This window comes from Tenrec ecaudatus, chromosome 4 (genome assembly GCF_050624435.1).
Source record: "Tenrec ecaudatus isolate mTenEca1 chromosome 4, mTenEca1.hap1, whole genome shotgun sequence".
Taxonomy (NCBI): Eukaryota; Metazoa; Chordata; class Mammalia; order Afrosoricida; family Tenrecidae; genus Tenrec; species Tenrec ecaudatus.
Genome location: NC_134533.1, coordinates 21742256 through 21814344, shown reverse-complemented (window position 1 = coordinate 21814344; position 72089 = coordinate 21742256). Strand labels below are relative to the sequence as shown.

General features: G+C 38.0%; 5 protein-coding genes across 6 annotated transcripts in view; 3 read left to right on the top strand and 2 right to left on the bottom strand.

Moving 5' to 3' along the window:
• LOC142446546 (olfactory receptor 4A15-like) overlaps nt 1-1680 on the top strand; it is a 2712-nt gene extending 1032 nt beyond the window's left edge. Inside the window, exon 2 of one of the 2 annotated variants that reach the window (XM_075548297.1) lies at nt 1652-1680. In XM_075548297.1, coding sequence (XP_075404412.1) covers nt 1652-1680 — 29 coding nt within the window. Of the gene's footprint in view, nt 1-1388; nt 1393-1651 lie in introns of those variants that run through there. The other variant, XM_075548296.1, reaches the window with a different exon arrangement.
• Nucleotides 1681-14212: 12532 nt separating this feature from the next.
• On the bottom strand, nt 14213-15142 carry LOC142446545 (olfactory receptor 4C12-like). The gene has a single exon (XM_075548294.1). The coding sequence runs from the start codon at nt 15140-15142 to the stop codon at nt 14213-14215; it is 930 nt and encodes a 309-aa protein (XP_075404409.1).
• A 20511-nt stretch (nt 15143-35653) lies between these two features.
• LOC142444643 (olfactory receptor 4C46-like) lies at nt 35654-36592 on the top strand. The gene has a single exon (XM_075545706.1). The coding sequence runs from the start codon at nt 35654-35656 to the stop codon at nt 36590-36592; it is 939 nt and encodes a 312-aa protein (XP_075401821.1).
• Nucleotides 36593-42949: 6357 nt separating this feature from the next.
• LOC142444644 (olfactory receptor 4C12-like) lies at nt 42950-43867 on the bottom strand. Its single transcript, XM_075545707.1, has one exon. The coding sequence runs from the start codon at nt 43865-43867 to the stop codon at nt 42950-42952; it is 918 nt and encodes a 305-aa protein (XP_075401822.1).
• Nucleotides 43868-65294: 21427 nt separating this feature from the next.
• Nucleotides 65295-66250, top strand: LOC142445752 (olfactory receptor 4A5-like). The gene is given in 2 exon segments (XM_075547675.1): nt 65295-66174; nt 66177-66250. Coding segments are annotated over 2 exon segments (954 nt in total).
• The last annotated feature ends 5839 nt before the right edge of the window (nt 66251-72089 follow it).

Genomic DNA, 72089 nt, shown 5'->3' with positions numbered 1-72089 from the left:
AATGAGAAAAATTTTGTACATCCTTGTATTGGTATATTTTATTAAAAATGCAGTTTCTAGATGTTCACTCTATGGCATAAAATATGTTTATTTTTTCTAGTATAAAATTATTCTTTTGAAACTAAAGATTTATATTTTATGTGGTGAGTTATGCTACAGTTAATACCAGTAATTTATGTTAGCTGACGGAACATTTTGTCATGTCTCTGTCCTAAATAAAGTTAATGCTTTTTTCAGAATTAATCCCTCTCATTATAAATTGTATTGCAATAGAATAGGAGATGATTCATTGATCCCCACATAAGGACAGTCCATGTGAATATTCCAATTGTATGAGTTTTGTATCAGTAAGGTATAATATTCGTGAGGACAGTAGTTTTCTTATCTTGCTGGGGAAGAAGCAGGCCTCAGAATTGTCATAGCAATCATCCAGTTGCGGTTGGATCAAGTTCAAGTTTATGTGACTCCTTGTAGAGCATAGCAGAATTTTTTTTCCTTTGGATATTAATGAAGGTTATTTTTCAGAAAGATATATACAGGACTCCTTCTATTTCTTAGTTTACTTGAACACCCAAACTTTGCATATGTAGATGAGTGATTAAACATGCAGCACCTTGGAAAACTTATATATTAATAATAAAAAAGGTAAATATAGAAAAAGAATCTAAATGATTAAGGTGACAGGGAGAAAAGTAAGTAAATCTTATCCACTTTCCCAGTTGGGAAATGTGATCTGTTTAGACAGAGCAGCTTTGGAGGGAATTATATTTTCATAAAGACTCAGGTTCAATTAATAGGTTAAAATATCTGTTAATATCTTTGTTAGTTTTAAATATAGCCATCTTTTTCTTTCTAAAATATGTCTCATAGCTTTCTAATGGGACCCAGTTCTTGCTTCTCATAATTAAAATTGGGAATATATAATAACTAATGAATTCAATTATACAGGGCTGAACTGGACACTGCATTATATTGCATGGTTTCATTGTCAATAATGATGCTGATATGTTATTCTGTTTCCAATATCCAATCTCTTCCTCTGGGAATACAGTGTTTTAGATAATGAAGGAATTAGAATATATTGTTATATTTAACAAATTCTCATTCTTAAATTATGCTGAACATTTCTATTTCAATTAGGCTTAAAATAAATATTACTTTCCTCTAATACTTCAGGAAACATATACATTCAAATACATTCACGATTTCTGTTTCCTCTATGAGCCTGTTTTTATGGGGTGGCAAAGGATATGGGAGAATAGGCTGTTTACACTAGTAAAGTATGTATTGTATAAGGGCAAGTAAAAAATAATTCTACTAAGCTTACAGTTCAGACATACATTTTCCCCCAAACAAATCATATTTAAACATGGCTTTGCAATAAGCAGATGATGCAGACAAATTTTCTCCATAGTGCACTTGTCTTGATCTCATTCACTACCATTGAGTTGATTTCTACTTATTTTGACCCTACTGGACAAAGTAGAATCGCCACTGAGGGCTTCTAAGGTGGTAAATATATATGGGAGCAGAAAGCCCCATCTTTTCCCTTAAAAGCAGCTGGTGGATTAATACTTCTGACTTTGTGGTTTGCAGCCCAACATGTAAGCTACTAGCCCACCAGGATCCCTACATTAAACTCAAAGCAAAGCAAACTCATTACTCTCAGGTTTATTCTGACTCAAACTGACCACAACGGACAAAGTATAACTGTCCCTACATTTTTCCAAAATGGCAAACCTTATGGAGGTAGAAAGCTTTATGTTTCCCCAGTGGCTTACAGACATCTGACCGTGAGGTTAGCTGCCCAACATGTCCTCTAACCTACTATGCCAGCAGAGCTCCTTACTTAGGGCTTCTTAAAAATAAAAGTATATTTTTTCTGCCATGTTGATTTTGTGGTGAGAGAGAATATCACATTTTTAACAAAACCCAGGTGGACATCTTCCAAGCTATTATAGCTTTGCAACAATTTTACAGACGTGCTATCCCATAGAAAAGGATGGATTTTAGATTGATGAAGCACAATAAGGAAGGTCTGGAAGACATACAAGATGAGTCAAGAGAAGAAAAACAGTCAACTCTGAAGAAAGAAGAAACTGGCTGAAGTCTATAAATTAGTGGAAGAAGACCTTATTTTTACTATTGATGATATATCTATTAAAGTTGGATCTTGTAATATTCTTTGTGAGCACATATTTCTAATGGATTGATTCTTTTCTTGGACTTTCTTATTCAATGTCCAACTTCGACTTGTCTATGTGGTGAACGGAAAGGTCATGTTTGAGTCAGGGCCATTCTGTTAGTCTGGGCTGACTAGAGAAACAAATCCAGAGACACTAATATGTGTGTAAGAGAGATTTTTATATAGAAGATTAATTGAATATTAAAAAAAACATCCTGGCCCAGTCCAGATCTAGTCTAGAAGTTTGATATTAGCCCATATTCCTGATACCAGTCCATATACTCTCCTACAGACTCACATAGCCCATACAATGGTGCTGAAATCAGGAAGATCACAGACCAGTGGGTGAGAAATCTCTGGACCCATCTCAGCCCTGGCAAGGTGATCTATATTGCTCCTCAAGCTCCAGGGCTCTGGCTGCCATCAGCATAACTTCATGTGGCTTGTCAACCAAATGTGTAGCAGAGAGAGTGTGTGTCCAAACTCCAGGGAGGAAGAAGGAGTTCCCGGAATCCTCATGAGAAGATCATGTCCACACAGAGGCATCATTGACTATGACTTGATTGATAGGCTAGACTCCACCCCTTTGCTCAAGTTGGCAAGAGATTATGTAACTGCCACAGCCACATTATTCCTCAGAGTGGCATTCTAGCTCTTTAGCGTTGGAATGGGTCTTGTGAGGGTGATTTGTCTGATTCAATGTGTCATTTGAATTCTTGACTGCTGCTTCCATGAGCACTTATTTTGAATCCAAGCAAGATGAAATCATTAACTACTTCAATATTTCCTCTGTGCATCACACTTCTGTCTTGGGGGCAATATGTGGATTTTGTTTTCTTTACATTGAGTTGCAATCCATACTGAAGACTGCAGCCCTTGATCTGCATTTACAAGTGCTTCAAATCCTCCTCATTTTCAGTAAGCAATGCCGTATCATCTCTATTTGCAGCTTTTTAATAAGCATTTTTCCAATCCTGATTCTGAGTTTCTCTTTGTACAGTAGTCCAGCTTCTTGTGCTGTGTGCTCAGCATGCAGATTGAATTATTATGGTTAAAGGATACAACCCTGAGTCAAACATTTTTATTTGAAAACCCACAGAACCAAACTCAAACATAATAAAATAAAGAGGAGGGCACACAACCTCACGGTGTTCTGTTCTGTTCTGCTGTACAAGGGGTGTTATGAATCTGAAGAAAGTCCATTCCAGCTAGCCACCACAATCCATACTATGAACTGACAGTCATCAGTAAGTCCTTCAAGTCCATTCACTTTTAGCAAGGATGATTGTGTAATTTCTTAGCACAGGTTAATAATGGTTCTTCATCCAATCTCCATGCTACTTTCTGTTTTTACAGTTTTGAGTCTCACAGTGTTTGGTCATATTTGGTCACTCTAAATCAAATAAATATAGCAAAAGCAGATATCCATGAGTCATACTGTAAAAAAATTTAAACTATACTGAACAGATGGAAAATTCAAAGGGAATGGCATTACATTCATCATACAAAAGAATATTTCAAGGCCCATTTTAAATTACAATGCTATCTTTAATTATAAATTATTTTTATGGAGGAGAGTCAAGATGGTGACCAAGTAACACACACCAGAGGGACTCCACAGAAATCAATGTAGAAGAGCCAATGAGAGAGATACTCCACTCTACCAGGTCAAGGAGGAGTATCATAAAGATAAGTAGACTCAGATCCACTAGGTTTTAAAGAGCCGGTGGCTTACCATCAGCTGTCTGGTGCTGAGCTTTAGCCTTGACACAGTCACAACTGGTACTGACCCAAGGGCTTTACTTCAATATTGACACAGCTGCCACCACCGTGGGGCTGTGTATAAAACCCTCCACCCCAACAGTTGGGTGGCTAGCGGCTCTTTTATTTCATTTATTTTTCTCTTCTCTCTATCCTGCCACAGTTGTGGCTGGCTCATTTTTTTGGTTTGTTTGGTGTTTCTCCCACTCCCGCCAGCCAATGGGGAGCTTCCCCATGCCTAGGGCATCACTGCCCACCTACCTGCTTTCTGCAGTGCTCCACATGGCTGGGGGACCTCAGCCCACCATATGCAGCGCTCCAGGAGCCTGGGGGAATTTCCACTCACCCGCCGTGGTGCTCCTTGCCACCTTGGGTAACACCCAAGTCACTCCAAGTGCCTGGACAAAATTCTACCTGTGATCTGCAACACTCTACATGGTTTGTAGAATCTCAGCCCACACTTCTTGGTGTCCCACCCTACTGAAGGAACATCTGCCTGCCTGTGCAGGACTCCACACTGCTGTGGGAAGCCCCACCAGCCTTCTGGGGTTTTCCTTGCAACCTTGGGCAATGATGCCCACTCTGTGGTGTTCCATGCCAGAGTGGGCACACCCATATGTCCCCTGAAGCACTCCACGCTACCATGGGCCATGCCACCATGACCTCCTGTTGATAGACTCTAATAGTGCCACCCTTGCAGCCTGCCACCATCTGACCAGCATCCTCTGAGAAGGCCATCCAAATTGCTCTCCAAATAACAGAATCCCAGTTGGCTATAGAGTGAGTGAAACGCCAGAAGGACAAAGTAGTAGCCCAACCCTGCAGCACACTTGGCTACAGGCAGTCCACAGATGCCTTCCTACAAGGCTGCCAAAGAGAGAGCCCATTGCTCTTTGACTCTTTGGAAAATGGCACCTAGTTCTCCTAAAATTGCACGAAGATAGCAACCATCTCCCAAAAAACTCAATGAAAACGCAGGAGAAATGAAATGCAAAGTTGGAGGAAATCTGGAACCTAACAACATTTACAGTAAAAATAGGTGTTGATCTATTACAGAAAATATCTTAAGGATGATGTTTGGAGCTGTACAAGATAGGAGGGAAGCAATACATAAAAAGGATGAAATGATAGAGAAGATAAAGGACACTCACCAAAGGGAAATACAAGAGTTAAGGGACACCATCACTAACAGCCTATAGAGAAGAACCATAAAAGTGAACTTGAGGACAACTAGGCAGATTTCAACAAATGGGAAAGACCATCAAACAAGTTAATCAGAGGATTTGGAAAAATCTAAGTATAATGTTTATGAAGAGAAACAACATTCAAATTATTGGATTACCAGTATAAGAAACAACCAAGATGTCAACTGCAAAAAATGGAGATGTGATTCCTGGAAGAAACCTTCCCCACTACAATGAATGACAATCAGGCAACCATTAAGGAAGCAGGGAGGACACAAGTTAGACTGAATATCAGGAAGAAGTCATCAAGACACTTAATAGTTGAACTATCAAAATTTGAGGGGAAAAGAGAAAAATCATAAGAGTTGCTAGGGGAAAATTAGGAAGCCACATAAAAAGTTACTCATATAAGAATATGCTGAGACTTATTGGCAGACACTATGAACAAATAAAGAGAATAGGATAACATCTTCAACAAGTTGAAGGAAAACAATGCCAAACTATCTATCCAGCCAAGCTATCTATCAAAATAGACAGAGAACAGTCTTCATGGACAAGGAAAAAAATGCATTAAAGAAACACAGATCTACCAAAAAATCTTACCAACCCACTATGGTCAGAACAACATGCACTGAGCACAAATAGGACACCCCTGCAGAGAGCAACTCCACTCAGAAGTCAACACATTGATAACAGCCCCCAAGATAACATTAGCCCAATGGTGAAAAGAAGGCAAAAATGAATCCCAACTCCCAACACACACATGCACACAACACACTGACAAGAAGGGAGGTAGGTAAATACCCAATATAAAGAGTAAGAGATGACATCACCGAGTTCACAGATCTATGTAATAACTCTGATTTTTCAATGAACTGGACTTACCCATTAAATTAAAGAGACCAGCAGAATCACTTAGAAAACTTAACCTTTGGACTTATTGTCTAGAGGAGACACATCTCAAACTTGTAGACAAATAAGGATTAGAATTAAAGGCTGGTGAAAAATATAGCAAGCAAACAGCAATTCAAAGAAAGCAGGTTTCAATCGTAATCTCTGACAAAATTGATCTCAAGGTACAAACCATAACAATATAAGGAGGGGCATTATATAATGTTCAAGGGATCAGTAGATCAAGAATCTGTCAGTATAATAAATATATATGCACCCAATGAATCTGTCAGTATAATAAATATAATATGCACCCATTAAATTGATCAATCAAACCCCCCAAAAGATGGAAACAAAAGAAACCTCAGTCTAAACAATCATAGTATGGGACTTTAACCCACCTCTCTCCGAGAAAGATAGGTCATGGGGAAAGAAGCTTAACAAGGAAGCTACAGAACTAAACAATTATATGAATTGAGCTCTTGAAGCAGATGGAAAAAATTCTAATTCTTATGAAGTGCACATGGCACCTATTTAAAAATAGACCACATGCTGGGACACAAGTTGAGCCTGACTAAATTCAAGCACATAGTGATGACACAGACTTCTCTCTCAGACCACTACACAAGAAAGCTGAGAATCAAAAAAGACAGTTAAGGAAACCAATGCAAATAATTGGAGGATGAATAACTCCCTACTGCAAAATGAGTGGGTACTGACCCAGATAAGAGATGGAATTATGAAGGTTTTAGAAAGCAACAACAAAGATAATACAACACACCAAAACCTTTGAGACATAGCAAAAGCAGTTATCATAGGAAGTTTGACAGCGATAAATGTACAAATGAAAAGGGAAGAGAGACTTATGATTGTTACGCTGCCATAAAGCCTCCAGAAATTAGCGCAGAGTCAACAGAATAACCTGACTAATAGCTAAAGGAAAGCAATAATAAAAATCAATGCAGAGGTAAATGAGTCAGAAATCAAAAAACCAATGCAAAAATAATCGATGCAGCAAAAAGTTAGTTCTTTGATCGGATAAACAGAATTCATAGACCACTGGCAAACTTAACCTAAGAAAGGAATGAACAAACATCAATAGCCTGGGTGAGGGACAAAACAGGAAATTACTACAGATCCTAATGAAGTTAGGGGGTTACTTACATGGTATTACGAAGGCCTGTAATCCAATGAATTCAACAACTTGGAAGACATGGACAAATACTTGGAAACACAGTCCCTTCCTAGATTATGCCAGATGGATGTCAAGAAGCTCCACAGACCCATAACAATAGAAGTAGATAAGTTTATCAAGGGGCTACAAACTAAAAAAATCCCCTGGGCCATATGGATTCACAGGAGAATTCTACCATGGAGTCAGGGAAGAACTAATACCAATCCTATACAAACTCTTCCAGAGCATAGAAAAGAATGGCAAACTCCCAAACCTTTTCTATGAAGCTAGTAGAACACTGATAGCTAAAGAGGGCAAGGGTCTCACAAGAACTGAGAAATACAAACTGATATCTCTAATGAACACTGCTGCAAAAATTATTAACAAAACATTGTCTAATAGAATACAAAAGAATATAAAATGAATACTTCATCTAGACCACTTGGGATTCATTCCAGGGATTCAGGTTAGTTCAACATCCAAAAGTTCATCAACATTATTTGTCACATTTGACAAGGAAAAGGATAAGGACCACATGATAATATAGGTAGTTGTAGAAAAAAAAATTCAACAACATCCAATACCCATTCCTGTTTAAGACACTCAGGAAGATAGGAATGGGAGGAAAATTCCTCAAAAAAATACAAGCAATATATGAAAACCAGCAGTCAACAAAGTAGTCAATAGAGAAAATATGAAAACATTCTGATAGAAAATGGGTCCAGACAAGAATGCCCCTTGTCCCCTCTTTTACTCAGTATTGTACTGGAAGTACTAACTAACAACAAGGTAAAGACATTAAAGGAATGCATCATAGGAGAGAAGGGGTTACTTGTAGATTATATGATTTCATTTATTGAAAACCCAAAAAACTCTATAAGAAGAGTGCTGGAAGTGATAGAGGAGTATGGCATGGTGGCAGGATAAAATATCAACACACTGAAGTCTATTGGAATGCTATATACATGGGATGAAATCACACAAAAGTAGCTTAAAAAGGTAGTACCCTTCAAAAGTGCCAAGAACAAACTGAAATATCTAGGAATATACCTAACCAAAAATAAAGCAAAAAAAAAAAAAAGATTTGTACAAGGAAAACTAGAGAACACTATTATAAGAAAGCAAATGTTACCTCTACAAGTGGAAGAAGATCTCTTGTTTATGGATCAGAAGACTCATGATGGTAAAGATGTTAATCCTACCCAAGGCACACTATAAATTTAAAGCTATTTGATACAAATAACAACAACTTTTTAAAAGGAATTCTGACTGACTGAAAGACTGACTACCAACTTCAAGAGTAGGGAAGAAGCCCAGAATTGGCAAAAACAATTCCTGAAGAAAAGGACAAAACAGGAGGGCGTGTATTACCTGACTTTAACACCTATTATACAGCCCCAGTGGTCTGGTTTAACATGTACTGGTACTGGTTTAACATGGTACTGGTTTAACAACATATACTCAGATCAGAGAACAAAAAATCCAGAAATAAAAACATCAATATACATTAAACTGATAAAGGATTAAAAATGGAAAGAGGACACTCTCTTTAACATGTGGTATGGGAAAAATGGATATCTACCTACGGAAAAATGAATCAAGATTCTCCCTTCACTCCATGCACCAGAATAAAGTCATGGTGGATCACGGATCTTGAGGAGAAACTCAAACTAATTGGACCACCAGTGAAGGAATCGTCACAAACCTAAGAACTTTGGTGCAGAAAATACATAGATTATCGGATATTGGGAAGGAAACAAATGCAGAGGAAGCACTACCTGACAAGTGGGATATACTGAAGATAAAACATTTGTGTACATAGAAAGATTTCTATGAGCAATCTCATTGAAATTACTTATTACAATAGTAATAAGAGAGCTCACAGACTGGGAACACATCTTTAACAATGACACATCAGACAAAGGACTTATTGCTAAACTCTACAATACTCTGTTGGCCTCCAACAAGAAAAAACCAAATACTCCATTCAGGAGGTGGGCAAAAGAGCTGAACAGAAATTTCACAAGGGTGGAAATACAAATGGCTAAAAAAAATGAGAAAATATTCCTAATCTATACCCATAAAGGAAATGCAAATAAAAAAACTATGAGATACCACCTAACACCCTCAAAGATAGCTCAATTCAAAAAATCAGAAAGCAACAAGTATTGGAGGGCTTGTGGTGAGATAAGATATCTCATCCACTGCTGGTGAACCTGTAGGTACCTGCATCCACTATGGAAATTAAACTGGAAAAACCTAAAACAAGTGGAAATCGAGCTACCACGTGATCTAGTAATCCTCCTACTGGGCATATACCAGAAGAATTAAGAAAGTGACCCAAACCAGACATCTGCACCCCCATGTTCATCATGGCATAGTTCACAATCATGGAGAAATGGGAACAATCTAAATTTCCATCAACTGATGAATGGATTAAAAAAAACTCTGGTACGCACATACAATGATACTTTATGCAGCCCTTAAAAGCAAGAATGAATTCATGATTCACATAGTATCATGGGAAGAGTTGGAGGATATTATGAAAAGGGAAGTGTGATAAGCACAAAGCGACAAGTGCAACATGAGTCCACTGCAGAAAGCTTAAAAAGTACAATGGGCATTGAGGATAAGCTACTTCATGCTTAAATGTTGAGTCAAGGTCCAGGCACTTTGACAGGGGTCAGAGCCAACCCTGTGAACCATATAGTAGCCAACTTAAAAGTGTGTGTGTGTGGGTGGGGGGAGTGAAAGACAGAGAGAGAGAGAGAGAGAGAGAGAGAGAGAGAGAGAGAGAGAGAGAGAGAGAGAGAGAGAGAGAGAGAGAGAGAGCCTCATCATGGCCCACCAGCCCGGAGGACAACATCCCTGCTTGGAGCAGCTAATGCACAGAGAGGACCATAGGGATGGCCCCATCAGGAGACATGCCACCCCCTCACTGACCTACACCACTCCTGGGGACAGCAACGGAGACACTTTGCAGAAAGTGTGCCTGGTCTGCCTCCTACACAGTGTGGCGAAACATGAAGGGAATTCCGCCACAAGGCAGCATGGGAAGAATTGTAACAAAGTCCCTGAAGAATCCTGAGAACAGACTTCTGACTCGGGGGACAGGTCTTGGCACCTCATCACACTGGATTGGAGAGCATTCATACGGGTCAGCAGACAGACCTGGAACTATTTATAGCCATTTTGTTTTGTTTTGCTTCTTTTTTTCCTTTTTCCTTTCTTTCGCTCTATGTCTCTCTCTATATATAAGGTGCGCAGGATAAACAATTACAAGGGGAAAACAATAGGACTGGTGGTTCCAGGGGTGGGAGTAGAGGGTGAGACAGGTGAGAGTAGGGGCTGAGAGGGGAAATCAACAAACTTAGGGACTAGGGAATAACAAGAGATATAAAATTAATGGCAAGAAGAGCATAGAATGCCTATTGGCGGTTGATCAAGTGCAAGGTATCCAAGAGGAATTACTAAGAGCCAAATGGAGGGCAAGGAGGATAGTGAGACAGGAGGAAGGTAAAAGGAAATAAATGAAACAACAAGGAGGCAAAAGCTATTTATAGATGTATAGGTATAGGCATGTATGCATGTAAATATATTAATATATAATGATAGGAATATAGGTCCATGTACATACATTTACATGTCAAGTTTTAAATATCAGACAGACTTCGGACCTCGACTCAAGACCTCTGCATCCAAGAACACTTTGTTCTAATAACCTGGTGCTCTTTGATACTCACTTTCACGACAGGATTGCTGAAGGCAAAATGGTTGCTTAAGCAAATGTGGTGAAGAAAGTATATGGTGCATGGTTATCAAAAGATGTAGCATCTGGGTCTTTCAGACTTGAAGTTAAAGAAACGGCCATCTAGCAGAGAAGCAACAAAGCCCACATGGCACAAGCCACACAAGCATGTGTGATCATGAGGTGTCGACGGGATCAGGTATCAAGTACCAACAAACCAGTTAGATAGAGACAAATGAGGTTGGGTTTCAGAGTGGAGACCCAAAGCCCATCTGTAGACAATTGGACATACCCTCAGAGAAGTGTCACAAGGAAGGGGCGATTCAACCAGGGTGCCATATAGCACTCACAAAACACATTCCTCTGGATCCTGAATGTTTCCTTTCCCCCACTATCCTGACTTACAAATCCAGCGAGACTGGGGTATGTACATACATTAGTAGAGATAATAGCTCTCAAACATGGAATCCAGGGCAGAGAAACCCCTCTGGAACAATAATGAGAGTAGTAATACCATGAGGGTAGAGGGAGCGTGGGGGTGGGTGTGAAGGAGAAGGGAGGGGGAACTTATCATAAGATTGGATATGACCACCCTACCCCAGGGAATGATTAATAGCAATGTGGGTGAAGGGAGACAACAGACAGTGTAAGATATGAAATAACAATAGTAATATATACAACAGGTGAGAGGGTAGGAGAGGGAGGGGAAAGGAGCTGATATCAAGGGCTCAGGTAGAAAGAACATGTTTTGGAAATGATGATAGCAACATATGTACAAGTGTGCTTAATATAATTGAATTATGGATTGTTAAAAGAGCTGTAAGATCCCTAATAAAATGTTTAATTAAAAGAAAAAGAAATTATTTTTACACCAACATGGAAGACCAGTTGGTCAACATTCAATTGTTTCAATAGGTAGCATATGATCAAAACTGGTGGTCCTGAAGGAAGATATCAAAGTCACACTGTATACATTATCAGAAATAAGCCACACCGAATGTATTAGCAAAAATGAAACTCCAGAAATTTATGGAATATAAACTGAAATATTTAAGCAAACTGATACAATCTTAGAAGTACTTTCTATGTACGTTATGAATTTTAGAAGACAGCTACCTAGTCAAGAGACTAGAAGAGGTCTGTTTTTGTACACATTCAAATAAACATGACCCCAGACTTGCTGAGCAGTATAATTCATATTACCCACAAGTAGAATTTTGCTGGTGGCTATGTAAAAAGCATTATAGTAGTATATAGACTGTCAGAAATGGAAGCTGCGATCAGAAAATGACAAGAAATAAAGCTGACATCAGCTGCATCTTGGATGGACGAACAGAATACCTGAAAGTTATTTGCTTGGGTTTTGCTTACTCGACTAAAACATTTGACTATGCGGATCATAACAGTTCATGAATAACTTTAAGAAGAATGGAAATCCCAGAATGTGCAATTGTGCTCATGAGGAAACATTATGCAGGCAAAGAGGCAGTAGCATGAATAGAAAAGGGGAATTCATCATTTAAAATCAGAGCACATGTGTGCCAATGTTGTATCCTTTTATCATACTAATTCAATCTGTATGCTGAGAAAATAATCCAGGAAGCTAAACTGTATAAAGAAAAACCTGGCATTGGATTGAAGAAGGATTTGTTGACAATAAATATACAGATGACACAAGCTTCTTACTGAAAAAAGAGCATTGGAAACATTTACTAACAAATATCTGAGACTACAGACATCATTGTAGATTACAATTCAATGTAAACAAGACAAAAACCCTCACAACTCAACCAATAAACAACACCATTATAAGTGGAAACACGATGGAAGTTGTCAAGGATTTAATTTTATTTGCATCTTCAATTAGGAATCATAATAATCAACAGTAAAGAAATCAAATGACATATTTCATTGGATAAACCACCTCACAGATAATGTTAAAGACCAAAGATATCACTAGAGGACCAAGGTTACCCTGACCAAAGCCATGGCATTTTCAAAAAATATATTCATGTGCAAAGGGAACAATGAATAAGTTAGATAGAAAAATGATGCATTTGAATAATGGTGCTGATGAATACTATTAAAAGTACCATGTAATTATTTTTTATATGCGAACATGGCACCTGTAAGAAGGTAACGGGCGGAGTCTATTCTGTCAATCCAGGCACAGCCTGATGGTGCCTCCTTGTGGGTATGGTCTTGCCATAAGGAGGATCCTAGGAACTTCCTTCCTCTCTCTGCCATCACTTCCCTGCAATGGAGTCACGCGGAGACCTGTCGGGGCACAGGAGGTACATCTACCGCCATAGGATCCACAAGTCTTTTCACACTCTGGCAGGTGATCTTCCTGCATGTTGCTTCATTACTTGTGGTTGTGTGATTCTGAAGAAGGATTTATGAACTAGTATCAGACTTATGGACTTGATCTGAACTGGGATAGGATGTTTCCCTAACATGCCCAATTACTTCTTGATAGAGAACTCTTTCTTAACATATTTGAGTGTCACTTTGTTTCTCTAGTCAATGAAAAGCTACTAAGATTATTGATTCAAACAGCTAGCTAAAAACAATTACAAGATGTATTTAGCCAAACAAGGCAGTCAGTATAAATGGGGACAAAACATTTTAGAGGAAAAGAAGAGAAAGTAAGTCTTGATTAAACAGATTGGAAATAGAAGATGGATAATATATATTCCAAAGCATCTGCCCCAGGACATTTTTTTGCAATTGCCAAAACAGTTAGATTTCATTGCATAATTTAAGACTACTAGAGGGTATCTTTGAAGATTTACTACATCCACTATAAGATATCCATCAAGGAAATTCCTTAAAAAGTGATTCTACCAATGGCTGATGATGTGAACATAATTAACGATATTATTGTTCAAGGTGTCTATGTAGATCTCATGTTTCAGAGCTACTGGGACACTGCAAAATGTGGATATCCAAATACAATAGCACTCTATTGAGTTATATTATCTAGAACTCTGATCAAGCTACCTAAATCTTAACATATCTAATTCATCTAATCTATATTTTAGTGGTCAACAGATAAATGGACAAAATAAATAAATGAATTTAAACAGGATATTTGATAAGAGAAATTTATTCAGCAGATTTTTTCTCAAAGGCTCTATATGCAAATAATAAACTACTATTGACAAATAGTATTGAACTTAAACTTGAATGATATGAATTGGCTTCTTCTTTTTGTCAACATTTTTAGACTAAAGCCATTTATTTTTGGTGCATTTATTTTTCACCAATTACTTATCAGTCAAAGTCACTTTCTGGCCCCACAGCTTCTTCATAGCACTTTTCACTTCTGTGTTTCTGAGGGTGTAGATTAAGGGGTTCAGCATGGGAGTGATCAAATCATAAAAGACAGCCACAGTTTTATCAATGGAGAAGGTGGACACCAGGCGCAGATACACAAATATGCAGGGCACAAAGTTTAAGATGACCACTGTGATGTGGTAGACACAGGTGGAGAGGGCTTTACGCCTCCCCTTGAGGCTATGGGTCCTTAGGGAACACAGGATAACCACATAGGAGACCATCAAAAGGAGAAAGATTAACAGGCAAATAAATCCACTGTTGGCAGCAACAAAGAGACCAAGGGTATGAGTGTCCATGCAGACAAGCTTCAACAAAGGATACAAGTCACACATGAAGTGGTCTATGACATTGGGGCCACAGAAGGGCAGCCAGACTGTGAAGAGGATCTGAATGGTTGCATGGACAAAGCCTCCAGCCCAGGCCACTGCCACCAGGAGGATGCACAGCCTGTGGCTCATGATGGTCGTGTAGTGCAGGGGTTTGCAGATGGCCACATAGCGGTCATAGGCCATCACGGTCAGCAGGATGATCTCAGCAGCACCAAGAAGATGCTCAATAAAGACTTGAGTCATACACCCTGCAAAAGAAATGGATTTTCTCACAGCAAGGGTGTCAGCTAGCATTTTGGGGGTTATGGATAAAAAAAAGCAGCTATCAATCAGCGATAAATAAGACAAGAAGAAGCACATGGGGGACCCTAAAGCCCTGTTGGTGCTGATGGTGATCACAATGAGGAGATAACCCACCAGGGTGACCAAGTAGAGAATTAAGATCAAAGCAAATGAAAATTCCTGAAGCTCCTTATTCTGGGTCAGGCCCAACAGGATGAATTCTGTCACATTATTTACTCTTGCCATCACTTCAGTTCAGATGACAGCTGATGTCCCTGAAAATAAAGTCACACAATCCTCAACATTGCTACTTTTACTTAAAGCATAATGATTCCCATAGGGCAATTTATTTTCCCTATTTTTTTTACAGAATGCAAATACATGCTGGAAACCATGTCAGTGGACTTTGTTTTCATATGCATAAAATTTAAAAAGTCATTCCATGATATGGCCATGTATGTAGCATATTCATAGATACCCAAATATATATGAGTACATATATTTTCTTCAAAGTTGCTGTAATTGTTCTACTAATTTAAATCATACAAGAAGCTGAAAACTCATATAGAGATTCTTTCAAGCTCTGTAGTACATGAGACATTCTTTGTCCATCTTCGTCTGTCTGGGATCCTATTAACTACGCCAGGAGCAAAGTACTATTATGTTACAGTCTCCTGATCTCAGATATAAGGGTAAATCTTAGTTGTCAAATTGTATCATGAGGTCCTGATACATGCTGTAATATATGAAGCTTAGAAACATTATGTTGAATGATAAAAGTCAGTCACCAAAGTACAACTATTTAATGATCTCACTTTTATGACATACCAAGAATAGTAAGTTTATTGAGAACTAAGTTTATTTGTGATTGCCAACAGTGAGTGGTAGACTGGTGGAAACAAATGCAGAAGAAATAGGGTTACTGAGTTTCTGTTGGTGGTGATGGAAATGAGTGTGTGTGGTTAATGATGATGCCTGAACCATATGATGAATAGTTGAATAATATAATTAATGTCACTGAAAATTACATGTGAAGATTGTTGAATGATAAATGGTCGATTAACTATATATTTTCCACACGCAAAAAAAGAAGAAATGTAGTCTCCTACAGGAGAAGCTGTTGATTTATAACAAAAATGAATAAATCTGGACTCTAAAATCATTTCCAAAGAAATCCCAGAAGACATATGAAAATTGATCTGAATTAATGTTATCTTATATTTGACTAGAAGAGAAATTACATTGGTAAGAAGAATTGACATACTGTTCTTCATGTACACATTTATTTGGTGACGATGTTTGGTAAACTCTTAAAAATATATATATATATTTTATTCATTTTCTATGACCAATGTTGCCTATAGTGGAAGCATTCAAAGCATTTTCTGAGACAAGGAAGATCACAGAAGAGAAAGAAAATGTGAAGAAAATAGGAGAAATTGAAAATTAGCTAAGCAAATAAGGAATATGGGTTCAAAACCCAAATACATAGTTTGGAGTTCTGGTCTCACTTGTATTATATAACATCATTTTATTTTGTGGCTCAATTTTTCTTACTTATAAAAAGATACCTACACATACATATATATTTTGGGTGATTATAGGGATAAGATTGACAAACATATTAGAATTACTGTTATTTTATTGTTGGAGGTTCTGAGGCAAGTTAGCACCAAAATAAAATTTAAGAAGTTTCCAAATATCTCCAAAAAGCACTGATTTGGAAGAGTTATCTGAGAAAGTTAAGAGAATGAGGGAAACAAGGATAAATGTCAGAAAGGAAGGTCATTACATTTAGAGAATACACACATACACACAATTGACTGCTAAGATCATACTTAACATAATATTTTAATAATTGTCTTATTTTGCAGCTTGTTTTTGTAGTATTTTGATGGTTCATTTTTTCATTCATTTTCCAAAACCAAGTCCTCAAATACAGACAATGTATTGTAATCCTTCCAAAATTAACTTTTATGATCGAATGTGGCGAGTTTCTGGAAAATGTAACCTTCATTCATTCTACAAATAAATGGGTTGTGAAATGGAGTGCCTTACTGGTCTTATGAGCTCTTCATTTTTAGCTCTGTGATGTTTCTAATGGAAGGCACTAAAATGTATTTGTATAGCGGGAGACTGGGGAGAGCGGGTGACGGAAGAGACAAAGAGAGAGGAGAGGGAAAGAACAGGGATGGAAAGAGAAGACAAAAGGTACAGGGAAAAAAGAAGAAGAGAGAAAAAAGGAGAAGAGAGGAAACTGGAAAAAGGATAGAGGAACCTCCGAAGAGGAAAAAGAAGGGATAGACAGTCAAATGCAGAATTGTTGAAAATGACTTAATTTTATCTAATGTGTAGTAAGAATCCAAACACTTGCCAGATTTGAAATTTAAAAGGGAAAAAAAACTCACTGTGGGAATTATGCTCCACATCAAAGAAGAATACTGATGACTAGTCACGTTATACTTACATACAGACAGGTAAGAAGAAAGAGGTGATTTTATACGAGATCATCTAAATGACCCTGCAGAGGGTTATGGACAATGGACTTGGTCCTTAGGAGACACAATCGTTCTTAAAAATGATTCTACGGAGGATTTCTCCTGTCCAGAGTGTGTATAATCAGAGTTAAAACCATGGATACTCATTCAAGAGTAAATGAACGTGTTTCTAGGAAGAAAAAGTAAGACGTGAATAAAGAATGCATACTTGTAAAACTGTGTTTTTCCAACAGATCCGTTTTCTTTCCATCCTGTGTGCCTAGGACTTGTCACCAGACCGAGTTTGTGCATTCAAAACACTATCCCAGGCAGAATACTAAAACCTTAAACAACTTTGGTGTTTAAAGGATTTTTTTTTTAAATTTAGGGTACAGGCAGGTTTCAGCAGCTCTACGCCATTACCATTTCTATGTGACTTAGAGACGTTTTATATGGAATTTGATCTGATAAAAGTTTTCAGAATACCGGAGCTATTTTTATCAAAAAAAAAAAAAGAAAGCATTCTTTACCAAGAAGACACCAGTAGTTGATTAAAGGTCCTTTCGTTGAGATATTTCCTAAAACTAATTTTTCTGAACTTTTCCCGGAACAACCATATTCACAGATGGTCCTTGGAACCGAAGTATCTTCCGCTCACCATTTTACAAGAACCCGGGGGCTGGCCTCAGGTTGGCTCCAGAAAAGGAACTGTCCTTGTGACTTTCTGTCCTGAAATCCTCACAATTCTACCTTCTCAGTTCCATTAGTTTTCTCGCTGTGAGATGCAATTTTATTAAAGTGGATAATGTCTCTGCTAGTTCCCCAGGGAACCGTAATTAATTATTGAAGCCTTTGCCAAATGGCCACCAAACACTTAACTCTCCTTCCTGCTGTCCCTAATCACAGTGAATGGCATTTTTGACAAGGGCTAGATATTATCTGGGATCCCTGGTGCCATTGTGGTTACTCATTTTGTGACGATCCTCATGGTTAATAGTTCGAAACCACCAGCTCTCTCTGGGAAGAAAGACAGGGCTTTCTATTCCCATAAAGAGTTATAGTCTCAGAAACTCACTGAGGCAGTTCAACCCTGACTGAGTTGGCATTGACTTGATGACAATGAGTTTGAGAAAAGCATCTACCCAAAGGGGGTGAAAGAGCCAGTTGCCTTCAAGTGGACTTCAAATCGTGGCCACTCAATATGTGCAGAGTGGACCTACTTAATTGGGGGTTCGAGGCTGTGACTCTTCAGAATCAGATATCCTGCCCTCTTTGAGGTGTTTATGAGTGGGTGTGAACCATCAACCTTTCAGATAGTCCTCAAGCACTTAACCATTTCACTACTCAAACCCAACCTAAATGCCATGAAGTCAATTCTGACTCACAGGGGCCCAAAGGGGAGAGTAGAACTGTTCCTAGGATCTCTGAAGGTGAGATTCTCTACACACACAGATATGCTCCACTGTCTCCCTCTCTATACCCAGCGACTCCTAAACTCATCCCTAAAATCTTCTATAGGGATGGGGTAATCATCAGTCTGGAGTCTATTTTCTTTCCCCCCACAAATATTCCTAGGTTTTGTAAGATATGTAGGCACGATATCATATATAAATATAATCACTAACTATTGGATATTATATCAGGTTTTATATGAAAAGTATTATGTGCAGTGCCCCGTGCAGGAGATACTACTATCGCTCATTTTAAAGATGAGGGTGCAGACGCAGTGTGAGTTGAAGTTATTTATGCAAGGTAGATGTGGGTAGGTGTTAGAACTGAAATTTAAAACCAAGATGTCTGCACCCACAAGTCAGACAGTGTTCTTAAAAGAACTGAATCAGCAGAGAAAGGAATGGTAGTATAAAAAACTACAAAGTAAGTACAGAAAGAAGCAAAAAATTCTCACCACAGAGAAAAAAATTAAAGGTGCCAATTTATTTGAAACCATAATCAATGCCCATACAAGCAGTATTTAAAAAAAAAACAAAACCAAGTAATGTATCAGATTGAGAAAATCTGCTGCAAAATTCTAGAGTAAACATGTCCCTTTGAAGACTTAGGAAGACCAATCCACACCTAGGTATTGTCAGTTCCCTCATTTGCATTTGAAAGTTGGACAATGAATCAGAAAAACTGAAGAAAAGATTTCTCTGGCTTATAGTGTTGATGAAGAATATGAAATAGACCATGGACTGCCATGCAGGTGATAGACCAGCTGCCCCGCATTAAGCTGCATCTGAAAAGAGGTGTGCGGATGAAAGGAAAGGAAAGAGTTAAGTACAAAGCATGGGATTGGGAGGACAACAGTCTGATGGACTCAAGTATCCAGCATATTCAAAGCTTGGTTTTTATACAAGGGAATGGTTACAAAACAAACATCACAGACCTTGCTTTTAAAAAATATTCTGAACCTCTTATCTATGCAGATGTTATTTAACTAGTCACACTTTTTTAACATTTGAATAATAACAGCAATATATTCTAAGATAACCATAAGGATATGCAGGCGTCAAAGGAATCTTAAAGAGGTCATAAGAACTGAGTTATCTCACACTGCTTTTAGCTGCAAGGTCATAAAGAACTGAGTTATTTTTCAATGATTTTATCTGCAAAGACACAGGGAAATGGGGGACTAATTGGTCACCCACCAAGAAACACCTGGACCAGCCTCCTACACTGCCATGACAAAAAACAAACCCATCTTGGAAGAAGTAGTCAGAATGCTCTTTAGGTGGGAGATGGCAAGACTTCCTCTCACACATGTTGGGCATGTGATCAAGTGGGACCAGTCTTTGGAAAAGGACATCATGTCTGGCCAACCAGAGTGTCCATAAAAAAGAGGAAGAACCTCAACTATGGGCTCAAAATAGCAATTACTTTTGGGATGTTGTAGGACTGAGGAGTGTTTCTTTTTGTTCTCATTTCTTTCTCATTCCCTCTCTCTCCCTTCCTTTCTTCCTTTTAAACAAATGCTTGGATGGCTGCTGTAAGACAGGACAATTAACAACAACAGTAAGAGAATTGTACAGAGGGGTAAGTTGCTATGCATTTGTATAGTGGGAGCAACATAGCTCTAGGGTGGGGATGGGTGCCTTTTGTTGTTAGATGCCTGCAAGTCAGGTCGAACCCATAGTGACTCCATGAACATCACATCCAAAAGGACAGTTCTGTGTCAGCCTCACCATGCTTCCCATGCTTGAGCCCAATGTTACAGCCACTGTGTCAATCCCCTGAGAGCAAGGCTGTCCTCGTCTTCACTGCCCGTCTACTTTACCAAGCATGATGTCCTTTTAAGGGACTGGCCTCTCCTGATGAAGGAAGCTGTATTTCACTTGAAACCCACATATCTATCTAAGACATATATTGTATGGTCAACAATCCATAAGATTTTTATCAATTAATTTTTGGAATTAGATTATTCATCCTTATTATTCTTACTTTGGAAGCTAGGGTAGCATTTCACATTTTGAGTCCTCATTGGGAACTTCTTTAGGCAATAAAAAACTCTGATGTGATGAACTGTATCTATGGATGGGGAGAAAACCACCATGTAAACAGATATTTCCATTCACCCAGGCAATGAGAGAGAGAGATAGTAAAGAAGACCTGCAATATGTTTCCACAAGCAGTTTTCATTTTCATATTTCCTCAAATATTCTTCATTCTAAAAAAACTCAAACTCACTGCTCTCTAGTCTATTCCAACTCATATCAACCCTACAGGACTGGGTGTAACTGCCTCTGTGGGTTTCTGAGACTGTAACTCTACTGGAGTAGAAAGCCTCATCTTTCTCCCCTGGAGTAGCTGGTGATTTCAAATGGCTGACCTTGCATTATGAGGGCTCTTCAACATTCATGACAGACATCATTTAACACAAACAACCAGATGGAATGTGTTCTATCTACTTTCACATTTCCCTCTCAGAATGGTAATGATGGATAATAACAGAGTTTAAGAACTGCAAGCATTGTGTTCACTGAACAATCCTGTCCACACAATGTGTATCAACAAGACATCGATTTTTCATCAATTCTAAATGGTTTGGTGGGATCATAAACTTGCTCATGTACAGACAACTACAAATATTAACAATGAACAATTCTATGCCAGTAAATGAGACTACCTAAATGAAATAAATGTTAAAGCTGTCAAAAAACTCATAAATAAATGCAAATATAAATAGAACAATAATAAGTATAGATGTTGATCAATAATAAAAAAATTAATGCTTAAACTTCCAAAAAGAAGTCTAGTCCAGAAGACATAATCAGTGATTTCTACTATGTTTTCAAAGGCAAATTGACACGAGTTATTCACAAATTCTTCCGAAATATAAAAGGAGGAAAACTTTCTATATGATTAAATGCATATGAAATCTCAGACATTTTAAATACAGTTTCTACAGAAAGCAATGAAAGCAATTCTACACCTATAATTTTGACTAAGAAAGTAGGAAAGTCAGAGAACATGAGGCACAAAGTAAATAGCAGTCAGGAAAATGGTAAAATAAAAATATTAGTGAAAAACCAGTGGAAAATCCAATAAAAATAAAACCAATAAGCCCTTCAGTGGATGAGAGAATGGCAGGGTAAAGTGGAGAAAAAATATATCATTAGAAATCTTCCAGATATTAATAAGATGAACAAAATTTTGTGATCAAATTTATGTAATAAGAGGAGTACCCAAATTAAACAGGATTTTTTTTAAAGCTGTGTGTTTAAAATTTTTACAAAACAACCTTATCCCCTTCAACGTACTCTCCATTACACTTAACGCATTTGTGAAATCTGTGATTCCATTCTTGGAAACATGTTTCAAACTGATCTGTTTGGATGGCTAACAGCACCTCCCTTGTTTTATTCTTCACCTCTTCTATGTCATGAAATCACTGTCCTTTCATGTCAGTCACTCTTCATTCCCAGGAACAAAAAGAAATCCCTGGAGCTAAGTCAGGTGAATAAGTTGCATGGGGCAATAGAGGCAAGCTGGGTTTTGTTTGTTTGTGTGTTTTTTGCCAAAAGCTGGCACACTGAGATGGCTGCATGAGCAAGTGCATTGTCATGGTGGCAAAACCAGTCCCCTGTCTGCCACAAGTCAGGACTTTTGTGTTGTACACTGTTAACACAATCTTTTGAGAATTTTTAAATAGAAAGCTTTATTAACAGTCTGATCTTGTGGAATGAACTCCAAATGTACCATGCATCGGCATTTTCATCCATTTGATAATTTGACAGATGTCCGATTTTTCATCCATTTAGGAAGTTAACAGATTTCCAGAACCTTTTTTTGTAATGAGAAAACCACTCATACACTTGAGTTTTCCCATAGCACTGTCCTTGTAAGCTGTGTTCAACACCATAACAGTTATCTGCAGCATTTTTAAAAGCAGGAAACAAAATTTAACAGCCACATGCTCTTCCCTTAAATTGGCTCTCACAAAAAATGAGGTTCAAGTGAAACTGCTTTTATGGAAAAGTTCACTGTGACCAGAGAGGACCTTCCCAGGTGATGCCACTATGTGCACTAACTCAGAGTGAGTTTCTCAATGCTTGCCCAGTAGAGTATTTTTTCTTCCTGTTTTTCATGTGTGTGTGTGTACCCCTTGTAAATAAGACATTTCATTAACCAATTATTTTTATTACAAAATATGAATGAAGAGATATATAGAAAATCTAAATGCTCCCCTTGAGATGAATATATATTTGTAGATAAAATCAGTAGCAAAATTTAACTCCACACCCAATGTCATCACTTGTGAATTCCAAAGTTATTAAAGAAATGCCAACTCTACCCAAAATCTTTCAGAAAAGAGGATATATGCGTATATATAAAATATGAATTTATAATATATCAAATATTTATATTTATTAATCCAAAACCTGGAAACCTATTTTTAAATGTGCAAGGCAGTTGATCAGAAACCAGAATAAATAATATTAAAGTACAAAAAAAACCAAGAAAAGATGCTTGAAAGCATTAGTCATGAGGAAAAAGGAAACTCAATCCAAAATAATTTATCACTGCATACTTCCATAGGTACCTTGGTGTCATAGTGGTTATGGTTGGTTTGATAATCCCCATGTCAGAAGTTTGAAATCACTAGTCAGATACTTGGGAAAAAAGATGAAGTTTTTACTTCTTTCAAGTGTTACCATCTCTAAAAACTTATAGGGGAAATTCTACCCTTTTATATAGGGTTGCTATGAGTCAGAATTGAATTGATGACAGTGAGATGAGTTAGACATACTTCCATTCACCCCCACGCTCAAAAAAGACCTCTTGTAGTCTTACAGTGATCTACTCAGATGCTAAACAAAATGTTGGTGGTCTGAACCTCACCAAATATTCCTTGGGAAAAAGTTCTGGTTATTATATCTTGTACAGATTAGAGAAAATTCAATGTGGTTGAGTAAATTATGACTTCTAGCAATCCTATGTTTTTATAGGGGTTTTGCTGTGTTTTGTTTTCACTTTTGGAATCCTTTGCAAATTTCAATAGTCATTGCCGGCACCATAATATAAGTGCATCGATTCTTCCCTCTTCCTGATTCAATGTCCAGTTTCACATGAATATGAAGCAATTGAGAAAGCCAGGGCTTGGGTGAAGCACCACTTAGTCCTCAAAGTGACATCCTCACTTTTTGACACTTTAATGTGGAACAGATGTAGAGTTTAAATAACTGTCTTTTTGGTTAGTAGAAAAGTGCTAAGCAATGAGTTCACCATATCTCCTCTTATAAAGATTATAACTTATAAAAATCTTCTATATAGGGAAGTTCTGCTTTGCCTCCCAGTGTCCCTTGACTCCAAATTGACTTTATCATATCCAATAACACCCACTGCCCCTTAGAATAAGTAAATGAGTAGTTCCAGAAACTGAGTAACACACACCAGAGGATTCTTCAGAAATCACTGTAGGAGAGCCACCAAGAGGGAAACTATATTCTTATAGGTCACAGGAAGAGCATCATAAAGTAAGTAGACTGAGATACACTAGGTTTTGAAGAGCTGTGGGCTTTTGGCTTATCACTGTGGAGGCTGGCTGGGACTTAGCTTTAGCACCACCAGAGTCATGGTTGGTTCCAGGCTACTTTGGTGGACCCAAGGGCTTTACTCCAACACAGGCACAGGTGCCACTACCTTTGGGCAGCACTTGAACCACTCTAGCCCCACAGTCAGGTGATTGTGGCTCACCTATTTATTTTTTTCCCCCTTCTCCCTTTCCTGCTACAGTTTTTTCCCCTCTCTTTCCTTTCAGATTCCACTCCTGGCATCCAATTCACTACACTCTGCCTATGGCAACTCTGCTCGCTCTCCACCCAGTTGGGGGAACTGCTGTCAGCCAGTCATGGCTCTCCAAGAGGCTGCGGAAATCCTGCTGCCTTCCACAACCTCACAAACAGCTGGAGAAACTCCTGCCAGCCTTTCATAGCCCTCCACGTGACTGGCAGGACTCCCACCTCCCTTTTAACAGCTGGTGGAATTCCCACCTACCCTACAAGCCCTTATAAGTGGCTGAGGGATGTTCCACCCATCTTTGTGGTGCTCCATTCAGATGAGGGGACCTCTACTGCCTATAGGAGACACATCTCAAGAGGCTGTGGAAAAATATGCCAAGTAAAAGGCAATTTTAAAAAAGTAGGATTTGCAATCTTAATCTATGACAAAATTGATCTCAAGGCACAAGCCATAACAAGAGATAAGAATGGGACACTATATAATGCTCAAGGGAACAGTAGAACAAGTATTAATGGACATAATAAATATATATGCACCCAATAAGAGACTAACAAAAATTTTTAATCAGGTGTCCCAAAGATGAAAAAAGAAAGCAAAAGCGTCAACAATTATAATTGGTGATCTCAATACACCGCTTTCTGAGAAAGATAGATCACAGGGAAAGAAACTTAACAAGGAGGCTATAAATTCAAACATTACAATTAGACAACTTGACCTGATATTTTGATATTTTGATCCTCTCCACTCAAATGAAAAAATATTCACTTTCTTGTGTCACATACTGGGACACAAGTTGAATCAGTTTAAATTTAAGCACAGAGAAATCATATAGATTTCCCTCTCTGACCACTATGCCATATGCCTGGAAACAACAAAAGGACAATTAAGAAAACAAGAGAAAACAATTGGAGGATAAATAATTCTCTATTGCAAAAGGAGTGGGTACTGACCCAGATCAGGATGAAATTCGGACGTTTCTACAAACCAATGAGAATGAGAATGTGACATTCCCAAACTCCGGGACACAGCATAGGCAGTTATCAAAGGAAGTTTGACAGTAATACATGAGCACATGCAAAAGGACGAGATATTTATGATTGATATGCTGGTACAAAATTTATAGCAATTAGAGCAGTCAACAAGACAATCCTACTAATTACTAAAGAAAAGAAATAATAAAAACCAAGGCTGAGATACATGAGAGAGGAAACAAGAAAAGAACAGGAAAAAAAATAATGCAGCTAAAGTTGGCTCTTTGAAAGGATTAACAGAGTCAACACACTGCTGGCAAACCTCACCAAAGAAAGGAAGAAACAAATTTCAGTAGCTAGGATAAGGAATGAAAAAGGGAATATTACAACGGATCTTAATGAACTTAAAAGAATTATTATACAGTACTATGAAGGTCTGTACACCAATGAATTCAACAACTTGAAAGACATGGACAAATACTTGATATAACAATCTCTCCCTAGACTATTCTAGAATCTCAACAAACACTTAGCAATAGAAGAAATAGACAAGGCTTTCGAGGATTAGCAAAAAAAAAAAAATTCCCTAGGCTAGATGTCTTCACAGGATAATTCTCTCAAACATTCATGGAAGAACTGACAAGTATCCTTCACAAATTCTTTGGGAGAATAGAAAAACAGCATACTTTCTAAGTCTTTCTATGAAGCTAGTGTAACTCTGACATCTAAAGCAGGTAGGAATCACAAAAAAAATCAAGAACTACAGATTAATATCCCTAATGAACATCAGTGCAAAAATACTTAACAAAGTACTGGTCAATAGAATACAAAAGTATATAAAACAAATAATTCACCACGACCAAGTGGGTTTCATACCAGGAATGCAGGGGTGGTTAAATATGAAAAGACCATTAGTATTATTTCCCAAACATTCGACAACATCCTACATCAATTATTGACTAAGATACTCAAGAAGATAGGAATGGAGGGAAATTCCTCAATACAATACAAGCTTTATATGAAAAACAACAGAGAAAGTGGTAGCAAATGGAGAAAAGACTAACACAATCTCACTGGCAAAGACCAGACATGGATGTCCCTTTTCCAAACTCTTATTTAACATTGTAGTGGAGGTGCTAGCTAACAACAACATAAGGCAAAAAAAAAAAGACATCAAAGTATTCATCTGGAGAAAGAAGGGGTAAAGATATTGTTATTCACAGATTATATGATTTAATATATGGAAAATCCCAAAAACTCCACAAGAGGAGTGGTGGTAGGAATATGGGAGAGGGGCAGGATGCAAAATGAACACACAGAAGTCTATTGCACTGCTATGCACATTGGACAAGACCACAGAAGAGGGGATTAAAGGTAATACCCTTCACAATAGCAAACACAAAGTGAAATTGTTTTTCAATTTAGTCAGGGACCTACCTGACTAAAATAACAAAACGGTTTGTATGAGGAAAACTTACAGGACATTATTACAATACACCAAGAGTGACCTCAACAAATGGAAGAATATTCCATGCTTGTGGATGGGAAGATGCAATATAGAAAAGATGGCAGTTCCTCCCAAGGCACTATATAAGTTTAATGCAACCCCTACACAGATGCCATCTTCTTTCTTCAAAGAATTGCAGACACTGATTACCTACTTCATATGGAGAAGGAAGAAGCCTAGAATTAGCAAAGAACTCCTCAACAAGAAGGACAGAGTGAGAGGGCTTGCTTTACCTGAGTTTACCACGTATTATAAAGCACATTTGTCAAAGCAGTATGGTATTGCTATAGTGACAGACACATAGACCAATGAAAAAGAACTGAAAACCCGAAATAAAATCATCAGCAGAAAAATGGTTTTTGATAAGGGCCCAAAAATTTCAACCAGGAAGTGGATGCCCTCTTCAACATATGGTACTGAAAAAAAATTCATATCTTCCTGTGGAAAAATTAAGCAAGATCCTTAACTCACTCCATGCACAATAATAAACTCAAGGTGAATCACAGACCTTGAGGTAGAACCCCAAGCTGGGAGCCATCAATGAGGGAATTGGGACAAACCTGAGAACAGTTGCTCAGGGAATAAATGTCTTTTTGGAAATAGGGAAGGACACAAACACAAAGGAGGCACAAATTGACAAGTGGGATATACTGAAAATAAAACACCTGTGTCCATCGAAAGAATTTGCCAAGAGAGTAATAAGAGAGCCCATAGACTGGGAAAGCATCTGTAGTAATGACACATTAGACAACGGCCTTATTTCTAAAATCTACAATATCTGCTAGCTTACAATAAGAAAAAAAACAAAACAAACAAATACCTAACTGCCCACTGAGGAGGTGGGCAAAGAACCTGAACAGACTGTTCACAAGGGCAGGAATCTGAAGGGCGAATAAACATATGAGAAAATGTTCCCGGTCATTAGCTATAAGAGAAATGCAAATTATAAATATGAGATACTACGTAATACCCTTAAAGATAGGCCTAATCAAATACCAAAGGTAACAAATTTTAGAGGGGCTGTGGTGAGATTGGAACTCTCATTCATTGCTGGTGGACCTGTAGTTTCCTGTATGTACAACCATTAGGGAAATTGATTTGGTGGTGTCTAAAACAGATGGTAAATGATCTACCATATGACCCAGCAATCCCCCTACCAGGCATATACCCAGAAGAGGCAAGGAACAAATCATGGCCAGATATCTGTGCTCCAATGTTTATCACGGCACACTTCACAATTGCAAGGAATCAATGCAAATTTCCATCAAGGGGCGAATAGATTAAAACCATGGAACATACATACAATGGAGTACTACTCATCCCTAAAATGCAGTGAAGCACATAGCTACATGAAACAATTGGAGGAAATTAAGCTAAGTAAGTCAAGCACAAAAGGATAAGTGCAACATGAGTGCACTGAGATAAGCTTAAAAAACAAAAGGGGCATGGTGGAAAAGCTATCATATGCAAACACTCCTGGTGAGCTCCAGATATACTGGCAGGGGCCAGACCCAATCCAGAGATACATATGGGAGCCAACTAAAATGGAGGGGAATAAAAAGAAAGGAAAAAAAAATTACAAAGACATGGATAATGGGGGGAAAGGCCACTAATCGACTCAAGTGGAGGGTATTGTTTCTATCTTCACAGGAGAGGGAGAGAGGGACAAGACTTCAACTGGTGTGCCACGACAAGAATATAAGATACCAGCATGATGCAGTGAATCAATAGAGAGGTCTGCATAGGCAGCTTCAATCCCAGCTACATGACAACCCCCTCTCCTCACCCAAACCAACACCAAAAGAATTCACTATGGAGGACAGCACTGAAGCTAAAGCTCTGGGAGAGGGACCCTTCTTATGAAAGCACACAGGAGCAAACAAAGAGGGAAGGAAAATTTTTGGAAGACAGCCTGGCCCACCAAGCCCCAAGGATGGTATTCCTGCTAGGAGCAGCCAATGCACAGAGAGGACCCATGGCGCTACGGGAGACAACATTGGAGACACAGTGCAGGAATTGTGCACAATCTGACCCCACCACACGGGCTGAATAACTGAGGGCCTAAAACAGAGCTGCAAGCAGAGCAAAGCAGTAAAGTCCCTGACTCGACGGGCAAATACTCATATAGTTCTACAAACAGACCTGGAACTATTTATAGGCTTTTCTTTTTGCTCCTGTTGTTTTGCATTGTTTTGTAATTTTTTTTTGCTTAGTAATGTTTTTGCTTGTCTATCTAGGTAAGATAGGTGGCATAACAATCCGAATAGAAAACAACTGGATTAATGGTTCCGGGGGTGCATAGGAGATGGGGAGGTGAGGGAAAGGAAAGGAGGTGTCAACAAACCCAGGGACAAGAGAACAAAAGTGATCTAAAATCAATGAGGAGGCGGAGGGAGTATAATGTCTGGTGGGGCTTGATCAAGTGCAATATACCTGAGAAGAATTAGTGAAACCCGAATGTAGGTCAAACGTGATAGTGGGACAAGAGGAAAGTAAAAGGAAATAGAGGAAAGAAATAAGAGGCAAAGGAGATTTATAGAGGTTTAAATACAGTCATGTACATATATAACTATACTTATATTTATAAAATAATAGAGAAATAGATCTATGTACATATATTTATATGTTAAGTATGAAGGTAACAAACAGGATTTGGGCCTCTATTCAAGTACTTACTCAACACAAGAACATTTTGTTCTAATAACCCAGCATTCTGTGATGCTCACTTTTTTGACACAACCTCTGAAGACAAAATGGGTGCATAAGCAAATGTGGTGCATGTAGCATCTGGGGTATTAAAGGCTTGAAGATAAAAAGAGGCTATCTAGTGAAGCAACAAATCCAGCATGGAAGAATCACACCAGCCTCTATGATCATGAGGTGTCAATGGGTTCAATATCAGACATCAAAGACCCAGAACAGAATATTATATTGATGTGAATGAAGGGAATGGCAGAGTGGAGACCCAAGGCCCATCTTAGACAATGGGACATCCCCTCACGTAAAGGTCACCTAGGCGAGATGAGCCAGTCAGGTGGAAGTATAGCACTGATGAAACACACAATGTTCTTCTACTTTTTTAATGCCTTCACCCCCCCCCCTATCATGACCTCAACTCTATCCTTCAAATGCGGCTATACCAGACCATGAACATGGTTACAGAAAAGAGCTTGCAACACTGGGAATCCAGGACCGAGAAACCCCTTAGGACCAATAACGAGAGTAGCCTTACCAGGAAGGTAAGGGGAAGGTGGTGGGAGAAATGGGGAACTCATCATAATTGACATGTAACCCCCTCCTAGGGGGACAGACAAGAGAAAAGTGGGTGAAGGGAGACAGCTGTCACTGTAAAAAATGAAAAAATAAAAGACTTATAAATTATCAAGGGTTCATGAGGGAAGGATGGTGGAGAAAGTGGGAAAATGAACTGATAATAAGGGCTCAAGTAGAGAAACAATATTTTGAAAATGGTAATGGCAACATATGTACAAATGTTCTTGACACAATGATGATGTATGGAATGTGATAGCCGCAAAATCCCCCAATAAAATGATTAAAATATAATAACTAGAAGAAAAATAGGTAATCATACTAAATGACAAACATGTGCTCCAAATATGTGTCTTCTTGTATTTCTAATTTCTTTGAACATTTTTAATGCTGTCTAGTTTTCTAACCAAGAGTCCCTCCTGGTGCAGTGGTTAAAATGCTTAACTGTTACCAAAGATCATTGGTTCTAACACACCAGCCACTTAGCAGGAGAAAGAAGTGACATTCACCTTATAAAGATTTATACCCTTGGAAGCCTCATCGAGCAGATCTACTTTATTCTACTGGGTCACAGGGTCAGAGTCCAGTCAGTGGCAATGGGTGCGTGAGTAGATTTCTATGAGTCTATCTCCCCAGAGGATACAGCAATCTGGCACATTCTGGAGCTTCTGGATAGAGCCAAAGACCTCTCTGAAATGTGAACAACAACTTTTGAAGACCAGCACAGCTCCTCAGGTCAAGTCCACACCGAGCCCACCCCTGGTCGGTTTCGCTCCTTCTCACAGCCAGCTAGCGACTTTCAAAGCCACACTTTCAACTAAAATCCCCATTCAAAGAAAATTGTTTTAAGTAATTAAATAAATAAATTAATATTAGTCATTAATGCTTTGCATACAATAATGGTCTTTCAGGAAAAGTTGAATAACATATAAGAAAATAGAAGTTCCTTCTGTAGTACGAGTCAACAGAGAAACTACATCCTAGTCTCCACACAGGAATCGTGTCACCTTGCCATTGACATGACACTGTCTACTTGACAATCCAGGTTTGGGCAGAGAAAAGGAACTCTCCTATGGTTAGGTTCCATATGAGGGAAATAGGAGTCTCTGTTCAAGGATAGTTTCTTAAGCTGGAGTACCTAACATGTCACGTAAGGAGCTAATTTATTCCCAGGTGAGCAAGACAAAAATCCCTGAACTTCCACAGAAACATCTTTATATGTCCATGTAGTACAAGGTGAAAATGTGTTTTTGTTGTTCATATAGCTAGAGCAAGGTTTACGATGGGTGGGGTGATTTATTGAAATATAGTTCCATGTGTAAATGATCAGTTCTTTCGAGTGTTCCATGTGGATTTCATTTAGTCCAGTTTCTAGACTAACAGGAAAGATTTAGACTTGTAGCCTCACTTGATAAACTTTTGCTTTGAACACTGAATTTTCTCAGTATTCTATTTTTAACTGTACTGTATCTTTCAAAAAGAATGTTACTTGCCTCCAGAAAATGTCAATATAAAGATGCAATTGTTAACTGACCACCACAAATGTTACTAAGGTCATCTCTAAGCACTTCTAAGGTAAGTTTTTCAATTGTGTTGTCTCTTATTTAAGACCATTACTATTCATATAGTTAAATTATTATTTACATCATTTTCCAATTACAGTAATAGAGTCCTCCCCATTTCAAATATTCAAAACATTTGAGTGCTTATTATTAACTTCATTTGACAGGTAAAATGGAAGCTCATTGAGATAAAACAATTTCTAAGGATTCACCTTACCTTTCTCATGTCAGTCTCAAGATTTCTCCCAGAACACCCCTTCCTTGAATAACATACTAATCATGAGGATGAATACACGATTCAGATACTCATTGTGCACAAAGTAATAAATATGAAGAGAAGCACAGACCCGGAGAGCCAATGTTGAAGTCAAATTTCTGTGTGTGAAATTACTGTCTCGGACTCATTTAGAGGTAATGTGGAGATGATTTGCCCGGTTACGTGTTGCTTTGTATTATTGCTTTAAGTGTGAAAACATTTGATGTTTGACTTCTTCAGCGCTCACATGGTTATGAGCACGGGATAAATAAATGCTTTTTGTACCAGACATTGTGCTGGATGTGTTCATGAGCGCTCCCTTAATCAAGCTGGACATTTTCATTCTTTTTGTAAATAAGAGAACTGGAAGGTAAAGTGCCAAGAAATGCATCCTAGATTAAGAGTTGCAAAAGATAGCTCTTAGGTCTAGTTTTCTGCTTCTAGAGTCAATGCACCGCTCCACTGAACAATCATTTTCAGCATCTTTCAAAATAGTTTGGGACCATGTTTTGCAGGGAAGTTAGAGCAGGGATACCAAGGGTTGAAGGAGCCCTTGGGGGCGCAATGGTTAAGTGTTTGGCTGCAAACCTAACGGTTGGTGGTTTGAAGCCACAAGACATTCTGTGGGAGAAATGACTTGGCAAACACCGTAGTGGGTGTTTCTGCCCTGTCATAGAGGTGACCTTTAGGTCACAATTGACTTGAAGGTTTACAACAACAGCCAAGGCTAAGAAAAAAAAGTCAAGGTCAAGGGGCTTCCTCAAAAAAATTACATTTATTTTGAATACTTGAGATTCCAGGATGCTATCTATCTATCTATCTATCTATCTATCTATCTATCTATCTATCTATCTATCGCTAGACTGTTTTTCAATGACATTTTTTTTGCATGAAATGGCCTCTACTTTTTAATTAGAATATTTGTGCTAGGAGTCTCAACTTCTCTGATCTTCTATTTCCTAATGTGTAAAATAAGTATGCAAATGGTTATGCTACCAATTTCATAGGTATGTCATAAAAATGATTAGCGCATGTCTGCACATCACTTAGCATACACCAAGGACCCAGTAATCTCAGTTACTATGAGGGTATGTCAAAAGGTAGTTTTGCAAAATCATAGAAGCCTTTGATAAACCAAATGATCAAAATGTGAAAACTGTCGTTTCTCTCAAAATCCTCCATTTAGGTGTACACACTTTCTCAGGTGGCCTTTCCATCTCCCTGCCCTTCTACAAAGAACGCTGTTCTCTCAGATTTACAACATGTCAAAATGCAGTCATGACATCCTCATGGGTGTGTCTTTCTTCAGAATGTCCTTTAAGCTTGGGAAACTTCAAGAAGTCGGAAGGGGCAATATCAGGGCAGTAGGTTCCTTGTAGCAAAATTTCCCATTAAAATTATCATAGGACATCACTTGCTACCCTCAAAGGATGAACAGGTGCCAGGTTCTGATCTGGAAATAAAACACATTTTGATGGACCCTTGTGTATCTATTGACACTGTGGGGGCATAGTGTGTATGCATTGGGTTGCAATCTACAATGTCAGGAGTTCAATGCCAAAACAGCTCTGTGGGAGAAAGACAAGGCTTTCCTACTCTTGTAAGGAGTTATAATCTCGGAAACTCACAAGGGTAGTTTATACAATCCTATAGGGTCACTATGAGTCAGCACGGACTCTATGGCAGTGAATGTGTGTGTCTATCTTAACAACTGACTACTTGCAATGTGCATCTGATGGAAGCGAGAACTTTGAATATGTGATTTCATTTAACATTTTTAAGAACACATGTGGCTGGTATTATTCCATACAGGTTTTAGTACAGGAGACAATCTCAGAGACTGATGATGATGCTAGAAATACTGAAAACACATGAGTAAGTAAATAAGTATTACTAGTACTATAGATTGAGTTCACACATGGACAAGATTATGGCAAATAAACAGCAACCAATTCAAAAACAGAAAAAAACAACCACCGTGTTAAAATGTGTCTCTGTGATCAGTGGTTTCCTGCTGACAACTTGTCATGCCGACACAGATTTCTTTATCTTCTTACCCTAACTAGATAAAGTGCCTTGTGTCAAGAAACAAACACAACATACAGGTGGGGGTTTGCGGTGAGAACTATAACAAGATTTTAACAAACGCCCTTAGTTCAAGTGTGCATCTTCCCAAATTGTTGAAGCTCTGCAGCAAGTTTACAAGAATTCCGTGCCACAGAAAACAACACTTTTCCGATGGATATAATGATTTAGGGAAAGTCATGAGGACCTTAAAGATGACCGTAAGGTAGAAAGTCAACTCAGAAGGGTATGGTAACCATTGTGTGGGCATTGCCTAAGGGTAATCTTGATAGATTTTTCTTGAATACAGGATGATCATGAGAGTTTATTAAGAAGATTTAAGAACACAGGAAACTCAGGTGAAAAAAAGGTAGGATTCCCCCCCCCCCCATTACTAAAATGCACCCGCCCCTCCTTTGGAGGTAGTCAGGGCTCTGCTACAAGAATTGTTCCATCTACTCCACGCCCAGATCTTGACGCTTCAGACATCTTTTCATTTCCCAAGTCAAAGAGCCTTTAAATTCTTTAGTTCCCTCAAGGATGCCAAAAACCGCTATTTGGATGTTATGTAGTTCAAAGACAACAGAATTCTTCAGGGAAGGGTTGAAGAGATGATTAGAAACTCAGTCTTATGAACTACATGACCCTATATGGAATAAAAGGTTGATGAAAAACCTCATATTTTGATATTTTTGTGAAAGGGATGCTCCTATGGTTTAGTAGCAGTACCTTTTGGCTTACCCTCACACACCAAGGTCAATATAGCTCTAGGCAAAGGGCAAAGTTTGGAGGAAATTTCTTCACTGACTGTCAGCAGATGAATGTACACATAAAATGTGTTATAATCTTACAATGACATTTTACTCAGCCCTGAAGGACAATTCAAGTCCTGCTACCTGCTATAGGAAGGATAAACCTTGAAAATGTTATGCTGATAAAATGAAATAAGTTATAAAAGAACAAATCCCACTTTAGGATAGATCTAAAAAAGCAGAATGTCTAGAGACAAAAGTTTATTAGTAGTTAGCTGGGTTGGACAGTGGAAGGAGGATGGGAAGGCTCAATGCTCAGGGGGTAGTGAGTTTCTTTTAAAGGTGGTGGAATTTGAATATAGGTAATGTAGATAGTTGAACATCAAAATGCACATAAGCAAATATCAACAAATTCTGCATGTGAATTATGTTGAAATAGTAAATATTTTTACATGTGACTTTACTAGAATAAAACATAAAATGTCTTAGAACCTTATTTTATTCACCTTTCAAAAAACCCACCAAGTTTACAACTCATTAGAATCAGTATTCTATTCAATGGAATAGAACAACATGTGATGCTCATTATAAATAAAAAGCTTAATAAAATTTAGTATACATTAATACAATTTTTCTTTACAGGTAATGCTAGCAGTCATATGAAATACATGGAGAGTAGCAACAATGTGACTGAGTTTCTTTTATTGGGGCTCACTGAAAACCCAGAGATGCAGAAAATCGTGTTTACTGTGTTTTTTGTCATCTACGCCATTACTGTGGTAGGAAACATGCTCATCGTGGTCACCATCACCGCGAGTCCGTTGTTGGGATCCCCCATGTACTTTTTTCTGGCCTATCTCTCCTTTATTGACGCTTGCTATTCCTCTGTCACCACCCCTAAACTGATTGTAGATTCAATCCATGAAAGGAAGACCATCCCATTCAATGGATGCATGACACAAATATTCGGAGAACATTTCTTTGGCGGCGCAGAGGTCATCCTTCTGACTGTGATGGCGTATGACCGCTATGTGGCCATCTGCAAGCCCTTGCACTACACAACCATCATGAACTGGAGAGTGTGTGGCTTCTTAATGGGAGTCTCCTGGGTGGGAGGTCTTCTTCATGCAACTATACAGATCCTTTTCATATTTCGATTACCTTTCTGTGGTCCCAACATCATCGACCACTTTGCGTGTGACCTGAACTCTTTGCTCAATCTGGCCTGCACGGATACCCACACTCTAGGGCTCTTTGTGGCCGCCAACAGTGGGTTTATCTGCTTGTTAAACTTTCTCCTTTTGCTAGTCTCCTATGTAGTGATCCTGTATTCCTTAAGGACGCATAGCTTGGAGGGGAGGCGCAAAGCCCTCTCAACTTGTGCTTCGCACGTCACAGTGGTTGTCCTATTCTTTGTGCCCTGCATATTTATGTACATGAGACCCGCAGCTACTTTATCCATTGACAAGGCAGTGGCTGTATTTTACACCATCATAACTCCCATGTTAAATCCTTTAATCTATACCCTGAGAAATGCCCAGATGAAAGACGCCATCATGAGACTATGCAGCAGGAAAGCTATTTCAGTTGGCAGATAAATATCTCTAGCTCCTGAGACTGGTTTACCTGAGGAAAAGTTCAAAACAGTATTTTCATTAATCTCAGATAGAAACATTGATGGCACAAATTTTAAAAATTACTTTGGTTTTTTAAATATCATTATAATTCTTTACTTTTACATTTAGCAAACTAAATATAAGTACAAGAAGGAGAATATTCCTTATGCACTTGAACTTCAAAAATCAAATTTAGACTTAGTTGTACTATAATAATCCACATATATTGATTCAAAACTTTTCATATGGCCTTATCCCTGAGGGATGGGCAACAGGAAAGTGGGTGAAGGGAGACATTGGCCATGTAAGATATGACAAAATAATAATTTATCAATAATCAAGGGCTTAAGAGGAATGGGGAGAGGGAAGGGAGGGGGTAAAATTGAGGAGCTGATGCCAATCAGGGCTTATGTGCAGAGAAAATGTTTTGAGAATGATGAAGGCAATGAATGTACATATGTGCTTGACACAATTGATGCATGTATGGATTTTGATGAGTTATATGAACCCCCAATGAAATGATTAAAAAAATAAAGCAGAGTTTGATATGAAATTTTTCATTCAAATTCTCAAACCTTTTGATTTAATTACTTCAAAGTCTTTTCTATAGAGGAATAAACCAGGGATTGGCTGTTAAATTGATCTTGAGTTAGTATTTGGTCATATGGTTTTGAATGCAACGTTTCTATAACTCCATCCCATAAAAGGACTCCTATGAAATAAAAAAAAGAAAATGGAAAGCTATTGAAAAAATGCTTAATTCTGACCAATTATCTGTATAGTTTGTGTCTCATTTTTCTGTAAGGAATTGAGGGGGAAAGAAAGGTATCAAAGCAGATATATTGAAGAGCCACAAACCAGTTTGACTGATTTCACTGACCAAGTTCTGAATTGTATTATCATACCTAGACAAGCCATGCAGTAAAGCATCGATGAAACACACAATATTCCTATAATTCATTGAGGCTTCCTTACCCCCACTGTCATGATCTCAGTGCTGTTTCTCTTAGGTATATTTAAGAGATGGGAGCCCATGACACACGGAATCCAGGAACATGAAGGGGAATTGTGATACCAGAGGATAAGGGGACGAGGGATGAGGAAGGGATAAAGGGGCACCAAGCACAATGATCAACACATAACTATACACTCCTCTCCAGGGAGAAGAACAATAGAACACAAGCCATGATGATAGATGGTTCGAATATCATTTATTGAGTTATTGACTGTGTTGGGAACATTGGATATAATTAGTTAATTACATAAAACTAGAAATCTAATAAATTTTGGTACTTTCTATGCTAATTTCCATGTAATACAGGTTATGGTCATTTGTTGCTAGCAACTTTCTGCTATCTAACTACACTGGGACTGGAAGGCAGGGGACAGTTTCATCTCTGAGTGGTAACCATGTTTCAAATGTCCTTGGCCCCATGAGATTTTCTCATGTCACCCTACTTAGGCTGATGTTTTTCATGTCACCCTTCTTAGGATGATTTTGTTCATGTCACCTATTTAAGGCACTCTTTCTGCTTGCACAAATAAAATAATGTTTCATTGTTTGTCAGAAAGGTCTATTTGTTGAAGTCATACTCCATAACGCATTCAATTATAAAGTTCAAGTGGATTGTAGTCTAACAAAATAAGGGTGGAGGATAGACAAAAGTTTTGAGTCAAGAAAGATATAAAGATGATAGGTTAGCCAATTAAGTGAAATACTACCAGTGAGAAACTAGTGGAAGATGATGCTGTTGAAATAGGAAGGTGCTTAAAGAGAGGACCAGCCATTTGCTAAATCTCAACTTATGCACCTGATGTGTAGTCCTTCACTGTATCACTGATGGACCAGATGTAATGATCGGTACCCATGTCCATAAAAGCAGCATTCCATGTGAAAAAAAGTCTTACAAACTACAGCCCTATTAAATGTAATGTCTACCTCAAACTTTTATGCTGAATCAATGTCAACATCAGCACCAGGTCCATGGTACCCATATCTAGTAGAGTGGTGTCGTCAAAAAGCAAACAAATGTGTCACCTAGGTTCCAATTGCAGCCACATATCCAAGCATTAGGTTTTAAACACATCCATGATGTACAGAATTAGGTGCCAGGGAGTCCATTCTATAAACCTAAAGGAACAGACACTTCTCAATAGAAGTTATCCAAATGCCAGAAAGCATAAAAAGATATTGACAATCATTAGTCATTGGGGAAGTGAAAGTCAAAACAGCAACCAGTTATCACTTAATGCCCATTAACCCCAAACCAAACCCATTGCCATAAGTCACCTCTAACTCCAGTAGAAGTAGCCGAAAGCATGTCCAACACTCTAAATCTCAACAGGAGCAGATAGGCTCATCTTTCTTCCTCAAAGGGACTGGTCTGAACTGTCAGTCTTAATGATTAGCAACTATTATTGATTATCATCCCAGTACTATCTGTGCCTCATCATAACCATGTTTTTTTGTAAATAGCTTTATTTGTAAGTACTCTAAAATAGCTAAATATTAACTAATTCAAATTCTACCAAACTCTTCCAGACAACAGAAAACACTATGAAAATCACTACATAAACCCAGCATTACCTTATTTAAAAATCACATTAGAAGAAAAAAGTTTATGTGTTTTATATATGAACTAAAGTGTCTAATAAAATACCACTAAATAAAATCCATAAAATTGTCGTAAAATTAATCATTATATACCAGTGACCTGTAGACTTAAACCAGGAATAAAGGGTTAATTTAACTTGAATGAACGTAGCTGCCAAAAATTAACAGTATAAAGACAGTATGATATGATCATATCAGTGAATGTTTGAGTTCTCATAACACACAACCATATTTATGATAAGGAAAAGTTTAGCAGGACAGGATCTCCCAACCATCAGAAGAGCAGAGCCACCAGCCGAACCTTTGCGAGATCCCTGTGTGACAGCGACAGAAGCACAGGGTCCTAGCTCTTAGACCATGACAGAGCAGTGGGTTTCTGGCTCTTGGAAGGGTAAAACAGAATGTTTTCAAGAGGAGCTTGGCTTTTAGAATGTGATACCTTTTGGGCATTTGCTGTGATTTGTTTGGGCTGGGGAGAAGCCAAGGGAGAGCATGGCTGAGAAGAGGCTCTGCTATGGACCAAAGAACTTCATCCTCAGAACGCTTGCTGATCCTGGCTTCTGTTGTCTTCCCTAAGGAACTCCACAATTGGGAGTATTGAGTGTGAGTTATGAGTGGCCGTAGTGGTGGATTATCGCATCCAGCAGAGTGCAGTGGGGAGATGGTTGGTGACAGGTATGGTTGGTTAAGAAGGGTGAGTGGTGGAGGCAAGTGTTGCTTCTGCCTCTCAGATCTCAGCCTTGAGCTGGTGTGGAGTGGGATGCTCCTTCTCCCTGGGCTAGCGGCTGGAGGTCAGACATGTCTTCTGTGCCTCGCCCCACAAAAAAGGAAAAACTTAGTAAAGGAAATTATTGAACCAAAAAAAGCACACCTATGTGAAACTAACAACTAACATCATTCTTAAATTGTGAATTCTTTTCTTCTAAGGCAGGGAATAAAATGAGTGTGCCCACATAATTTGTATTCAGCATTATGATAGAGGTTCTAGTCATTCCAATAAGTCAAGCAAACAAACAAAAATAAAAAACCCTAAGCCCAGGCAATAAGTTCTAACTCATGAAATCTCTATAGGAGAGGGTACAACTGCTCTTAGGGTTTCTGAGTTTATGAATCATTTTTAGGCACAAACAGCTTATATTTCTTCTGGGGAGCAATTGCCGGTTTTAAATCTATGATTCTGCTCTTAGCAACCCAACACTTGACCCATTACCCAACCATGGTTCCTTAAAGAAAAAGATGACATGTAAACTGAAAAAGAATAAATAAGGTGTTAAATTATGTATTTACAAAAAGCACAATTATCTGAGTGCCATCCAGTCAATGTCAACTCACAGTGACCCCATCGAATAGAACAGAACCGGACCCATGGGTTCTGAAATGGCAACTGTTTATGGGAGTGGAAAGTCCAGTCTCTCTCCTGTGGAGTGGCTTGTGGCTTCAAGCAGCTCAATGCATATCCACTATGCCACCCAAAAATGTTAATATGTCTCATAAGTGAATTAAACAAGTGCACAGGATACATTGCCAATGTCTAAAATTTGACTGTATTTGTATAATAGCAACAAAATTATTTAAATTGGAATTAAAAAAATAGTATACTATATGAAGGCGAGTCAAAACTTATTGCTACCAGACCTCTCATTCATGCACACCCATGAATTTATTCCAAATAAAAATCTGTTTAAACATATGTCTGCACACAGATTTCTCTAGGCCCATTAGCCAGCCTCTTAGGAAAATGTCTGAACAAAACGGTGGATTCCAAGGGGATCTGATGAAATTAAATTCAAGGTAGAAAACTCAGCGCTTTCCATTTTCCTAGATTCATATTTTGTGGGTCCCTGTTCTGCCTATTGAATCAGAGATGTTTGTCACTGTCCCTTCTCTTTTGAGTCACGCCACATCAGAAAAGAAGGTCTTGATGGCTGTGCTCTACATGTCATTAAGCTGACTCTGCATGGAGGGGAGCTATTCCCCGGTTGTATTTGAGTTCGGTCCAGCCTGGGGAATTCATCTTCTGGCATGATATTTGAAAATGTTACTTTGCTGTTCATAAGATTTTTCAGAGGCCAATTCCGCATAAGTGGACTGCCTGTTTCTTCTTCCTAGTCTGTTTTTAGCCTAGAAGCTCTGCTTAAATTTGGCCACCATGTGTACTAATTTTTTGCTGGTATTTGAAGCAACAGTGGCAAAGCTTCCTATGCCATATGGGAGGAGATCTAGTGGTGTAGTGGGAAGCTATTGGAAGGTCAGCAGTTAGAAACCACTCACTGCTCTGAGTCAGAATTATGAGACTTTCTACTCCCATAAAGATTAACAATCTCAGAAATGCCTAAAGGAAGTTGTATTCTGTTCAATAAGGTCATTCTGAGTTGCTGTCACCTTGATGGAAGTGAGGGTTTTTATTGTTTTGTTTTGTTTTTAGATAGCTTATAGAGAAAGTAAGCCTTGTAGAAGAGTTGGAACTTCAAAATATTCTTGGTGAAATAAGTCCGTGATAAAGCATACAAACATTTATATGATACCATTTAGAATGGGAAAATGCATAGACACTGAAGACGATCAGTAGCTATAGTGTTGCTTTTGGATTACACCTCAACAAGGAACAGAAAATTCCTCAGCACTGGACCGATACGCCACATCACGATAAGTGGACAAAACCTTGACTTTGTCAGGGATTTGATTTTACTTCAATCAGTAAGGATTATCCAATGAAGCTGCAGTCAAGAGATAAAAGCAATTTATTACTTTTGGCAAATCTGTCATGCAGGAACTTTTTAAGTGTTAAAAAGCAAAGATATAACATCACACACATGGAAAAACCAGACAATGAATGAGGTAGAAGACCAATTGGTGCCTTTGAAAGAGGATGTTAGGGAAGAATAATGTATGCAGGGCTGCCTGGAAAAAAAATCCATCTTGAAAGGAGTACAGCCACGTTGTTTCTTAGAAGTGTAGATGGCAAGACTGTATCTCAAGTATATGGGACATATTTTCAGGAGGGACCAGTCCCTGGAACAGTATGCTTGACAAATGAGGACAATCAGTGAAAGAAAAGACCTTTAATGAGGTGGATTGACACAGTATCTACAACACGGGCTCAAACATAATGATTCTGAGAGCGGGGCAAGGTGGGCAGTATTTCCTTCATGTACAACAGCATAGGTCACATTTTATTTTTTTTCAATTGCTAAAACGGTGGGATTTCTTTGCCAAATTTATGACTATTAGAGGGTATCTTTGAAGATTCACTGCATCCACTGTGTGAGATCCTTCAAGGAAATTCCTTAAAAAGTGGTTCTACCAATGGCTGATGATGTGAACATAATCAACTATATCATTGTCCAAGGTGTCTGTAGATCTCATGTTTCAGAACTCCTGGGAAACTTCAAAATGTGGATATCCAAATACAGCAACACTATTGAGTTATATTATCTAGAACTTGCATCAAGCAACCTAACTTTTAACATGATCTAATGCATCCAATCTATATTTTAGTTGTCAACAGCTAAATAGACAATAAATAAATGAATTTAAACAGGATATTTGATACGAGAGATTTATTCTGCAGATTTTTTCTCAAAGGCTCTATATCCCAATAACAAACTACTTTTGACTAATAGTATTGAACTTGAATGATAAGAATTGTCTTCTTTTATTGTCAACATTTTTAGACTAAAGACATTTATTTTGGTGCATTTATTTATCACCAATTACTTATCAGTCTAAGTCACTTTCTGGCCCCACAGCTTCTTCATAGCATTTTTCACTTCTGTGTTTCTGAGGGTGTAGATTAAGGGGTTTAGCATGGGAGTGATCATAGCATAAAAGACAGCCACAGCTTTATCAATGGAGAAGGTGGTCACTGGGCGCAGATACACAAAGATGCAGGGCACAAAGAATAAGACGACTACTGTGATGTGAGAGACACAGGTGGAGAGGGCTTTGCGCCTCCCCTCGAGACTGTGGGTCCTCAGGGACCGCAGGATGACCACATAGGAGACCATCAAGAGGAGAAAGTTTAGCAGGCATATGAATCCACTGTTGGCAGCAACAAAGAGACCAAGGGTATGAGTGTCCATGCAGACAAGCTTCAACAAAGGGTTCAAGTCACACATGAAGTGGTCTATGACATTGGGGCCACAGAAGGGCAGCCAGACTGTGAAGAGGATCTGAATGGTTGCATGGACAAAGCCTCCAGCCCAGGCCACTGCCACCAGGAGGATGCACAGCCTGTGGCTCATGATGGTCGTGTAGTGCAGGGGTTTGCAGATGGCCACATAGCGGTCGTAGGCCATCACGGTCAGCAGGATGATCTCAGCAGCACCAAGAAGATGCTCAATAAAGACTTGAGTCATACACCCCACAAAAGAGATGGATTTTCTCACAGCAAGGGTGTCAGCTAGCATTTTGGGGGTTATGGATGAAGAAAAGCAGCCATCGATCAGCGATAAGTAAGACAAGAAGAAGTACATGGGGGACCCTAAAGCCCTGTTGGTGCTGATGGTGATCACAATGAGGAAATTACCCACCAGGGTGACCAAGTAGAGAATTAAGATCAAAGCAAACGAGAATATTTGAAGCTCCTTATTCTGGGTCAGGCCCAACAGGATGAATTCTGTCACATTATTTATTCTTGCCATCACTTCAGTTCAGATGACAGCTGATGTCCCTGAAAATAAAGTCACACAATCCTCAACATTGCTACTTTTACTTAAAATATAATGATCCCCCTAGGGCAATTTATTTTCCCTATTTTTTACAGAATGCAAATACATGCAGGAAATCATGCCAGTGGCCTCATTTTTCGTATGCATAAACTTTAAAAAGTCATTCCATGATATGGCCATGTATGTAGCATATTAATAGATACCCAAATATATATGAGTACATTTATTTTCTTCAAAGTTGCTGTAATTGTTCTACTAAATTAAATCATACAAGAAGCTGAAAACTCATATAGAGACTTTTTTCAAGCTCTCTAGTACATGAGACAGTCTTTGTCCTACTTCATCTGTCTGGACTGAAGTACTGTTATTTACTTCACCAGGAGTGAAGTACTGTTATGTTACAGACTCCTTAGGTAGTGTTTTATTGCACTCTCATTAGGTAGTGTTATGTTACAGTCTCCTTATCTCAGATATCAGGGTAAATCTTAGTTGTTAAATTGTAGCATGAGCTCCTGATACATGCTGTAATCTATGAACCTTAGAAACATTATGTTGAATGATAAAAGTCAGTTGTACCAAAGTACTACTATTTCATGATCTCACTTATATGACATACCAAGAATAGTAAGTTTATTGAGAACTACGTTTATTTGTGATTGCCAACAGCGAGTGGTGGACTGAGAGAAAATATATACCATAATTAGGGTTACTTAGTTTCTGTTAATGATGGTTGAAATGTGTGTGTATAGTTAGTGATGATGACTGAACAACATGATGAATATTTGTATAATATAATTAATGTCACTGTGTAGTACATGTGAAGATTTTTGAATGACAAATGGTTGATTAAATATATATTTCCACACACGAAAAAGGAAAAAGAAAATAACAAAGAAACTTATTCTCCTAAAGAAGACGCTTTTCATTTATAGAAAATAGGAATAAATTGAGAATCTGAAATCATTTGCAAGTAATCCCAGGAGGTATAAGATAATGAATCTGAATTAATGTTATATTATATTTGAAAAAATAAAATTTATATTGGTAAGAAGAATTTACATTACTGTTCCTTATGTAAGCGTTTATTTATGGATGATATTTGGTAGACTCTTAAAATTACTAATATTTATTTTTATTCTTTTTTTCTATCACCATTGTTTCCTAACATGTGAGTAATCAAAGAATTTTCTGAGACAAGGAAAGGAGGCAGAAGAGAAAGAAAATGGGAGAGAAGTAAAGGGAAATCGAAAAGTAGAAGGCAAATAGTGATATGGGCTCAAAACTCAAAGACATAGGTTGGAGTTCTGGATTTACTCCTTACTAAGTATATAACATCAATTTATTTAGTGGTTCAATCTTTCTTATTTGTAAAATGTTGCCTACATACACATATGTTTTGGGTTATTATATGGATAAAATAGTTTTAAACTTATTAGAAATATTATTTTATGATTTGTGATTCTGAAGCGATTATCACCAAAATTAAAATGAAAAAGTGTTCAGATATTTCCAAAAGCAGTGATTTTGAAGAGTTAGCTGAGAAAGTGAGGAGAATGAGGGAAACAAGGATAAACAATTGACTACTAAGAGACTATTTAAGATAAAATTTAAATTAAAAAATGTTCAGCTTGTGTTTGTAGTATTTTTGATTCTTCATTTTATTTATGTGTTTTCCAAAACCAAGTCCTCAAATATAGACACTGTACTGTAATCCTTCCAAAATTAACTTTTATGATTGAATGTGGCGAGTTTCTGGAAAACGTAACCTTCATTCACTCTACAAGTAAATGGGTTGTGAAATGGCGTGCCTTATACTGGTCTTATGAGCTCTTCATTTTTAGCTCTGTGATGTTTCTAATGGAATGCACTAAAAGGTATTTGTATAGCGGGAGACTGGGGAGAGCTGGTGATGGAAGAGACAAAGGTACAGGAGAGGGAAAGAACAGGGATGGAAAGAGAAGACAAAAGGTACAGGGAAAGAAGAAGAGAGAAAAAGGAGAAGAGGGGAAACTGGGAAAAGGATAGAGAAACCAGTGAAGAGGAAAAAGAAGGGATAGACAGTCAAACACAGAATTATTGAAAACTACTTAAATTTTATCTAAAGTAATGTGTAGTAAGAGTCCAAACACTTTCCAGATTTGAAATTCAAAAAGAAAAAAAAAACTCACCCGTGGGACTTATGATCCATATCCAAGAGGAATACTGATGACTAACTAGTCATAGGTTGTACTTACACACAAACAGGTCAGGAGAAAGAGGTGATTTTATAAGAGATCATCTAAATACACTGCAGAGGGTTATGAACAACGGACTTGGTCCTTCGTAGAGATAATAATTCTTAAAAATGATTCTACGGAGGTGTTTTCCAGTCCACAGTGTGTGTAATCAGAGGTAAAGCCCTGGATAATCAGTCAAGTGAATAGGAAAGTGTTTCCACAGGGGAAGAAAAAGACATGAAGCAAAGAAAGAAAATATTTTCATAAAATGTATCTTCCAAACATATCAATTTTCATTCCATCCTGTGTGCCTAAGACTTGTGCCCTGCCCAAACATGTGCATATAACAAATTATCGCAGACAGTATACTCCAACAGCTGTGGTGTTTAAAAGGATTTTTTTGGTTTTATTTTTAATGTAGATTGCAGGCTGGTTTCAGCAGCTCTGCCCCATTACTACTTCTATGTAACCCAGCGATTCCTTAGAGACTTTTGTATGGCATTAATTTGATAAAAGTTCTCAGAATACAAGAACTATATATTTTCATCTAACAAGTGTACATCATTATTTACCAAGACATTAGTGGTTCGTTAAAGGTCCTCTGGTTGAGAAATTTCCGAAAACTAATTTTTCTGAACTTTTTCCAGAGCAACCATATTCACAGATGGTCCTTGGAACTGAAGGATCTTCTGCTCACCATTTTACAAGAACCCGGTGGCTGGCCTCAGGTTGTGTCAGGAAGATGAACTGCCTTTGTGACTTCCTGCCCAGAAACTCTCAGTCCTGCCTTCTCAGCTCTGTCAGTTTTATCATCATGGAGATGCAACTTTATTCAAGTTGGTCACGTTTCCGCTAGTCCTCAGGGGAGAGTAATTAATTTTTGAAGTCTTTGCCAAATGGCAACCAACACTTAACCCTTTTTCCTGTTGTCCCTAATGACAGTGATTGGCATCTTTGACAAGGGTTAGAAATAATTCAGGATCCCTGTTGGCACTGTGGTTACTCATTGGGTTGCAATTCTCATGGTTAGCTGTTCGAAACCCCAAGATGATCCTCAGAAGACATATGGGGCTTTCTATTCCCTTAAGGAGTTACAGTTTCAGAAACTCATGTGGGCAGTTTAACTCTGCCTTAGAGGATCACTATGAGTTAACAACTTGATGGCAATCAGTTTGAGAAATCATTTTCCATAAGGAAAATCAAAACAGATAGTTGCCTTCAAGTTGGTTTAAACTCTTGGCCTCTCGATGTGTGCACAGTAGACCTACTTAATTGGGGGGGGGGTGGCGGGGGGAGAGTCAAGGTTGTGATTCTTCAGAATCAGATCTCCAGCCCTCTTTGAAGTGTTTATGGGTGGGTGTGAACTATCAACCTTTCAGATAGTAGTCAAGCAGTTAATCATTTCACTACTCAAGCCCAACCCAACTGCCATGAAGTCAATTCTGACTCACAGGGACCGTATGGGGAGAGTAGAACTGTCCCTAGGATTTCTGAAGGTGGGATTCTCTACAGACGGGGATGTCCTCCACTTTCTTCCTCTGTACGCATAGTGACTCCAAAAATCATCCCTAAAATCATCTATAGGGTAATCATCAGTCTGGAGTCTATTTTCTCCCTCCCCCCACAAATATTCATTGGTTTTGTAAAATATTTAGGCACACTATCATTTATAAATAACAATCACTAACTATTGGTTGGTATGCACAGGTCCTATATGAAAAATGTTATGTCTTGTTGCCCTATGTGGTGGATACTATTATTATTCATTTTAAAGATAAGGGCGCAGAAGCAGTAAGAGTTGGAGTTATTTATCCAAGATAGCTATGGGTATGTGACAGAACTGAGCTTTAAAACCACGATATCTGCATCCACAACTCAAGCAATGTGCTTATAAGACCTGAATTTCTAGGGAAGAGAATGGTAGTAAAAATACTATAAAGTAAGTACAGAAAGAAGTAAAAGATCTTCACAACAGAGAAAAGAAAATAAAGATATCAATTTACTTGAAACTACAAACGCCCAGGTGGAGAGCCACGCCAGTGCTGAGATGCTTCCACCACCACTGGGCCCACAAGACTTTCTACCCACTGGCCTGTGATCTTCATGCACTTGGCATCATTTCATATGTTGCGTGAGTCTGAAGAGAAATTTACAGATTGGTATTGGATATATGGTCTAATATTGGACTTAAGGTCTTGATCTGGACTGGGCTGTGATTTTTACTCCCATATTCTATTGCTCTTTTATATAAAGCTCTTTCTTATACACAAATGAGTCTCCCTGGAGTTTTTTTCTCTAGTCTCCTGAGACACACACATTATGGTATCAGGAGTAAGGTACAAGAGAAACAAATCATAAATATGGAGAGTGGATGTTAGTTTTTTTTCTACCTCATGGTAGTGTTCCTCTTTCAACTAGGTCAATGTGGTTTATTGGGTTGTTTTCTAAAAACAATATGAGAAATTAAAATTTTGATAATTTTGTTTGGTTTTCATCTTTGGTTATTCCTATTTGAAATGTCAAAAATACATTAAAAAATGATAATAATTTATAAATTATCAAGGGTTTATGGTGGAAGGGTGGTGGGAGTGAGGGGAAAAATTAGGAGCTGATACCTAGGACTCAAGTAGAAAGCAAATGTTTTGAGAATGATGATGGCAACATATGTATAAATGTGCTTTACATGATGGATAGATGCATGGATTGTGATAAGAGTTGTATAAGCCCGCAATAAAATGATTTTAAAAAAAGAAATGGTGTAAATGAATGTGGTTAATATATATTTTGAGCTCAGGAGTATAAATCACCCCTTGATTATCTCCGAGTTGCTTAACCAAAATGGCTGACAGAAGGTCAAATTGGCTGACAGAAAGCCTGGCTTGATGTTGTCAGAGGTCTGATCCCATATTTTGTATCAATAGAATCATTTAGAAAATGATTTAGATAAGTTAAATAAGGTTGGAACTTGACTGTTTTAAGAATTGAATTTTGTGTCTGATTCTACTTTGTTTATATTAATTTCTTCTGCTTATTATTATCGATATAGGGATTTATAGAAATGATTATTGGGGAGTATGAAAACGGAGAACTTGTAAGCCCACTTCTCTTGAGCCATTAAAATTTGATCTTTAAGTGGGGTTAGAACATGCCTGCATAGAAGACTGAAAAGATAAGCCCCACTCAGTGCTTTGGAGTACTCAGAATATTTGTATTCCAAGCTACGTGGCTAGGGCACTATTGATAGTCAGAAGAAAAAAGAAAAAGAGGAACACTTTGGACTTTGCATCCTGGACTAGTGTTTTTTGTCAGAAGCTGGAAAATATCTGGAGCCCTGAAGACACTCTCTGCTCTAGGCCTGAACTGTTAAAGGAAGCCTGTGGGCAGTGTGAAATGCTTGCTTGGATTTATTTCTCTGGTCTACCCCAGACTAACACAGTGACCAAACTCTGTTTTACACTCTACTCCACAGCTCCTTTATCTATGAGATGAAGACAGACTCCAACTGATACCATATACATTCTTTCCCCCATCACACCCTTCCTCACTTGCTTCCTTTTTTTTTAATAACTCACTCTCATAACAATCTCCATCTAGGGATCTACACCCAGGGAGGCCACATTTACAGGAAGATAATAGAAATGCTGAATAAGGTTGGAGGTTAAAAACAAAACAACATGATGTAATTTGAAGGTTGAAGACAGAAAAGTAATGAAGGAATTGAGAAGTTAGCACAAAGAGAAAAGGAGTGTGCATTTGAAGCTGGATGGCATCCAATAAAAGACATTCAAGCAGGAAAAAATGGGCAATGGAATACATGTCTCTCTCTGATCCTCAAAGCCAAGATCTTAGTGGAAGAAATGTAGGTGTCTTGATCGCACACACAACAATGAAAATCATACAAGCATTGGCTATTACCTATTTGCTTTTGGATACTATGTAATCAATTCCTACTCCTGGTCACCCTTTATATAATATTTAGTCCTACATAATACTTTCAATGAACAAATTTCCAGAGTCCATATTGATAGGCATGTTGTTAATAAATTTTACCATGGGTTATCCAGTACTACCAGTGAGAAACCAGTGAAAGACCATCCAGTTGAAATAAGGAAGGTGCTTTTAGAGAGCAATTGGCATTTGCTAAATCGCAGCTAATGTACTATGTTGTGCAGTCTTCTCTGGTATCATTGACGTTCCAGGTGTAATGATTGGTACCCAGTTCTATAAATGTAGGCTTTCGATGTGAAAAAGATCTTATAAACTACAGCTTCATTAGATATAATGTCTTACTCAAAATCATATGCTTAATCAATATCAACATCAGCACCAGGTCCATGGTTCCTATATCCAATACAGTGCTGTCACCAAGGAGCATCCAGATTTGTAACCTAGGTTCCAATAGTCAGACACATACATATCCATGCATTAAATTTTAAACATAAATGATGCAAATATTAGATGCTAGGAAGTCCATTCTGGAACAGTAAAGGAATAGACACTTCTTAAAAGAAGCTATTCAATGACTAGCAAACATGAAATGATGTTCACAATCATTAGTCATTGGGGAAGTGCAAATCAAAATAGCAACCAGTTATCATTTCATGCACATCAACCCCCAAAACAAACCTATTGCCATAAGTCAATTCTGGCTCAGAGCAATTCTAAAAGACAGCTTTGAACTGCTCCAAAGCATGTCCAATACACTAAATCTCTGCAGGAGCAGATAAGCTCATCTTTCTTTCCCAAGTGAATGGTCTGAACTGTCAATCTTAATGAATAGTAATTAATGGTCAGCACCCACTGTGCCACCAGTGCCTTATCATAACCATTAGTATGATTTTTTTTGCAAATGGCTTTATATGTAAGTACTCCAAAATAGTTAAAGATTAAATAATCCAAATTCTACCAAACTATTCCACACAACAGAAAACACTGTACAAATCACTACATAAAGCCAGCATTTCCAGAATAAAAAAAACCACATTATAAGAAATAAAACATTTATGTATTTTATATATGAATAAACGTGTATAATAGGATACCCCTAAATCATATCCATCAAAAATTAATTAATAATTATAAAACAAGGCCTTGTTAATACAACCAGGAATAAAAGGTTTATTTTTTAACATTAATGAGCATAACTTCCCCAAGTTAACAGAATAAAGGCAAAGAACCATATGACCATCTCAGTAAATGAAGGATTTCTTATAGATTCAACCAGATTTATGATCAAGAATGTGCTTAGGGAGAGAGGATCCCACAACCCTCAGGAGAGAAGATCCACCAGCTGAGCACTTGCGAGATCCCTGTGTGAACTGACTGTGGCAGCAGAATCACAGGGGCCACAGCACTGAGACCATGAGAAGAAGCAGTGACTTTCTGGCTCATGGAAGGGCAAAATGGCATGTCTTGGAGAGGAGCCTGGCTGGTAGAATATGATGCCATTTGGGCATTTATTGGCACAAAGGAGGTTGCTGGGACTTATGTTGGCTTGGGAGAAGCCAAGGGAGAGCATGGCTGAGAAGAGGCTCTGCTATGGACCAAAGAACTGCATCCTCAGAACACTTGCTGATCCTGACTTGTGGTGCCTTCCCTAAAGAACCCCACAATTGGGAGTATTGAGTGTGAGTTGTGAGTGGCCGTAGTGGTGGATTATCGCATCCAGCAGAGTGCAGTGGGGAGATGGTTGGTGACAGGTATGGTTGGTTAAGAAGGATGAATGGTGGAGGCAGGTCTTCCCTCTGCCTTTTAGAACTCAGCGTGAGCTGGTGTGGAGTGGATTCTCCTCCCTGAGGTAGCTGTGGGAAGTTAGACATGGCTCCTGTGCCACACAAAAGGAAAAAGCTTAGTAAATGAGATTATTCAACCAAATAAAGAACACCTGTGTAAAATTGGCAACTAACATCATTCCTAAATTGTGAATACTTTTCTTTTAAGACAGGGAATAAAGTGAGTGTGCCCATAAAATTTCTTTTCAGGATTATGCTAGAGGTTCTAGCCATAGCAACAAGGAAAAACATCAAAACCTCAAACCCACTGCCAATAAGTTAATTCTACCTCATAACAACCCTAAAGGAGAGAGTGTAACTGCTCAAAAGTAGAACTATCTCAGGTTTCTGAGATAATGAATCGTTTTTAGGGACAAACAGCCTTCTAATTCTCCTGGGGAGCAACTGGTGGAATTAAATCTATGATTCTGCGGAACCCAACACTGAACTCACTACCCTACATGACTCCTTAAAGAAAGAAAAGACATGTAATTTGGAAAAGAATACGTAAAGTGCTAAAATATTTATTAACAAATAATATGATTATCTCAGCACCATGCAGTCAATGGCAACTCCCAGTGACTCCATGGAATGTAGAACTGGCCCTGTGGGTTTCTGAAACTGTAACTGTTGATGGGAGTAGAATGCCTGGTCTTTCTCCTGTGGAGCGGCTTGTGGCTTCTAGCAGCTAAAATGCATAAGCACCATGCCACCAAAAATATTGTGCGCTCTGTGTCTAGTAAGTGAATTACGCAAATGCATGGGATACCTGGTCAGTGTCAAAAATTTGGTTGTATTTGTATAATAGCAAAAAATAATTGTAAATTTGAATTTAAAATAATGTACTATATGAAGGTGAGTTAAAGCTTATTGCTACCAGGGCTTTCATTCATACATTCCAAGGAGTTTATTCCAAATAAAATGTGTCTAAAAATATATCTGTGGTGTCTGCACATAGATTTTCTTTAGGGTAAATTGGGAAGCCTCTTAGGAAAATGTCCAAACAAAATAGTGGATTCCCAGGGGATCTGATGAAATTAAATTCAAGGTAGAAAACTCAGCGCCTCCCATTTTTCTAGATTCATATTTTGTTGGTCCCTCTTCTGCCTATTGAAACAGAGATGTTTGCCACTGTCCCTTCTCTTTTGAGTCACACCACCTCAGAAAAGAGGGTCTTGAAGGCTGTGCTCTACATGTCATTAGGCTGACCCTGCACGGAGGGGAGCTCTTCCCCGGTTGTATTTGAGTTCGGTCGAGCCTGGGGAACTCATCTTCTGGCGTGACATTTGAAAATGTCACTTTGTTATTCACAAGGTTTTTCAGAGGACAATTCCTCACAAATGAACTTCTTCTTAGTCTGTTTTTAGTCTAAAGCTCTGCTTAAGCTTGGCCACCATGGGTAATTTTGCTGGCATTTGAAATACCAGTTGCAAGCTTCTTTCATCACAGCAACATGCAGGCTACCAGAGGTGAGGGGTGGAATAAGGGTACAGGTGGATAAAGTACTATACATCTATGCCATATGGAAGGAGATCTGGTGGTGTAGTGGGAAGCTATTAGAAGGCCAGCAGTTAGAAACCACACACTGCTCCGAGGGAGAATTATGAGGCTTTCTACTCCCATAAAGATTAACTATCTCAGAAATGCCTACAGGAAGTTCTACTCTGTTCAATGGGTTCATCCTGATTTGGTATCGACTTGATAGAAGCGAGGGGTGTTTTTTGTTTGCTCTGTTTTGTTTATAGATACCCTATAGAGAAATTAAGTCTTGAAGAAGAGATGGAACTTCCAAATATTATTCTGGGTGAAATAAGTCCATTATAAAGCATACAGAAATTTTAGGACACCACTTGGAATAAGAAAATACACAGACACAGAAGATTATCAGTAGCTATAGTGTTCCTTTTGGATTACACCTCAACAAGGAAAAGAAAATTCCTCAGCACTGGACCGATAAGCCACATAAAGATGAATGGACAAAAGCTTGAAGTTGTCAAGGACTTAATTTTATTTAAATTAGTATTATTCCTGGTAGAGCGTGTTCAAGGGTAATGTAACCGAGAGGAATTACTAAAACCCAAATGAAGGCTGAGCATAATAGAGGGACAAGAGGAAAGTAAAAGGAAATAGAGGAAAGAGCTAGGAGGCAAAGGGCTTTGTAGAGGTCTAAATACAGGCATGAACATATGTAAATATATTTATATATGAGGATGGGGAAATAGATCTATGTATAAATATTTATAGGGTTAGTATTAAGGTAGCAGATGGACACTCAAGTACTCCCTCATTACAAGAGTACATTGTTCTATTAAACTGGCATTCCATGATGCTCACCTTCCTAACATGATCGCTGAAGACAAAGCGGGTGCATAAGCAAATGTGGTGAAGAAGTTGATGGAACCCAGCTATCAAATGATATAGTGTCTGGGGTCTTAAAGAGTTGAAGGTAAACAAATGGTCATCTAGCTCAGAAGCAACAAAGTCCACATGGAAGAAACACACCAGCCTGTGTGATCATGAGGTGTCAAAGGATCAGATATCAGGCATCAAAGAACAAAAAAGCATATCATTGTTAATGAGCGGGTGTACAGAATGGGGACCCAAAGCCCTTCTTTAGGCAACTGGACATCCCCTTCTGGAGGGGGTCTCAGGGAGGAGATGAGCCAGTTAAGGTGCAGAGTAGCAATGATGAAACATACAACTCTCCTCTAATTTCAAATGCTTCCCCTTCCCCACTATCATGATCCCAATTCTACCTTACAAATCTGACTAGACCTGTGGATGTACTCTGGTACAGATAGGAATTGGAAACACAGGGAATCCAGGACATATGGTCCCTTCAGGGCCAGTGCTGAGATTGGTGATACCAGGAGGGTGTAGGGAGGGTGGCGTGGCAATGGGGAACTGATTATAAGAATCTATATATAACCTCTTCCCTTGGGACGGACAACAGAAAAGTGGGCGAACGGAGATGTCAAACAGTGTAAGATATGACAAAATAATAATTTATGAATTATCAAGGGTTCGTGAGGGTGCAGGGAGAGAGGGGAGAAAATCAGGAGCTGATGCCAAGGGCTTAATTGTAGAGTGAATGTTTTGAGAATGATGAGGGCAATGAATGTACAAATGTGCTTTACACAATTGATGTATGTATGGATTGTGATAAGAGTTGTATAAACCCCACCAAAATTATTTTAAAATCAGTAATTATTATCCAGTGAGGCGGCCGTCAAAAGATTTAAAACAAATGATCGCTTTTGGCAAATCTGCCATGAAGGAACTTTTTAAGTGTTAAAAAGCAAAGCTATAACTTCTAGGACTAAGGTGTGTATGACTGATGCAATGGTGTATTCAATCACTGAACACACTTGGAAAAACTAGGGAATGAATGAGTTAGAAGACCAATTGGTGCCTTTGAAAGAGGATGCTAGAGAAGAATATTATATGTAGGGCTGCCTGAAAAAAAAATCCATCTTGAAAGAAGTACAGCCACGTTGTTTCTTAGAAGTGTAGATGGCAAGACTGTATCTCAGGTATTTGGGACATATTTTCAGGAGGGACCAGTCCCTGGAACAGTATGCTTGGCAAATGAGGACAATCAGTGAAAGAGAAGACCTTTAATGAGGTGGATTGACCCAGTATGTACAACACGGGCTCAAACATAATGATTCTGAGGACGGGGCAAAGTGGGCAGTATTTCCTTCATGTACAACAGCATAGGTCACTGTGAGGTAGAACGAGCTCAATGGGATCTAATAACAATTGGTACACAAAGTATAATTTGAGTAGCTTGCTAACATTTTCATTACTATTTCAGATATAGACTAAGTATAATCCAGAGTGCAATTAAATACCTATATTTTAGAAAATAAAATTCTGTTTTAGGATAAATCCATTTTAAACTGCCAGCTGTTATAACGAATAGTTCTTTACAATTTCCCTGCAATTGTGTATTAAACTTGAGTATTTATCCTCAAAGTTATTTTAAGAGTTACCCTGCTGATGCTCTTTCATAGAGATTCTCCACACATTAGTGATTTCGTATGTTTGTGTTCTATACATAGTGGTATGTCATTAATAACCTCCATCCTAATGACTTTTATCATTGCTTACTCCAAAGTTATTTTAATCTGTTTTTGAGCCAATTACTGAAAATTTTGTTTGACATCTGTGTGGCTCATTTTAAACTTTCCTCATAATGCATGATGTTTCCTATGACAGCCTTCTCTAGCACTGGATTTCTGATAAACCATTCATTATCAAATGTATTGATAATGTATCAAAGGTATTGCTTTTATGACCAAAAAATGAGGATATTAAACATCATCTGTGGATGTGTCAATAATAAGGCATTGCACTGACTGTGAGGACCAGCTGCTCTCTATATTGCTAAGAGAATTGCAACTCTCTCTGGTCTTTGGATAGACTAACTTTGCCTTCTTTGACTAAGATTTTACCATCCATAAAGAGTTTCAACCAATTATCATACTGAATCACAACCCTCTGTTTGAGAGCTTATTTTCAGAAATAAAATTAGCTCATTTTCTTTAACAAAAGGTAAACATATTAATAACACTAAACAACAGAAGTGGGAATCATGACAAAGTTTTGTTTTGTTCTGAACGTTATACTTATGAGTAAGATATACTTTGTCTGAACTGCATTCCATGTTGTATGCCTATAGATACTATTTTGTTTTTATTAAGGAGCTTTGATTTGCTGCTAAATCTTCTGTAAATGACACCCTAAGATCACCCATTACATAAAGGGCACTTACATATTGTCCTTGTTTTTCTATGAAATGTTAATGACCTTGCAGTGGTTTTTTAAAATCCTTTTATTGGGGGCTCGTACAACACTTATCACAATCCATCCATCCATCCATTGTGTCAAGCACGATTGTACATTTGTTTCCCTCATAATTCTCAAAACATTTGCTTTCTACTTGAATTTTTGGTATCAGCTCCTCATTTTCCCCTCCCTCCCTGCTCCTGCTCCCCCTTTCCTTATGAACTCTTGATAATTTATAAATTATTATTATTTTGTCATATCTTACACCATCTGACATCTCCCTTTATCCACTTCTTCAATGTCCATCCCCGTGTGAGGAGGCAATATGTAGAACTTTGTAATCTGTTTCCCCTTTCTCCCTCACCTTCCCTCCAGCCTCCCGGTATCATCACTCTCACCACTGGTCCTGAGATACTAATCTGTCCTAGGCTCCCTGTGTTTCCAGTTCCTTTCTGTACCAGTGTACATCCTCCGGTCCAGCCGGATTTGTAAGGTACAATTGGGATCATGATAGTGGGGAGAGGAAGCACTTAAGAACTAGAGAAAAATTGTATGTTTCATCATTGCTATACTACACCCTGACTGGCTCATCTCTTCTCTCTGGCCCTTCTGCAAGGGGATTCCCAATTTCCCACAGATGGGCCTTGGGTCCCCAATCCACACTGCCCCTCATTCACAATGCTATGATTTTTTTTTTTTTGGTCTTTGATGTCTGATACCTGATCCCCTTCACACCTTGTGATCTCAAGGGCTGGTGTGCTCTTCCTTGTGGGCTTTGTTGTTTCTCAGTTGCTACATGTCTACCTGGAAGGGATAGGCGGGAAAAACAAGGCAGAGGAGAGAACAATGGGATGACAGTTCTGGGGGCACATAAGAGATGGGAAGGCAGGGCAATGGAAGTGGGTGTTAACAAACCCAGGGACAAGAGAACAACAAATGAACCAAAATCAGTGGCAAGGAGGGTGTAGGAGGTCTGGCAAGACTGGATCAAGGACAATGTAATCTAGAAGAATTCCTGAAACCCAAATGATGGCTGAACATGATAGTGCTAGAAGAGAAAAGTACAAAGAAATAGAGGAAAGAACTAGGAGGCAGAGGGCACTTATAGAGATCTAAATACAGGCATATACAGATGTAAATATATTTATAAATGACAAGGGGAAATAGATTTATGTACATATATTTATAGGTTTAATATTAAGGAAACAGATGGACAGTGGGCCCCTACTCAAATACTCCCTCAACACAAGAACACTTTGTTCTAACAATGCGGCAGTCTGAAATGCTCACCTTCCTGGCAGGATCACTGAAGACAATGGGAGCACAAGCAAATGTAAAGAAAGCTGATGGTGCCCAGCTATCAAAAGATATAGCATCTGGGGTATTAAAGACCTGAAGATAAACAAGCAGCCATTTAGCTGAGAAACAACCAAACCCACATGGAAGAAGCACACTAGCCTTTCCGGAATCAATCGCTGAAGACAAAGTGGGTGCATAACAATAGATCTTTTTTACATAGTCAGCATCTCGCCTCTTTAAGGCTATTTTTAAATTCCAACTCCTAGTGCTCATCACTGGGTGGCAGTGTTAGACCTCTGTCTAATGTCACCAGTCTGAACATAGATCTTTCCTAGTTTATCTTAACGCTAGGACTATGGCTTTCTAATGTAAAAATGGGGAAAATAAAAAAACAAAACAAACAAAACACAGAGGGTGAATTGATACATTTGTATTTTAGTATTAGCAAAGAATATTGAACATACTATTGACTGCTAAAGAAAGTAATGAATTAAGTTGTTTTTAGTAAAATCAAGTCAAAATTGCATTTCACAAAATTGTCATAGTATGCTAAATATAACCTTGGGGAAATAAATAAACATGTGTTTCATTTATCCACATTTGCAAACATAATAGTATGGAAATTTGAGTAACATTTTGAAGAAGTAATGGGCCCTTTTGATAATATGATACCCTATAATGTAAATATTCAAATTATGTGATACAGGTTTAAAACCTTTATTTATATGTTTATATGCACATATATTTATATACACATAAGTATATATACAGACATGCATAAACACAAAATACCTAATTACCTAAATATATTTTGATTTGAGATCAGGATGTTTCCAATAGAATTCTTTGGGTTACAAATCACAGAACACTCAATGAAAAACTCCGACTAAAGCATTTATTAATTGACTAACATAAATTTAAACTTCAATGCTCTGATAAGCATCAGAGTTAGTTGATAAAATGTTTTAGTTTTTAAAATAAATGATCAAGGTATGCATGTAAAACGTTCAGCCTGAGAAAATTGAGAACAAAGTGTTTAAGAGACATCCTCTTGGATGGGCAAATAACCCTTTATGTTAGGGAAAATCATGAAAGTACCATATAGACTCTAATATAAGCTGACCCGAGTATAAGCCGAGGTACCCAATTATTACCTGGGAAACCAGAAAAACTGATTGACTCAAGTATAAGCCTAGGGTGGAAAATGAAGAAGCTATTGGTGAGTTTCAATAATCAAAACAAATGAAAATAAAATTACTAAAAATTGAGACATCAGTGGGGTAATGTATTTAAATATTTATTTTAAATAAAAAACATAAATAAAAAGACAAGTCATTTACCATTAATAAAACAGCGCAGTAAGTGGAAAATAGGTTCCACAAAAACAATAAGGCATCAACAATGATTCCCTGAGCTCAATCAGCCACTAAGCTAAAACGTAAAGAATTAAAATCCTTCAAAACTGGATTCCTCATCATCATCTGTATCCCAATGCAGAGCTTCAGCTGGTGTGAGGTCATCATAGACGCTGTGCTCACCGAGATCGCCGTCATCACCATCACTGCTGTCATTTTCATACAAAGCGCAGTCTTCACTGCCATCCATAGCATTACTAATACTACATTTCTGGAAGGCATGTCACACCATGTCTTCTGGAATGTCTTCCCATGCATCTCGAACTCATTTTGCAATTAACACTATGTCAGGCTTCATGATATTTCCTCCTTTTGTTAGTCGGGTTTGACCAGATGACATCCATTCATGCCACATCCTTTGCACATGGTCTTTAAAAGGCTTGTTCAAAGACACATGTCATAGGACGGCTCTGATTGGTTAGATGTGAGTAAACAAACATTCAAAGCCCTGCTGACACTGCAGGGCTCTGAATGAACAGCAGAGACACTGCAATCACCCTTGAGATAATGGCGCTCATCCCATTACCTGGGGGGGGGGGGAGGGTAGCGAGATTTTACAACTCGCTTGGTACCACTGACCCATGTATAAGCCGAACCCCATTTTTTCAGAACAATTTTTGTGCTGAAAATCTCGGCTTATACACCAGTATATAAGATAATTAGCTAATTTGGTTTGAGAGATAGATTATTATGGTTCAAGTTGACCTAAAGTCAGGCAACTTTCCTAGGTTGGCTCTGAGCATTAAGGTTATAGGGTATGGCCCCGCTAACAGTCAGTGTGAAGCCTTCCTCTGCTAGGAACATGGTCAGGCAAGGGAATCTGAACCTGGTTCTCCCTACATTTTGCCATAAATATTACTTTCCTTTTCCAAAGATTTCCTAAAACGAAATTAATAAAGTGATTTTTCCTTTTATTTTAGTATTTTTCCTTCATGTTGCAGACATTTCTCATTACTTGGTTGGTAGCTCAATTTTCTTGGCAAGAATCAAGCTGTTTTTCTCTAGGGATTGTTTGGTGGGGAAAAAAATCACCACTGAAAACACTGTAGAGAAGTAGTTATTTTTTTTGAATCTGTTCCAAATATTCTAACAATCTAAGGTATAATTAACTTGCATTGTCTGTCATTTAAAACAGTGATGATGTAAAAAGCCACAACTATGTCTGCACATATAAGTGGGAGAAATATTTCTGATAGAACTCAATAGGTTTGTGAAAACTCAAGTTCTTGTCCTGGCTGGAGACTCTCTTTTAGTAACATCTATTTCAATTGATATTTTCATTGTATGTGTGTTATTGTTGTTGACACATCCTTCATTGTTAGTAAGAATTTATTAAAGCTCCTAATTTTCTTAGCAATGTTTGGGGTTGTGAAGGCCTTCTTTTAAAGAGGAACTAAATGGCCTATGGATAGGCATTGCAAAATCAAAAGAATTCTACTCCTGTCTATGTGAAAAGTCAATTGCTAGCCAGGTAACAAAGCCTTTACCTTGTTCATTACAGAGCTTAATGTGTGAGTTTTAATCTAAAGACTCAGAGTAAAGGTTTTCTATGTTGCTTCATCATAAATGACTAAAAAGAGAAAAAAATTCAATTAACTATGTTCAGGGTTTTTATTTTTGCGTGTGCGTGTAGTTGTGTTAATAAATAATAAATCTGGGCAGGGTAGTTTCCATTAATTTGTTCAGTTTTATAGTTTAGTAAACTTTATTTTGCAGTAAACATGTCTCCCCCCAAACTGAGAATGTACAACTATATATTTGTATCATAAATATTGATGTTATTTTTAAGTGTCTTAATATTTTTGGCATACATTTGCTTATATCCACACTTATCTGAAAGCAAAACAACAACAACAACAACAACAAACCCCTGAGATAGTAGAAAAGCTGTGTGGCAGTATGAAATGTGTAGAAAATGAAATCTACTTCTAGGCTCTTTCATTATGCATTACTATGTATTCTATGGTTGCAGATAAATACATGAAGCCAACATTCATGAAAGAAGCACTCATTGTCAAGACCAAGAGTAAGACCCAAGGGCTGAGTTTTTGAAACTTCTGACAAAGAACACTCATTAAAAATGCATGTGGTATATTAAGACATAGCTAAAGTCTTAAATATATTTCTTGAGCATAATTCCATTTGTAAAATTTAGCTGAACAAAGTAGATGTCAGCCAGCCAAGAATTACAAAATTTGGTGACCTTTAGTATTTTGCCTTAATAAATGTTTCTCATGCATTTGCCAAATAACAAGATAAACATGTTATGCATTACAAATAAGTCAATAGATCTGTAATCTTGGCTCATGGGATTTGTAAATAACTTCAATGAATTTGAAATAGAAGATTTAAACTATATATTATTTATAGTGTGTCACGGTGTAAGGCATAAATGCCTCTTAGGTCTGGAAGCATAATATGTGTTTTAATGTGTGAATATTTAAGACAGCCACCATTTTAGTGTATCTATCAAAAGAAACTGATCAGGAAGCATCTTTCCTACTGCAACCTAGAAAGACTTATAAAATTTAAATTGTAATGAAGTATACAGTGTCTTTTTGTTACTGTTATTTTAATTTCTATTTTTAAAGCCATGTTACTTTAAAATATGTTCATCTTTCCTAGGAACGTTTTAATGATTGAAAGTCTATTAATATTATTTTTCATTTTTATAGTGTCAAAACGCTGGTGACTGAAACGATAGTGGATAGTTTACATATCTAATTTTTACATGTAAATAATTTAGCTGGACAATAGAAGATTTATCCCAGTGTAAACCAGCACTAATTGTTAAGAAGATTAAAGAAACTAGACTCAACAGAAAGTAAGTAGTTAAAAATAATTTGGTATACGCTATTATATCTCCTGCTTTTTCAACAGCTGGACCTTTATCTCTCTCTAGCTTAAAAATGATGTAATACCTGTATCACCCAGCCTAACAAAGTGCTCCTTGGAACTGGTTTCTATAGAGAAGCTCAAGAATGTGCCCATTTCCCACTCTCCTTGAAAACCCAATGGATGTAAATGAAGTCAGCTCATCATTATGTGAAGTTTAGTAATTCAACATTTTTTTCTAATATGAATAATCCTAAAGTGTATATGTATCACCTACTTATGTATCCATCTCTCATCTATCTATATACCTATCTATATATCTATCTGTTCTTCTCTCCCTCTTTTGAGTTTGTGTTTAATTATGGGGCTAGGAACTCTAACAAATCAATTTTTTTGTCTTTTTGCTTTTGAATTTTAAATTATCCCCCCTTTCCTTCCTCTTTATCTCTCCTCCTTTCTTTTCCTTTCCTGTCCTCTTCTTCTTCCTTTGTTTTTATGCCCCCTCAACCCCCACCTTTTCTCAGTTGGTCTCTGTTTATTTGTTATGGTTTCTAAGAAGCTGCCAAGTAAGTACAGGGATCTTTTGGAGGTTGAAACTAACAATCTTTCATTAAAAGAAATATTTTTGAAAAATATTTCTTAAAACTACTGTCCCTACTTATCACCTTCTTATTCCTATTGTTTCTTTATATTCATTTATCTGCCTCCCCATTTGATTCTTCACTTTTTTAATATTCTGATCCTGAGGTCTGGGTTTATGTGTGTTTAATTTATTTTACTGTATTTTGTTTGCTTCTTTTCAATAGACATACTATGATATAATGGATAATGTTTACAATGGCCACTTATATCTTATATCTGAAAATGGACCTAATATTATTTTATAAGTCACATACTCATTATTAAATTGACAAAATAATTCATATACTTTCTTGTGATCCACAGTTTATAGTGGAATATTCAGCAGTAGTAGATATCATCCATTGACCTTTATCAGGTGCCAAGGGTGAAAGATGTGACTTTCTACTCCTGTAAAGAGTCAGAAACCCACAGGGGCAGTTTTATCTTGTCCTATAGGGTCACTATGATTCAGCATCTATTCGTTGGCAATGAGTTTTGGATTTTAGTTTATTAGATGTCAGGAAGTGTTCTAGAACCTTTACATCTAATAAGGCATGCAAACAAAACAAAACAAACAAATGAACAACAAAGTAAGATATGTGTACATTAGTATCTTCATTTTATTAATTAGGAAATTGAAGCACAAAGGGGTTTAAGTTTATTGAGTTGCCCAAGGTCGCACAGACAGTGTGTGAAGCCGGTGGAATTCAAACACAGGCCCTGCTGCTGAGGAGTAGACGCTGTTCTTCACTGTTCTACCCCGTCTCGAGAGATGCCCCGGGTCTTCCACAGCTACACCCGGAGTAGGAAACGTTCATCATTATTTTGTCACTGCAACAATCAAATCCACTACTAGTGTTTTTAAAGTAGCAGTGATGAGCCTGAAAATGGTTGCTTAATTATATATAAAAACAGAAAACTTTATGTAAGCTAGGGTTTGAATGATAACATCACAGATAGTTGGACTGGGAAGAATTCTGGTGTGATCTACTTTAATCTATTTATTTCCCAATAAATGAACTGGGACAAAATTTTGAATAAATTAAAAAATGACCATTATTCCTAACTCCTTACATTGAGTTTGACTTTTCTCTTGAGTATGCTCCTTTTTGGAATCTTGACCATTCTCAGTGCTTCCAAACCAAGGAAAAAAACAAAGTACAACCCCTCCCCCTGACACACACACACACAAACAAAAACTACCCTCATTCCCATTGATTCAATTCTGACTCATGTCAGTCCTATCGGACAGAAATCTGCCTCTCAGGGTTCCTTGGGTAGATATGGGTAAGGAACTAGAAAATCTTTGATCTTCCTTCCATGGAGTGGCTAGTGGTTTCTAAATGCTAATGTTGCTGTTAGGAGCCCAACACATAAACCATAAAGCCATCATAGCTCATGCTCAGTGCATAAAAATAATACATAAATTTATATTCCACCATCATCTACCTCTCTTTATAGTGTTTCTTTTCTGCCCACCTCATACTCAGGTCATTCAACTAATTAGAAAAAATTGCCGAGTGCTAGAACATTAATTGTTCATTATAATGGGTCAGTTAAATTCAGTTCAAATTGCCTAAGATGTATTTGATATTGTAAAAGTACTCACCAGAAACATCACGAAAGTACTGATTCTATGACAATAGTATACAGAGTCTGTTAACAGATGTGAGATAGGCAAGAGAAAAGTGAAAGAATTTTGTGCCTTAATAAACTGATAGACAATGTGTGTCCAAATAATTGTGATGGGGATAATGTGCTAAAGATTTTGTAGTTATCTAATACATTTCACAGGGTAGTTTCTTCAAATTTAATGAGTCACAAAGACTAAATTAAATACGAAGAAGAAAGGACAGCACATTTAATAGGGTATTGTCACAATCAATAGTAAGTTATTTCTGAAGAGGGCTTATTTTTGGTGATACACACAGATCACATTGTGGATACTCACTGCTGATTTTATGACAACTTCAACTAAATGTTAAAGTGCTGCTTCAATGTAATTTATCTATTTAGAGTTGTATTTATCACCAGAATGTGTTCATTTAAACACAAATTCTTTCTTCTCTTTGTCATAAATGGCTTCTTTCCTTAGCACCAACTATTTTAAAAGTCAAGTATTGCATGAACTAATGGCTTTTAAGTATCTAACTGGTCTTTCCTGAAAAAATACTCGTTAAGATTTAGACATAGAGTATCTAGGTAAACTCAATCCAATCATCCAAGAATAAATAGAATTATCAAGGGAAGAAACAATGCAATTTTGGAAGACAAATTCAGTCAATTTTCTGAAATATTTATTATGTAGAAGCCCCTGCAGATTACTCAGTTGTGAGGAAGTGCTCCATGATATGACTGGCACATTCATAGTGGGCTTCATGATTCCATGATTACATTGCAGCTCTTCTCCTCCTGAGTTCCCATCACTGAAGCAGACCTTGTGCATGAGTAAATGAAGAACAATGTGACAGAATTTGTCCTCCTGGGACTCACTCGGGATCCTGAAGGCCAAAAGGCATTATTTGTCTTGTTTCTGCTCATCTACATTGTGACAATGGTGGGGAACCTGTTGATTGTCATGACTGTTTTTGCAAGTCCTTCCTTGGACTCCCCCATGTACTTCTTCCTTGCTTATCTGTCATTCATGGATGCTGTTTATTCTACTGCCGTTTCCCCAAAAATGATTGCAGACTTACTCTGTGATAAAAAGACAATTTCCTTCCCAGCCTGCATGGGCCAGCTCTTTATAGAACACTTATTTGGTGGTGCTGAAGTCTTTCTTCTGGTGGCAATGGCCTATGATCGCTATGTGGCCATCTGTAAGCCACTGCACTACATGACCATCATGAATCGACAAGTTTGCATCCTGTGGTTGATGGTGGCCTGGGTTGGAGGATTTTTGCACTCTATAGTTCAACTGCTCTTTGTGTATAGACTCCCCTTCTGTGGCCCCAATGTCATCGATCACTTCATTTGTGACATGTACCCCTTATTGGAACTTGCTTGCACTGACACCTACTTTGTGGGCCTCACTGTGGTTTTCAACGGTGGAGCCATCTGTATGGTCATCTTTATCCTTCTACTAATCTCCTACGGGGTCATCCTAAACTCCCTGAAGACGCACAGTCAAGAAGGGAGGCGCAAAGCCCTGTCGACCTGTAGCTCCCACATCACAGTGCTTGTCCTCTTCTTTGTCCCCTGTATTTTCATGTATGTTCGGCCAGTTTCCAACTTTCCCATTGATAAATCTGTGTCTGTGGTTTTTACCATGGTCACGCCTATGTTGAATCCTCTGATATACACCTTGAGAAATTCTGAGATGAAAAATGCCATAGAAAATCTCTGGAGGAAAAAGTTAATCAAAGGCAGAATAAGAATATGCACCCACAACGCAAATACCATTGCTAATGCTAACGCAACACACTTTGATAATACATTATCACAATGCAGCGCTTAGTTAGGTCAGTGGATGCTCTAGGAAGGCTTCTCTTTGTGCTTGTAAAGGCACTCCAAATGTAGGATAAACTATTCTTGAGGTTAGAATGAGTACAATGGAGAAATTCTAGAGGATTAAAAAAAGCTTCAGGTATTTTTCCTGTTATAAATAAAAATATAAAACTAAGCTTACATTGTAATCTTATTTTTACCAATATGCATAGAGATGAGACTTGAACAGTTTATTTTATTAAAAAACAGAATAAAACAAGTTACCTCAGAAATTTTTCTATTTGCCAGATTAATGAGGAAGTAGAACTTGAGTCTGGCGCTTTAGACGACTCGGCTATCCTGACACTTATGCCAGATTAATGAGAAAAAATAGACTAATATTCAGAAGAATTTCTGGAATCAAAAGAGTGGTTTAAAATATTTCCTATTCATTATTCTATTGGCATAATAATACTCTTTAGCTGCATTATGCACTTCTTGATTAATATTACTTCTATTTCACAATACTACCCAAAGTGATTTATTCATGTAATGATATACTCATCAAACTTCCAACAGCATTCTTTAATGGAATATAGAAAGTAACCACCATTTTGCATGGAAAGGATCCCACTACAGTCAGGTTATTCTAACAGCGACCTTATATAGAGAGAGTTTGCAAGTCTGTTCCATTTTTTTTTTCCAGGAGCAGATAGCCTGGCCTCATTTTTCTCCTGCAGGGAAGCTGGGGGATTGAACAATCGATCTTGCAGTTATAAGCCCCACTTATCTGACAGAACCACTAGAAGTACATATAGCTAAAGCATTTTTTAAGAATAAGAACAATGTAGGACATTTCACACTTAGCACAATTCTCAGAACCTAATCCATTGTTACAGCAGTCAAAAGGCCACAATTTAGACCAACGGTACAGAGTTAAGAATCCAGGAATAAATCTATCTGGCTCTGAAGAGCAGGTGTTTGAAAAAGGATCAAATCCATCAGATGAGGAAGAAAGTTTCTCTTTAACACATTGTGCTGGCAACACTTGATATCCATTTTCAGAAAAATAAAAGGAGGTCCATTTCTCACACCATCTATATAAATAAACCAAAAATGGATCAAATATATAAATTTCAAACTGCCAACTGTAAAGTTCATGGACGAAAATATAAGAACAAAGATGCTTCCAAGTATATGCTATAAATAGGCTATTAAACACAACTAACTATGCACAAACAGCAAAAGAGAAACTAGATAATGAGGAGCCACTAAACGTATATGCTCGCTCCTCAAAAGTCTTCAGCAAATGATTAAAGAGAGAACTTACATATTGAGAAAACTTTTTGGCAAACACATATCTAACATGAGATTAATCTAGAAAATATATGCAAAATGTCCACAGTATAAGAGAGAGAGAGAGAGCAATCCAATTAAAGGGCAATATAAAAGACACTTTACCAAAAAAAAAAAAATGCATTCTGGTGGCTAACAAGCACTTGAAAAATGCTAGTCATTAGAGAGATTCAAATAAAAACCTCAACGAGATACCCTCTCAGCCTATACTGATGAAAGGAAGATTGTAGTGAAACCGAAAATTTGATGTACTGCTGGTGAGATTTAAAATGGAACAATCACTACGGAAAATTCTATAGCACTTCTTTAAAAAGCTACAAGTAAAAACATCATGTACGCCAACAAATCCATTCTTGGGAAAATAGGTATATCTTAACGAATTAGGAGCCGTGGCATGAATAAACATAGGGATACCCACGTTCACTGCAGCATTATTCACAAAAGCAGGAATGTGGAAACATCGAGCTGCCCATCAACAGATGAATAAACTCTAGTACATGTATGCAAAGGAATGATAAACAATAAAAATTAATGCATCTAGGAAACAGCTCTCAACATGGATGAGTCTGGAGGACATTTTATACAGTGAAGTATGTCAACACAAAAAGCAAATATTATATAAACCCTTATTTTAAAAATAATTGATGTGGGAATCTGTGGACCCTCCAGGCTGCTTTCCCTTCTTAGCCAACAGGGATTCCCCAGTTCGATATCTGGGGGGGTCTCACCCTCCTTCTCCAGGGTTCTTTCCACGTGTTTTTTCATACCCAGTTGAGAACTCCCACACAGCTCTCATGAGGCCTTGTATGCTTTCCAGAAAGAGCATGTATTTTTGAGACTGTAGTACCTGAAACTATCCCTTTCTTTCATAAAAACTCGCATTACAATATATGCTTCTGCTGCATGAATTCTTTTAGTGCCGCAAACTAAGAACCCAGATACCCCAATACAGGAACCTAACAGAATGATAATGTATGTATTTGTTAGCGCTCTCGGGGGAGAGATGCACCTTGGTCCTTGACTCCACATGAGAAAGAATTCACGTGAAAACCTGGCTTGTGATCCAAAGGACTTTGCAGAGAACAGAAGCTGTTTCAGTTTCTTCAGTAAATGGAACACAAACCAGACAGTCTGTGTCACAGTGGCGGGACTGCAGCCTGGCTGCTCCAGACTTCAGCCCTGCTGAGCCATATTGTGTAGCAGCCCCTGGGAAAGAGAGAGAGAGAGCATCAGAGCAAAACCTCTGGTCTTTTCAGGGGCGCCTTTGGGAGGCGTGATGGACAATACTGGTCGACCCCATTGACTTGATCAAATTCACCAGGCTTAGATGGGCCAATCCAAGTGTACCACCCACCTAGATGTCCAACCCCTTCCTGGCCAGAAGCTCGAATCTCTGAGCATGCCCCAGTCCTTTTGCTAGCTACCTGACATATTAACTTCCAGTGAATAATATTTTAAAAAGGAAAAACAAATAGGTTACCAGGGATGGAAAGAGGGAAGGTTAACCTAAGGTGATAGTAGATGTGTTAATTCTGGTGAAGGGAAAGGCAGCACACATGTGGAGAAATTTACAGTGTGACCAGGCAAAGGAAGACGCAGTGAGGCATATAAGAAAAAAGGCCAAATATAGTAAATGTTATAACATCCTGTAACAATAGTAATAACAAACAATAATTTGTGAGTAGATGTTCAACCCATGTGGGAGGTCCTATAGGATCACACCAGTTTTGACATTTAGAAATACTAGTAGAATTTACTAGGTATGGAAGATGATGCCTTCAGGACCAGATGTGAGTGGCGATACTGGGAGGGTAGAGGGAGAGCGGGTTGGAAAGAGGGAACCAATTACAAGGATCTACATGTGACCTCTTCCCTGGGGGATGGACAACAGAAAAGGGGGTGAAGGGAGACGTCGGACAGGTAAAGATATGACAAAATAATAATTTATAAATTATCAAGGGCTCATTGGGGGAGAGGGGAGCAGGGAGGGAGAGGGGGTGGGAAAGAGGACCTGATGCAAAGGGCTTAAGTGGAGAGCACATGCTTTGAGAATGATGAGGGCAATGAATGTACAAATGTGTTTTACACAATTGATGCATGTATGGATTGTGATGAGTTTCATGAGCCCCTAATAAAACGTTTTTTTTAAAAAAACATACAAATATCCAAACATGTTGTTGTTGGGTGACACTGAGTTGGTTCTGACTCTTAGTGAGCCTTTTCACACCAGAAGAAAATACTGTCAGGTGCTGTCAAGCTCACAGACCCCATTGTTTGTAGACACTGTCAGTCCATTTTGTCAAGGGCCTCCCACTTTTTGCTGCCCTTCTACTTTACCAAGCATGATGTCCTTCTCCATTGATTGATCTCTCATGATAACAGATCTACAATACGTGAGATGAAGTTTCTCCACCCTAATCCCTAAGGAGCATTTTGGGGTTACTTCTTCCAAGATAGCAACCCCATGTGCAATAAAAGGAAACTCTCTCTGCTCCTATGATATCCTCACAACCATTGCAATACTTGAGACTGTTGTTGCAGTCATTGTGTCAATCCATAACTTGGAGTCTTCCTCTTTTTTATTTGCCTCTATTGACTGAATCTGATGTCATTTTCAAGGGACTGGTCTCTCCTGAGATTATGTCCAAATTATGGAACAGCTTTGCCATCCTTCTTTTAGGAGAATTTCTCACACTAAAGCCCCTGTTCATACACAGTAAAACACAATTTAAAATATTTCTAATAGTTCCCCTTCAATAAGGAAGGTCATATTAGGCATCCGCACCTACCCACCCATCCGGCCCCCCAAAGAATCATGTTTCATCATAGCGGAACACTTGCTGGAGAAGAAAACCCTCAGCCCCCGTTATTCACCAAATCATCCATGAGTTTATCAGCTTCTTTTTTATTTGTGCTCACCCTTTCCCAGTGCCTCACTACGCTGCACTTGCCTGTTCTCTTTTTGAATGTTTCCAGCCAGTCATGGTTGGCTGTGAAAACCTGAGACAGCTCAGCACTTGCTCCTGCAACATTTTCATTAACTCACTATGGAGGCTGTTAGCCTTCCTGCATATCATTTTCTCTCATAGTCTATCACCATGGAGTTGTTTCTGATTTATCCAAATTAACAGGAACTTTTCACCCTCATTGATGGTCTGGGTTCTTGTTTTCATAGTTAATGATTTCATACCTTTCAATATATTTGCCGCTTTTGTCACATCCCTCTCACCCCAAATGTTGATCATGTTGACTTATCCATGCACTCAGCTGCCAAATAAGACAGGATTTCTTTTTTTAACTTTATCGTGGTTCTTACATTTTTCCTCTTGGCTTTATTGTTGGTTTCACTACCTTTCTTTGAGCCATGGTTATAATATTTTATGCCAATAAAGCACAAAACAATAATAAGAAGCACAAGACAGCATTGTTTTGACTGAAGTGTCACCCTTTAGTGTCAGTGGTGAGATGCCAAAGGAGACTTACTCTCAGTCTATAGAGGATTTTTTCAAGATGAATTTGCTGCTGGAATTTCAAGCGAAGTTATGAACACCAACCAGATTTTTTTTTCAAACGTTATGAGTAGTTCAAGTTTGGAGCTGTTCAACAACCGAGGTATCACTGCACTACATATTGGTTTCTTAGACAACTGACACTTAGTTTTCCACAGTTGTGGAGACTAAGTCTAGCATCAGGGCTATGGGTATCTTACTTCATTTGAAGCATCAAGGGAGAACTTGCTCTTTGCCTCTCTCTTAGCTTTTAGTTGCCCCCAGAGTTCCTGGGAGCCAACTACAACTTTGCATGATTTCTGTGCATCTTCTTCATAGATAAGAACAGAATGGTGACATAAAAAAATGTATACACACCCAATGAGAGGCTCGTGATTTTCATCAATTAAATGCTCAAAAAGATGAAAAAGGAAATCGCAGACTCAATAATCATCGTAGGTCACTTAAATATACCTTCTTCAAGAAAGAGAGGGTGCAGGGAAATAACCTTAATAAGGAAGCTACAGAAAACTCTACAATTCAGCAACTTGATCTAACAGAGATTTTTAGAGCTCTTCACCAAATAAAAAAAAAAAACACAATGTTTTTTTTCAAATGTACATAGCACATACTCAAAGATGCACTGCTTACTGGGACACAAATCGAGCCTGAGTAAATCTGAGCACATAGAGATCACTCAGACTTCTCTGTGGACAGCTACGCAATAAAGCTGGAAATCAACAAAAGGACATTTAAAATACAAGGACAAATATTTGGAAGATGAATTACTCTCTGCTGGAAAATGAGCGGGTAGTGGCCCAGATCAGAGATGAAATTAGGAAGTTTTTATAAACCAACGAGAATGAGATAATAGCATATCAAAACTTTGGGACACAGAAAAAAAAGTTATCAGAGTAGGCTTGATAGTGATGAATGCACACATGAAGAAGGAAGAGAGACTTATGATTGATAAGCTG

Excerpts from the sequence above, each read along its gene's own strand:
- LOC142446545 (XM_075548294.1), bottom strand. The coding sequence starts at position 15,142 with ATGGCAAGAGTAAATAATGTGACAGAATTCATCCTGTTGGGCCTGACC.
- LOC142444643 (XM_075545706.1), top strand. The coding sequence starts at position 35,654 with ATGAAATACATGGAGAGTAGCAACAATGTGACTGAGTTTCTTTTATTG.
- LOC142444644 (XM_075545707.1), bottom strand. The coding sequence starts at position 43,867 with ATGGCAAGAATAAATAATGTGACAGAATTCATCCTGTTGGGCCTGACC.